This window comes from Eretmochelys imbricata, chromosome 6, assembly GCF_965152235.1.
Source record: "Eretmochelys imbricata isolate rEreImb1 chromosome 6, rEreImb1.hap1, whole genome shotgun sequence".
Taxonomy (NCBI): Eukaryota; Metazoa; Chordata; order Testudines; family Cheloniidae; genus Eretmochelys; species Eretmochelys imbricata.
In genome coordinates, this window is record NC_135577.1 from 125,925,980 (window position 1) to 125,996,542 (window position 70,563).

Sequence of the window (70,563 nt, forward strand, 5' to 3'; positions counted from 1 at the left end):
AACCCCTCACACCTATATCTGTGCTATTGAAGTCCCCAAATCTTAGTTTAAAGACTTCAAGGAGCAGAGAATCCTCCACCAAGTGACCCGTGCCCCATGCTACAGAGGAAGTCGAAAAACCTCCAGGGCCTCTTCCAATCTGCCCTGGAGGAAAATTCCTTCCTGACCCCAAATATGGTGATCAGCTAAACCCTGAGCATATGGGCAAGATTCATCAGCCAGATACTACAGAAAATTCTTTCCTGGGTAACTCGGATCTCACCCCATCTGATAGCCCATCACAGGCCATTGGGCCTATTTATGAATATTTAATTACCAAAACCATGTTATCCCATCAGATCATCTCCTCCATAAACTTATCGAGTTTAATCTTAAAGCCAGATAGATCTTTTGCCCCCACTGCTTCCCTTGGAAGGCTATTCCAAAACTTCACTCCTCTGATGGTTAAAAACCTTTGTCTAATTTCTAGTCTAAATTTCCTAGTAGCCAGTTTATATACATTTGTTCTTGTGTCCACATTGGTACTGAGCTTAAATAATTCCTCTCCCTCTCTGGTATTTATGCCTCCGATATATTTATAGAGAGCAATCATATCTCCCCTCAACCTTCTTTTAGTTAGGCTAAACAAGCCAAGCTCCCTGAGTCTCCTTTCATAAGACAAGTTTTCCATTCCTCGGATCATCCTAGTAGCCCTTCTCTGTACCTGTTCCAGTTTGAATTCATCCTTCTTAAACCTAGCAGTGTATGTGACAAGAGTGATGGATTAAAAGCAGACTAATTCAGAGTGAAGGGTCATGTTCGCCTGAGAGAGACCTGGTGAATCCAAGACCCTGTCAAATTCTCCACTATCTCGCTACACGTACCATCTGCCAGCGAGGTCAGATGGAGTGCCACTCAGCACAGATCTTGGCCCATCCAGTAAGAGACTCAAACGCTAGTGTCTGAGCATTTGCAGGAGGGATGTGTGAAACAAGAGAGGAGGCAGCGGGACCATCTGGCTGAGTGAATACGGTGAGCACAAAAATAAATTCTATTCGTGTCTTGGCTGAATAAAGCTGTGACTGAAAATGTCCGGGGAAGTTTGGACTTGAAGGGCCTGATTCCCATCATGCTTCCTCTGGTTTTATACGTTGATGATTGTGGATCTGAGTGGAGTTACTCCTGATGTGAAAGGAGAGTAGAATGGGGGGGCCCAATTCTCTAACTGTACAAAGTCCTTTTCCTCCAGGATTTCTTACCCAGGAAGGAGAAGTAGCAGGCAGATTCAAAACAGACTTGGTCAAGTAAGTCTTCTTTAGCGGTCTAACTATTGGTCACCATTTACCTTCACCTTGGGCCAGCTCCTTAAGGACAGACACCTATGTTGGGGTGATACATGTCCTACAGCTTACAAGCACAAAGAATAAGGGGTTTGCATTGTCTTGTAAAGAGAGGGTGAAATCCTTCAGTAAGGCCAGAATTTCACACCCCCCCTTTTTTTTCTTTGAAATTCTTTGTTTAAGGAAGGTGACCCTGGAGTGTTACTATACTAAGAATTCCTCTGAAAAAAAAGGAAGATCACCCCCCGTCTATTTCTTTTTGCCCTGGTATTTACAGTTATCTCCCATCTTCAAATAGGAAATCTTATTAAACTTAACACCGGCAGGTGGCAAATGTCCAGTGTTGAATGGAATCTGTTTTAGACTCACTGAGCCGGATTGAAGTTGAATCAGGAAATGGGAATAACAGAAGCCTGTAAAAAGGCTATTGCCATGCTGATGGGGAAATAAAATAAGTAAAAAAACAAAAAACAAAACAAAAAAAAAAACCCACAAAAAAACCACACAGAAAACCAAGGAAGGAAAGACAGTGACGTAGGTTAGGTGGGGCTTGCCCTCTTACACAGTACAGTCAACTGCCAACAAGAACAGAAACTAGTCTAACAGGAGGCCAGCTAGGTATGATAAATATGGTTGAAGTTTTGCCTGTACAAAGGGTAGTAACACAATTTTAGGGAATGTGTGAAATGATCCCTGCCCTGCTTGAAATTGGAAAAAATACCCTTTGATTTTGCTAATCTGCTCAACTCTACATTGGAAACTGTAACTAGGCAGAGACCCCAAAGCTAACCCAAATATTTGTGTTTAAAAAGGAAAAGGGAAAAAAAAGTAAGCATGCAAAGAATGCACAATGAGTTTGAGGAAACTGACTAAAATTCAGTTCCAAATGAAATTCTCAGTTGGTAAACTAATCACTTTAAGAACTCTGAGCTGGAGACTACAATCCCCATTTACCTACTTACCCCAGAGGCTTCTACTACTCTCTTAGCTATTTTAATTTCCCTGGGATAAAGGGTCTCGCAGGAGTTATATCCACAAAGTATTTTAATAAATACAGAACACTGGCATGGGAGGATGATTGGGAAAGTTAGCAAACCAGCACAAAAGGAAAAGCATGGCAGAGAACTTCTACTAAGTAAGGGCGATTTCAATTGTATATACAGTAAGCAGATGGCAGAATTGTCAAATAAGGGAGTGAGTTTGATATACCCTCGGGAGACAAAGACATTAAAAGCTACCGAAGTAAAGGATCCTTTCTCCAAGAGAGAAGGAGCAAGGTAGAGCAAAGCTCGCCATGAAATAACATTCTAAACGATTAGTTACATTTAAAGGAAGCAGAATCCCAGGGCCCAGGGAACATCATTCACACATTAATTCCTAACAAATGAGTAAGGACATGGGTGAAATTGCAGTCTTTAAAAGTTTACCAGATCCAGGCACAGTGCCTGGTATTGAGAAATTTGCAAACATTGCTTTGTTAGTATCTTATTAATGAGTCAAAAGACAAACAAGGAAGCCGTAGCCCAGTGGGTTTAAATGGAGTTGCGACGGAAACCTTTGGGAACGTCACTATCTTGTGGGATTTCATGGAAGAACACATAGCAAAGGATGGAGAGCCAAAGTCTGTCCCCAGATACACATGTGAAAGCCCCGGGAGCGAGACGTGCATGCTTGTAGACAAAATTGGCTCAGTATTAGTATAAATTCAGGCCAGGGGCATCGTGCTGGAATTCTTGTAACAACTATATTCTTCCTGTAGCAGGGAAAGGCAAGTTTGTGGGTGTCCTGGAACATGCCTGCGATCATCAGAAGCTTGACAAGAGCCCCTGTTGGAGGTAAAGACTGCAGAAATAAATCTCACATTTTTACTTCCTGGGGCCTACCACGTGATTTTTTTCCCCCCTCCTGCTCACATGACCGCCCCCGTCCCAGAATCGCTAACACCTGAATCTTCGGCTACGTCTACACGGCAAAGAAAAGCCCATGGCTGACCCATGCCCGCTGACTCGAGCTTGCAGGGCTTGGGCTGCAGAGCTGTTTCATTGTGGTGTAGGCTCCCTGGCCGGAGCCCAGGCTCTGGGACCCTCACACCCCACAGGATCCTAGAGCCCAGGTACCAGCCCAAGCCTGAATGTCTACACAACAATGAAACGGCCTTGCAGCCCGAGTTGGCTGGCACAGGCCAGCCCCAGGTTTTTCTTTGCTGTGTAGACATACCCATAAACTCTTAAAATGATCTCTTCCAGGGTCGAGCTGCACCCTGACTGTTGAGCTTCACGGTCTCTCCACCTGCTCGTCTTCTTGCTTAGAGGTGGGATTAGTCTTTGTATTAGAATAGCTCTTGGGAACCCCGATAACTTTACCCACTGGCTCTCACCCTTTCTCTGGTTGGAGTTCCCTCCTTGGGATGGATTTGTACTTGGACACCACGCTCCCATCACATCCTGAGAGCTGCTCCCAGCTCTTCCTACCCCCTCCCCCTCTTTCTGCTCTTTCTTTTTATATTTTTGCTTTGCTCGCGCACATGCGTTTTGCTGACTCTTCTCCCCTCTCTGGGAACTCTGATCCTCCACTCGCCAGAAGTCTACAGGATGCTGAGGACCCGGGAGCATCCACAGCTGACCCAAATGCCACAGGAGCAGCCAAGTTGCTACCTTTTGCCCCATCCATGGTCCAATGGTCCATTCCGGTCATAAAATCTATTAATTTCTGAGAGCTGCTCCCTTCAGCCAGCTCAATGAGCTGCTACAGTCGTAGCAAAGAATGGAAGCTCCTTGGTTTTGAAGCAGCTACCTACCCCTATAGAGACAAATGCATGTTTGCAGAAAGTGTTGAGATGGATCTGGGATCCTGCAGCTTTTCCTACCACCACCCTGTTTCCCTCCTCTGCCCCTGAACTAGTGTGGTGCTCCCATGCTGGGAAACTGACCAGATTAGACATCCGCTAGCTGTAACATACTTCTGAATTTCATGTACGGGTGCAGATAACAAGGAGTTAGAAACTACTATTTTAGGGGTTGAGACTGTGGTTTGCAGGACTGCATCCTTCTTACAAATATAAAAGTTTACCACAAACTTTTGTCTTACTAAAGATATTGGCCCAAACCCTTATCTTAGGTGCTCCCCGGGACCGCCCCCCACCCCCACCCCATTGCAGATGGAGACCTGTACGACTGAACAGATTTCATAGCAATGTAGGGTTGGAAGGGACCTCAAGAGTGCATCTAGCCCAGCCTCCCGCGCTGAGGCAGGACCAAATATACCGAGACCATCCCTGACCTTTGTTTGTCCACCTGCTCCTTAATAACCTTCAGCGAAGGGGTTCCACAACTTCCTTGGCAGCCTGTTCCAGAGCTTAACAACCCTGTCAGTATATAAGCTAAATCTCCCTTGCTACAGCTTAAGCCCATGACTTCTTGTCCTATCTTTGGTGGACATGGAGAACACTTGATCACTGTGTTCTCTTTATAACAGCCCTTCATGTCGTGCGGACTGTTATCGGGTTCTCCCCTCAAGACTAAACATGCCCACTTTCTTTTAACTTTTCCTCAGAGGTCAGGTTTTCTATTAGTTTTGTAGCTCTCTTCTGGAGTCTCTCCAGTTTGTTCATATCTTTCCTAAAGCATGGCACCCATCCAGGTGAGGGCACGCCAGTGCTGATTAAGCAGGGACAATTAACTCCCAGGTCTTATGTATGACACTCCTGTTACGAAACTCCAGAATGCTATTAGCCTTTTGTTCGCCAACTGCACCATGTTGGCTCATATTCAATTTCTTATCCACTGTATCCCCATCTGTCTTATTATCTCGTACCTGGTCAGACTCTAGAGTCCAAACACTGTGCATTTCAGAAATCCCATCCCAGCCTTGTGAAAAAATGTATTATGCAACCAGACCAGAAATTCCAGAATGAACAGTTCAAAGATACAGAATAACTGCTATGCAAGTTTAACAAAACACAAGAACTTAATGTAATTCTGTATGTTGCTTTTCATCATATTGGGGGAAGGGGGTGGGACACCTCTAAGATTTGTGCATTCCCTCCCCTCCACCCACAGTCCTGTTTTTAAACAAAGGCCTGAGGGCTATGTGCTGAAATACAGGTTTGTGTTTCCCACAGTTGCAGGCACAAATGAGGAATTTGCCTGAGCAAGTCATTATGGAGGCCTGAATTTCCAGAAGTGCAGAGCAGCCACAGCTCCAATCATAGCCAGTGGAAACAAATCTTTGTACGTGTGAAAGTTCCAGCCTCTTCTAAAAATCTGCTCCACAAAATGAAGGCTACACACTGTATCAATACCATAGCTTTATCACCGAAACCTCCACAACAGATAAAAATATGGTAGCAATCATTCTTCCCACAGCAGCTCAGTGGAGTCTTTTATTCTTAAACCAGGAAGAGATTTTCATCACCCTTGCGCAATACTATTCTCTGTCTGTCATCTGCCCACCCACGTTTCAGAGGCTAGAGAACTTCCTGTGGATCGTGGCTAACTGATAAATTACACAACCGCTGGCTTTTATTACCATCTCCGTTGTTAGCAGTTCTCCTTCTTCACACCCATTCAGACTATGAAAATCAACAGCATCAAGTGTCTGACCTTCAATAATTCTTTGGATGAGAACAAATTCACAACCCCTCTAGTATTATTTGTATCTTACGAATAGCATGCAAGGTTTTATGTTGTAATAAGTCATTTGGGGAGCAAGTGCGTGTTTTGGAATTAGAGGAGTCAAAACAGCATTTCTTTCATGGTTGGTGTCCTTTCCATCCTGAAAAGCAACATTTTCAACATCAGATCTATTTGTGTAACTTGGGAGACACATCATTTGTGGAAAAAATAGATATTTAATCACACCGCTGTGGAAGTGGGCAGTCATGCCTGATTTCTTCATTTCAGTATTTTTTGTTCTGGTCAGAAGTGGTGTCTTTCAACTCTGAATAAACAAGAGCTTGTTGGGAATTGTTCATAAAAATGCCAATTCATGAAATCTGAAACTTCTCAGAAGAGGTTTGGAGTCCATGAATCCCCCAACTAAAAAAAACAATAAAAAAATTGGAAAAAAGTTTCAAAATGAAAGTTGCTGGTTTGCCGATTTGAAAGAGCTTTGTTTTTTTAAATATAAGCTAGTTACAGGCGAAGGTAGGTTGAAAGAAAAACAGTCAAAATCTCAACAAAACATTCTGAAATTATTGAATTGTAACATTTCAATTGACCTCAACTGCACATTGGGGTTTTTTTGGTTCACTGCTATCTTTGAGATTTTGACTTTGTCTCCATCAGAGATTGCGCAGGGTGTGGGGGAGGGTGGACTTCAGACCCTCAAATATTTGAGGGATCGGAAAACCATTTCCCACCTACTTCTAGAATAAACCCACCTACTCTCTCTTTCCAAGAATGTTCTTGATGTTATAATAAACCTCCTTTTACTGCTATTTTTTTCCCCATTGTGTTGTAATCTAGCCTGTAGGCTACACATTTCATCCATATGACTGACTATTTTCTGACTTGTGACTTCTGCATGAAACCACATACGATTCAGACAGCTACTTTGGAAAGATGATTTTTATTAGAGTAATTTTATGTTATGTCAATTGCAGAAATACAAAAAGCTTCAAATCTTTTCATTTTGGGTATTTTTAGACAAGAAATAAAACTCTTAAATATACAAGATCTATTTGCATAAAATACCATGAATGTTTTGGGTTTGTTTTTTTTAAAGAAGTGGAGCAACACTCCTCCTGGGCCCGTTATCCTGAGTAATCCCATTTGGGAAAATTCATCTCTAGCGTAAGCAAGTCTATTGACTTCCATGAGGGTCCCATAGAAGGGAAGGGAAAAAGGTTATGTAAAATAAGGCCATTCTCAGTTGAAGTTTAATGGGCTTGGATCCTCTTGCCCTGACTTCAGTGCGGATTGCACAGGGTGTGAAATCAATGCAGAATTTGGTCTGAAACCACTAATAACAGATGAGCCAATCCTGATAACATACCATTGGCAAGAACATACGTAGCAGAGAGTGCATACCTGACAAACTGAATGCATTTTTATTTAAATAAAAATCTCAATAGAAAGCAACACCCTGGCACACTGGAAATAACACGATCATTTAAAAATAACCTCTTAAGTTTAACGAACAAAGTGCCTCAGTTTCCCAGTGAGCAAAATGTTACTGACCTTCTTTGTAAAGTGCTTTGAAATCTACTGACGAAAGGCACTAGAATAAGAATTGGGTATTATTAGGTGGTCAGTGGATCATGCTCATCCTGAGACTCCCATCTTATTAAATGGGAGGGGATCTGGTTACGGCAGAGGCTGAGAACTACGGAGCTAGGTAACTCTAACGTTATCCTCTGTATTACAGGGTCAGTCTAGCTCCACCCTCCAAAATGGGCCCTCACGTCTACCCTGTGGAATTCTTTTGGTGCAATTTTCTCTTCACCCCTCTCTGAACCTCTGCGGTCCTCCTTGGCAAAGCCAACAAAAGGACAGCTGCTGATCCACACTAACATCCATATATCAGGTTTCAGAGTAGCAGCCGTGTTAGTCTGTATCCGCAAAAAGAAAAGGAGGACTTGTGGCACCTTAGAGACTAACAAATGTATTAGAGCATAAGCTTTCGTGAGCTACAGCTCACTTCATCGGATGCATAGAATGGAATATATAGTAAGGATATATATATACATACATACATACAGAGAAGGTGGAAGTTGCCCTACAAACTGTAAGAGGCTAATTAATTAAGATGCGCTATTATCAGCGGGAGAAAAAAACTTTTGTAGTGATTTTTTTTCTCCTGCTGATAATAGCTCATCTTAATTAATTAGCCTCTTACAGTTGGTAGGGCAACTTCCACCTTCTCTGTATGTATATATATATATCTTCTTACTATATGTTCCATTCTATGCATCCGATGAAGTGGTCTGTAGCCCACAAAAGCTTATGCTTGAATACATTTGTTAGTCTCTAAGGTGCCACAAGAACTCCTGTTCTTTTTATCCATATATCAGCGTCATGTACAATATACCACAGTCTGTCTGAAAACCTGCTTTACATGCGGCACTTAAGGAAAACCGTATCTTTTTCAAAGGAGGGATTTTAAGACATAGCTTACTTAGGGCCCTGATTAAGCAAAGCATTGAGAACTTAAGTGCTCTACTGAATCAGGGCCAATCGCTCTAGGAAAAAGGTCTTTCCAGCACACGGCGGGCTTGGACAGGAGACAGCTATCCTGCTTCCATTGAACTCAGTGGAAAAGCTCCCCATGAGTTCTGTGGGAGCCAGTCCATAATGTAAAACGAAGGCAGCTTCCTGCTTAGAATCACAGTTGGAATCACAGCTCCTCTGGAGAAGCCAGCCTGGTAGAAGGTTCCCTCTATCTTGTGAAATATTTCCCACTGATATTTAAGACTTCACGTCGTCATTCCCACAGCTTTACCTAGGATGAGATGTGATGATTACATACGTATCTTGTGTGGTATTTCTTCCCTGGCCTTATAAGGAAAATGCCTACAAGCAGGGGCTGCAAAGACTTGTCACGCACAGGGCTGTATCAGGCTTGCATGGGAAGAGTCACTTAAATACAAAGGTGTTGGGTCCTCTAGAAACCCCCTAGTGAGACGGCGTGGGAAACTTTCTTCCGTCTGCACAAGCAACCATCTCTCCCAGCACTGACGGGCAGCAGGCCATGCCCCAGCGGGTGCACCCCAGCTTCAGAGATGCAGGGGCCCCATGCTTAGAAGCATGTTCAGCTCCTGATCCTACCAGCGCAAATGTGTGTGTGTGGTGGGGGGGGGGGGGGGAGATGGGCATCTGCTGTAAGATGGAGGCTGGTTGCAGCCCAAAGCAAAGCTCTTTGATCCAAGAGGTTGTTGAGGAGGTGGGGGGGCTGAGTGCTGCAACACAGGGGGGCTCAGTTGACATTTGCCCACCATTAAGCATGACCCTACCCATGGAGAGCTGCTCTAAAAATCAGGATTCTGGAGCAGAGAGATGTAACCCTGCTTCTGCCCATCCTAACAGCTTTGACCCTAAGAGAGGAACCCACTTGGCTTTTCTTCCCCTAGCTGTAGGGCAGGGGTTCTCAAACTGGGGATTTGGGACCCCTCAGGGGGTCACGAGGCTATGACCTGGGGGGGGGGGGTCGCATGCTGACAGCCTCCACCCCAAACCCCGCTTTCCCTCCAGCATTTATAATGGTGTTATTTATAAAAAAAGTGTTTTTAATTTATAAGTGGGGTGGGGGTCGCACTCAGGCTTGCTGTGTGAAAGGGGTCACCACTACAAAAGTTTGAGAACCACTGCTGTAGGGCACTTGGAAAACAGAGTGACAAGAAGCGGAGCTAGCTTTACTGTCTTGCCTTGGGGTGGTGAGGAAGGCTAGTTATACGAAGGCACATGGCAATACCGATATCTCTGAGACAGAAATCATAGAATCCTAGAATATCAGGGAGGGAAGGGACCTCAGGAGGTCATCTAGTCCAACCCCCTGCTCAAAGCAGGACCAATCCCCAATTTTTGCCCGAGATCCCTAAATGGCCCCCTCAAGGATTGAACTCACAACCCTGCGTTTAGCAGGCCAATGCACAGGGCTCTCAAGACTTCAGTTTCAGTAGTTAGATAAATGGTTAGTTAAGCCTCCATGAAGCTAATAAGGCCTTGGCGGGTTTAGCAACAAATCAGTAAGCCGAAGCTCTATTATTAACTCTTCTGTGTCTCCCCACCAAACTGTCACTAGGCATAGTGTTAGAGAAAACATCTGTCTCCTGGACTTACAGTAAATAGCCACTAGCTTTTTAGCATTTCAAACACACTAGAGTGCAGCACATGTCCTCAGTTCAACATGAAAGTTCCTGTTTAGTGGCAACAGAAATCCAGTTATTGATTAGCCTCCAGGATGCTGTCCCATAAATAGAAAATGCTCACTTTAGATGGACTTCTCTTTCGCTTTTTGACAAACCCTGCAGCCTCTTGTCAGCCAGACTGCAGCTCAATCCATTGTACAGTAAATATATTTGTTTAGTAAGCTAAAAGGCCAGCTTCCCATCGTGTTTATACTTCTAAGTTTGTTCATTACCCTGAGGAGCCATTTCAGCAAGGTCTTCCAGATGTCTCCACTGAACGCTGCTTGTGACTACTGCCCGCAAAGGTCAATCTGCTTATTGGATTTTGACTCTGCAGCAGGAGTCGTCTGCATGTTGTCTTGGGTCTTTAGGGACATCTGACAGCACAGTACAGAACGGATTACCCTCAGAACTGAAGGTCTAAGGATGACAAAGACCCAAGGGTCAATAATTGGATTAATTGCTAAGAACCTCAGCGCTAGAAGGTCCTTCTTATAGTCTTCGTTTTGCATAAACATGTTCATATAGGCCCGAATCTGTAAAACATAAAGGGAAAATAAAATGCAAGACTGATCATAGGAGTATTTCGATGCACAAGTATAAAACACCATTTCAAAGGAACTTCTATATTCACAATAGACATTTCGTTGTCACTGGTTTAAGTGAATTTCATTCTAATGAGATGCCAAGCTGGTGGACCGAAAGGCTAGCGCTGGGTGGGAGACTGTTTCTGGGTCCCATGAATATTTTCAAGAGTTCAAAATTTTTTCCATGTCTTGATTTGGGATGAAAAGTCAAAATCTTGAAAATATTTGTGAACTGAGAAACCAATTTTTTTTTTCATTTCAGGCAAATCAAAAAGTTGATTTCAAAAATTTGCCATTTCAATTTTTTTACCCTTTTTCAGTCTAATTTGTTTAAATTTCAAAAGGAAAAGTCATTTTGAACGGGAAAACTAGATTTTTATGTGTAGAACATGTCAAAACAACACTGACAATTTCAAACCCATTTTTTTTGCCCCCTCAACACTTTTTTCAAGTCAGGAAATTCGTCGAACTCCACCCTGTGTCGTAAACGGTTTAGGTTTCGACAAATTGATTTTCTTCAGTTAGGTCTACTCACTGACATTCTCTTTTTATCCACAGGACAGGCAGAGTATGAGCAGCCTCACACAACGCAAGCTTCTCTCCATTCTGCCTAACCAATATATAGAGCCGATCAGGAACTTTCTGACACATTTTTCCATTGCAGAATGCAGATTCATTAAGCGAAACACTTCACAGAAACACATCTACTGCATTTAATTGGGGCGGAGGGTGGGGAAGCCTTTTGACAGTGATGAAGCATTCCATATCATAGGACTGGAAGTGACCTTAAGAGGTCATTTAGTCCAGTCCCCTGCACTCAAGGCAGGATTAAGTATTAACTAGACCATCCCTGGCAGGAGTTTGACTATCTGCTCTTCAAAACCTCCAGTGATGGAGATTCCACAACCTCCCTAGGCAATTTATTCCAGTGCTTAACCACCCTGACAGCTAGAAGTTTTTCCTAATGTCCAACCTAAACCTCCCTTGCTGCAATTTAAGCCCGTTGCTGCTTGTCCTACGCTCAGAGGTTAATGAGGCAATTCTTTTACCTCCTCCTTGTAACAATCCTTTTATGTACTTGAAAACTGTTATCATGCCCCCCCCTCAGTCTTCTCTTCTCCAGACTAAACAAACTCAATTTTTTCAATCTTCCCTCAGAGGTCATGTTTTCTAGACCTTTAATCATTTTCGTTGCTCTTCTCTGAACTTTCTCCAGTTTGTCCACATCTTTCCTGAGACGTGGCACCCCAAACTGCACAAAATAGTCCACATGAAGCCTTGTCAGTGTGGAGTAGAGCAGAATGACTTCTCGTGTCTTGCTTACAACACTCCTGCTAATACTGCCCAGAATGATATTTGTTAAAAAGAAAAGCAGGGTTACACAGCTGACCCATATTTAGCTTGTGATCCACTATGACCCCCAGATCCCTTTCCACAGTACTCCTTCCCAGGAAGTCATTTGCTATTTTGTATGTATGCAACTGATTGTTCCTTCCTAAATGGAGCACTTTGCATTTGTCCTCACTGAATTTCATCCATTTTACTTCAGACCATTTCTCCAGATCATTTTGAATTTTAATCCTATCCTCCAAAGCACTTGCAACCCCTCCAGCTTGGTATCATCCACAGACTTTATAAGTGTACTCTCCATGCCATTATCTAAATCACTGATGAAGATATTGAACAGAACCAGACCTAGGACCGATCCCGAGCCTTTATTTGGAAAATGCTTGAGCACGCAGACACTTTGCACATGTGTGGGAGCTGCAAGGATCCAAATGGCAGGGTGGCCTGATCAGCTGCTACAGCCCGCTCTATCACACAACTTCCAGATGGAGAAAAAAGTCTAAAGAGAAACCTGTTTCCCCATTTCTATGCATTTACATGGAAAGAACTCACATACACGTCAATGAATCCTCTTCAGACTAACTCCACCAAGCAGGAAATTAAATGAAGAGGGAATAAACACCCCCCCTCCCCCGATTTTAGATACCATTAACATTGTACGTGGCACATGCAGAGTCCCTTCTGCAAAAGTCCTTGTTTTAGTAACGAAACTTTGCAACTAGGTATCGCTTTCACCCCAAGGTTTCAAAGGGTTTTACAAAGCTCGGTAGCTGTTATCCTGATTGCGCTTTGCCTCCCCAGCTGTACAGAGAGAGGATGAAATTTGCTCTGGGTCACAGAGTGACTCAGCGGACCACAGAACCCCAGCTGTCCTGACACACAGGCTTCTACTCGAGAGCCCATGGCTTCTTTTTCTGTTGATCTCTGATACGTATGGCATAAAAGGGTTATTTAAAGACATAAGTTCAGACCTTCATCTTTGCGTGTCTCCATTTTGATGGTCTTAATGTCTTTTGGCTTTAGGTCCATTCATGGGAGATTTCAGCTTGGGTTAAGGGGAGTTCAAACAGTTCAGTCATGTTTCACTTGTGGGTTTTGAAATGCATATTTCTTGGGCGACCGCTCACACTAGGTGCAGTGTTCCGAACGACAACATGAACAATGTGATGTTAAATCTGGGATTACACGCTCCAGGAGAGGCCGCCAGTCTGTCCCACGACAGCGACGTCTAATCCCTTACAGCGGTGCTAAATTTTCCAGCGGGCTACTTTCTCACCACAACCCAGTAGCGAGAGTTTAGGCCAAAATGGGATAGTCCCCACAGCTTATTCCCCCCCAGAATGTCAAGTCGCTAAAAGAAAAATGAGGAAGGGATGCCAAAGGGAGGCCTGAAGAAGAGGCTTGGCTTGCCCCCAAAGTCCCAGAAGCTTTTTCAATACCAGGTTGAGACAAGGGCAATTTACGATTCCCCAGGGAGCCTATTTTCCTCCACACACCCCTAAGGAACCAATCAGCTGGCTTTGGTATTTAAAGAAGCTGTGACAAGTATGACTAGTCCCATCCAAAACATCCCTTCCACTCCCCCCGCCGCTGCCCCCGCCCCCGGCAGATGTGAGGCATGTGAAACCACAAGAATGAATCCATCACTGAGCGTCGTAGCTAGCCCTGAGCTAAGCATGACAAGAGACTTCATTTATCCAAACCTGCAATGAAGTCAATAGATGCTTAAGGGATCATTTATTAACGTATCCAGTCTATTGTCAGGTTGCCTATCGTGGCCTTCACCAGCGTGTGTAGGTGCAATCAATGAGCGTGGAAGAAAAACAGCTCTAGCCAGGTTTCTGACCTACTCTATGAATTTATTATGTCTGACAGCCAAAATCAGTTACTTCCTTACATATGCTTGTTTGCTACTTCATGGAAGAGCTGACAATCCCTCCTGGGAAGATGATGCAGCAAATTTGACTCATGTGACACCAGTTGCTCTGTCTCAGGTCCTGGTCCCCATGAACCCAGAGCTGTTTAGCAACCCCGGATGTATCTAACTTCTAAAGCTGTGTATTAAAAAAGGAGATGAAGAGTTTGAGACAGACAATTAATGCCTTAGCCATTCACTTCAAGCGACCTGGGTTCAAATTGTGTGCATGCTGCAGCTGAAAGCGAGTTGAATCATCTCATACTAGTTACTAAAAGCACCAGATGTTCTGACGACTCATGTCATGACTCGGGACTTAGTTAGTTTGGGGGAAAGTTTGCCCTACAACTGCTTATGCAGGGTCGGCTTTACAATTGATGCTACTGGTATATCACCTTCATGGGCACTAAATTCAACCATCATCCACGTGTGTCTAATTAAAAAAAGATTAGCCATGGCAAGGAATATGAGTAGTGTCTACAATTATATTACCTAGATAGATTTAGGACTTTCAGTCCTCATGCTTCAGGGCAGAAAGAGGTAGGAGCAGGAAGAAATCCCCAGTGGTATGCTACTGTACAACTGGGTACCTCTATAAGGGTTTATATGCTTTCCTCTGAAGGATTCACCACTGGCCACCTACCTGTTCTGCTACCTGTGACGACAGCTAGTTGGTCTATTGTTCTATGGCAATATCTATGTTCTTCTATGGAAAGAGTAGACCAGAAAGAGAATCTCCTAAAGCTAAAAGGAAAGTAACTGATTGTGAGTCAGTTCTCAAAGCCATAAGAACTAGGTCCAATGTCCCCTTTCTCCATACTCATGATGCTTGTTTCACCTGATAATATAAGAATTTTTAATTTCTCCTTTGCGGCGCACAGTGGGATTTCTAGATATCTGATCGAATGAAATGATTCTACGTACAAATACTAGGCTGGTAGAAAATACACTTCTACCATCCAGGACTTTTAACTAGCTAGTCACTTTATGCTGCTCACCAGAGTGCAAAAAACCTTCCTCTCCAAAACAGACCCACTGCAAATGTATACTTACTTCCAAGGATGCCTGTCACGAGCACACCAGCAGTTACATCTCATGTCTGCACATGACTCAGCCAGATGCGGGAAAGTACCATTAGGAGCAGAGCTAAAGACCCCTAAATGAATTTAAGGCCCATCAGTTGGTGGTGGAGCAGCTCTTATGATTTCAAGTCCAAAACCACAGGAAACACAAGAGGCTGCTAGAGGTTATTACATTTCCTTGATCACGCTCTTGAAATTCAAAAATAATGGGGCAGCATGTCCAGTGGTTAATTTGTCCATTGGGCCTTTCAGCTCTCCAAGTGCTAATGAAAGATAATGTCATTCTAATGCTGGGAATGTAAAATTAGCTTTGGCCGTATTCCCAACGTGGGTGGGTTTGGCTTTTCACAGCGAAAAAAGAACTGAAAAACAGAAGGAAAAAAAATCACCCAAACCATCTTCTCTCTCAAAAGTGGGAAGAATCGAACTATCTGACTATCGTCGACTGGTAAAGGGTTGAGTGACATGGCAGCTCTGAAGGGGTCCTATTTAATTTGAACGACAAGAGAAATTACACGGGTCACACGGGTTATATTTTTGAGGGGGGGCATTCTAGCAGTTAGAACGAGGGAGTCAGAAGACTTGGGTTGTATTTCCAAACCTGCTGTTGTCCAAAACACTTAATCTCAGCGTGCCTCGGTTTCCCTACCTGTCAACAGGGCCGGCTCCAGTGTTTCTGCCGTCCCAAGCCGCAAAAAAACCCAAAACTTGCCGCCGAACGGGAAGGCGGAATCCTGCCCGCCGAACACGGAGGCGGAGTCATGGTGCGGCCGCCGAAGAAGAGTCGCGTCCCCGCCGCCAAATTGCCGCCGAGCGCAAAACGCGCTGTGACGGAGCGACCGCTGAATTCCCGCCGCCGCCGAGGGCGGATTGCCCCAGAGCCCGACGTCCTGCCGCCCCTTTACATTTGCCGCCCCAGGCACCTGCTTGGTTCGCTGGTGCCTGGAGCTGGCCCTGCCTGTCGAATAGGGAAAATACATGCCTTTATCAAGCATTTTAACGCCTTCAGTTCAAAAGGAATGTCTATGCTCAAAGTTCTTATGAATTGTAAGTGTGTGGAGCATATTCTCCGATCCCATATCTTTGTTTATGGACACAATCTTCAGCTTCAGGGACACCAGCTTTTTCACACAGAAATTAACATTTGTGTACCGGTGAGGGTTTGTGTGTGCACAGTGGCTGTTGGCTGTCTGTATCTGCTAAGGCATCCTTTCCCCTCACAGCTGAAAACTTGGCTCAGCGGGCAGAACTGTATCCTCGTTTCCACTTGTACAACCACGTGGATGCATGCATGCTGACTGACAGCACAGCAAACCGTGTCCACGCCACCCCCGTGATTTTGTGCATCCCTGCACTCACCTAACTGCATTTATCTACGCAACCTCCATTCCACGTTGGCAATTTAACTGACCTGTGTTACGTCAGTTACAGCCATGGAGCCCGCTGATTTGTGTACCCGCACGATGACACATGCAAACACACTGAGCTGTGTCAGCTCAGCTCCTTCCCTGCAACTGCACCAGCCCCTTCAACCTTGCTGCCGCCCTCAAAATGGCACAGCTCAGTCCCACTGCATGAAAGCTCAGCGACATGGGCCTACACTTGATCCATGCAACCTCGGTCAAGCACCTGCCACTCTAGGGCCCTGTGAACGCCTCTTGAGCCCTGTCACCATCGTCTCTCAACTCCCAGAAAGTGGATTTCTCCTCATGAGTCCCCGGGGAGCTAGAAAAGTGCTATCTCCATTAACAGATGAGGAAACAGAAGCACAGAGTCACTACTGCGATAAAAAGCCCATGGCACCGTCTCAGAGCCCGGATCAGGAGCTGGAGCTCGGGCTCCGAGACCCTTTCCCCTCGTGGGGTTTCAGAGTGTGGGCTCCAGTGTGAGCCTGAAGGACCACGCAACGATTGTATAGTCCCAGAGCCCTGAGCCAGGCCAACCACGGGTCTTTTATTGCAGTGTGGAGGTAGCCTAAGGGATTTGGTCAGGGAAGCTGTGGCAGAGTCAGGAACAAAGAAAGGATCTTTGTGCTTCAATCTAGTCCAGTGCCTTAATCCCAGAACTCAGTGGGGCTGCCTGGTGCCCTCATCTGTATGGGTTTCTTTGTAATGCAGGGACTAAAAATAAGCGGGAGAAGGCCAGGCGCCGGAGGTCCCCAAGGACAGGGATTAACAAGGGGACCAGCGGGAGAAGGCCAGGCGCCGGAGGTCCCCGAGGACAGGGATTAACAAGGGGACCAGCGGGAGAAGGCCAGGCGCCGGAGGTCCCCAAGGGCAGGGATTAACAACGGAACCAGCGGGAGAAGGCCAGGCGCTGGAGGTCCCCAAGGGCAGGGATTAACAAGGGGACCAGTGGTAGAAGGCCAGGTGCCGGAGGCCCCCAAGGACAGGGATTAACAAGGGGACCAGCGGGAGAAGGCCAGGCGCCGGAGGCCCCCAAGGGCAGGGATTAACAAGGGGACCAGCGGGAAAAGGCCAGGCGCCGGAGGCCCCCAAGGACAGGGATTAACAAGGGGACCAGCGGGAGAAGGCCAGGCGCCAGAAGTCCCCAAAGGCAGGGATTAACAAGGGGACCAGCGGGAGAAGGCCAGGCGCCGGAGGCCCCTAAGGACAGGGATTAACAAGGGGACCAGCAGGAGAAGGCCAGGTGCCAGAGGTCCCCAAAGGCAGGGATTAACAAGGGGACCAGCGGGAGAAGGCCAGGCGCCGGAGGTCCCCGAGGACAGGGATTAACAAGGGGACCAGCAGGAGAAGGCCAGGTGCCGGAGGTCCCCGAGGACAGGGATTAACAAGGGGACCAGCGGGAGAAGGCCAGGCGCCGGAGGTCCCCGAGGACAGGGATTAACAAGGGGACCAGCGGGAGAAGGCCAGGTGCCGGAGGCCCCCGAGGGCAGGGATTAACAAGGGGACCAGCGGGAGAAGGCCAGGCGCCAGAAGTCCCCAAAGGCAGGGATTAACAAGGGGACCAGCGGGAGAAAGCCAGGCGCCGGAGGCCCCCAAGGACAGGGATTAACAAGGGGACCAGCAGGAGAAGGCCAGGCGCCAGAGGTCCCCAAAGGCAGGGATTAACAAGGGGACCAGCGGGAGAAGGCCAGGCGCCGGAGGTCCCCGAGGACAGGGATTAACAAGGGGACCAGCGGGAGAAGGCCAGGCGCCGGAGGTCCCCGAGGACAGGGATTAACAAGGGGACCAGCGGGAGAAGGCCAGGCGCCGGAGGCCCCCGAGGGCAGGGATTAACAAGGGGACCAGCGGGAGAAGGCCAGGCGCCAGAAGTCCCCAAAGGCAGGGATTAACAAGGGGACCAGCGGGAGAAGGCCAGGCGCCGGAGGCCCCCAAGGACAGGGATTAACAAGGGGACCAGCAGGAGAAGGCCAGGTGCCAGAGGTCCCCAAAGGCAGGGATTAACAAGGGGACCAGCGGGAGAAAGCCAGGCGCCGGAGGCCCCCAAGGACAGGGATTAACAAGGGGACCAGCAGGAGAAGGCCAGGTGCCAGAGGTCCCCAAAGGCAGGGATTAACAAGGGGACCAGCGGGAGAAGGCCAGGCGCTGGAGGTCCCCAAAGGCAGGGATTAACAAGGGGACCAGCGGGAGAAGGCCAGGCGCCGGAGGCCCCCAAGGGCAGGGATTAACAAGGGGACCAGCGGGAGAAGGCCAGGCGCCGGAGGTCCCCGAGGACAGGGATTAACAAGGGGACCAGCGGGAGAAGGCCAGGCGCCGGAGGTCCCCGAGGACAGGGATTAACAAGGGGACCAGCGGGAGAAGGCCAGGCGCCGGAGGCCCCCAAGGGCAGGGATTAACGAGGGGGCCCGGGCCCCTGCACTCACCGTGAAAGGCAGGGAGCAGACGATGAAGGTGATGGTCATGATGGCCAGGAGGATGAGGTGATCCACCTCCTCGGACATGGAGAGCCTGCGGCGGCCGGCGGGCTGCTCCAGCGAGGCCAGGCGGCGGGAGGTCTGCCCGCGGCGGTGCATGCCCAGCAGGTTGCGGATGACGCTCAGGTTGCAGAGCAGCACGGCCAGGATGAGCAGCAGCAGCAGCGAGGCGTAGAGCAGCGAGTAGGCGGCGCCAGCCTCGGCGGGCTCCAGGCTCATGTGGATGAAGCACCAGGTGCCCGGGCAGTACTGCACGTAGCGGCCGAAGCCCAGCAGCGGCAGGGCGCAGAAGGCGGCGGCGAAGGCGCAGAGGGCCGGCAGGGCCAGCAGCAGCGCCGAGCGGCGGCGGACGAAGCGCTCGTAGAGGTAGGGCTGGCCCAGGGCCAGGCAGCGCTCCAGCGCCATGGCGAAGAGCACCAGCATGGTGGCCAAGCCGAAGAAGCTCATGGCGAAGGCGAAGTAGGGGCAGAGCTGCCCGCCCTCGGCCAGCGCCTCCAGCGAGCGGTTGCGGCCGTAGGAGGCCAGCACCACGGGGCTGACCAGGCAGGTGCCCAGCAGGTCGGTGAGCACCAGGACGGTCACCAGCACGTGGAAGAGGGAGAGCGGCCGGCCGCGCCCCCCTAGCCGGCGCCGGGCCAGCAGCGCCAGCGCCGTCAGGTTGCCCAGCAGCCCGGCCGAGAACATGACGGCGCTGATGGCCGGGCTCTCCTCGGTCTCCAGCAGCTGCTCGCTCCGGCAGTGCGCGATCGAGCCGTCCTCGTGCATGGTGGCGCCCGCCCGCTGCTGCCGCCGCCGCCGCCGGGCCCGGGGCACAACCGCGGCGGGAGGCGAGCGCGGCAGCAGGCGGGAGGCGCGCCCAGCCGGCCCCTCGCCGGGCTCCCCGGGCGCGCCCCGAGCTCCTCCCTCGCCAACAGCTGGAGCTCGGGCCCGCCTCCCCGGGCGCAGCTGCCCGCCGCTCAGGGTCCCTCCCGCGCCAGCCGGGGCCGCGCGGGGCGGGGGGCTCCGTCCTGCTTTCCCAACCGCTGGAGCCCCGGGGCGCCGCCTTGCGCACCCCCCCCCCCCGCCGCCCCAGCCGGGGAGCCCGGGCACCGCCCGCTGCGCGCTCCTCCCTGCCCAGCACCTCTGGGCAGCGGGTGGAGATCAGTCACTGCCCGCCCGGGGTCCCGCTGCGCGCGGGGAGAGGCTCCGTCCTTCCTCCCAAACAGCCGGAGCCCCCCGCGCCCCTGCCCCTGCCCCGAGAGCCCGGGAGTGCGGCCCCGGCCCCCGGCGCCGCTGGAGCTGTGCCCCGGCTCCCTCCCTGGCGGGCTGGGTCTCTGAGCTGGGCGCCGGGAAGGGATCCAGAACCTCCCACCCGCAGCCCCTGGCTCGCCCCACTGCCACCGTGCCCAGCAGCCTGGCTCCAGGCGGAGCCCCAGCCGGAGGGGAAGCTCACCACAGCGCTGCATCCCCGGCGGCTAGACACACTGGGGACGGGAGTCCCCACAGGACAGTTGTTACCCTCACGTCGGAGCCCTAGGGGTGCTCCAGCGTTTCTTCAAGGCACTTTTCTAAGTGGCCTGGAAAGGGCAGAGGGAGAGAATGAGAGAGGGAGCAAACCCCCAGGGCAATCCCCCCCCCTCCCAATACACCCCCCAGGGCAACAGACTGTGGACCTACAGGCGGACAGAAGCACCAACACACAAATGCACACGGAGGAACGCTGCCCCCCCCAGGCAGCAGACACCAGGCTGACAGGCAGGACTCATGGGGAGAGGCACTGAGAACAGCCTCATCTTGGTGCCTGCCACAGCTCCTGATGGAGACACTTTGTCTTTCCAAGCCCCATTCACGTTCCCTGAAAGAGGTCTGCGCCCATCTGCACCCGCACATGAACCATTCAATACCGGTCCAGCTCTCCCGGTTGCTGATCACCAGCAGCTACCTGGGTTCCCTTCCCAGTGAGTACAGGGCTACAAGGCCACACTCATCCCAGCTATAGCTCACCTGCTTTCACTGCTGACAGCACCCACAAGGCACCTGACAGCCTGAACAAAGAGTTACTGAAACACCCCTGCCCAGTTGCAACTGCTACCCCAGTTTGCGGTAACACCTGCAAACTCTCTAGGCTGGCCATACCAGACATTGGGGCCTCTGGATCTGCATAAATGTAGATCCACAGCCCCTCATCTGTCCCCTACCTAGATCACATCCAGCCCACCCCAAAGTAACCTTCTGCACCTGCCCCACGTCGCCTTCAGCAGGAAGCAAACTGTGGGCAAGAAACATGGACTAGACAAGAGATTTAGTTGGTTCAAAAAGCAATTCAAATTCAGTCAGATGCTGATCTTTTCCATTTATAAGTACATTCTTGAGTGGAAACAGATCAACATTCTCACAGAAAACAGATTCACCGTTGTGGCGGGTTCAGTCACAGAGACCCCCTTGGGACTGTCACCTGCTGACACTACCTCTGAGCCCATCTTCTTTGTCAGCTTGGGACTTCAGAACCCTGCCTTGTCAAGCCAGACACGCCAGCCAGCTGCAAACACAGACCCAGGGTCTGACCCACGCCCCCAAAGCTGCAGACTTAACTGAAAACAGCTCAGCAATACTCCTGTCTCCAGCACCCAGACACCCAGCTCCCAATGGGATCCAAACCCCAAATAAATACATTTTACTCTATATAAAGCTTAAACTCATAAATTAGCCAACCTCCATAACACTGATGAAGAGAGATGCACAGCTGTTTGCTCCCCCAGGTATTAATCACTTACTCTGGGATAATTAATAAACAAAAGTGAGTTTATTAAGTATAAAAGGTAGGATTTAAGTGGTTTCAAGTAATAACAGACAGAACAAAGTAAGTTACCAAGCAAAATAAAGCAAAACACTCAAGTCTAAGCCTAATACATTAAGAAACTGAACACAGGTAAATCTCACCCTCAGAGATGTTCCAATAAGCTTCTTTCACAGACTGGACTCCTTCCTAGTGTGGGCCCAATCCTTTCCCCTGGTACAAACCTTGTTAGTTCCAGCTCAGGTGGTAACTAGGGGATTTCTCATGACTTGCAGCCCCCTTTGTTCTGTTCCACCCCTTTTTATATCTTTGGCACAAGGCGGGAATCCTTTGTCTCTCTCTGGGTTCCCACCCCTCCTTCTAAGTGGAAAAGCACCAGGTTTAAGATGGATTCCAGCATCCTGTGACATGTTCACATGTCACTGTAAGACTTTATTACCCACTCGCTGGCACACACATATACAGGAAGGCTTTCAAGTAAACAGAGCCATTTACAACCAGTTGTCCTAGTGAATGGGAGCCATCAAGATTCCAAACCACCATTAATGGCCCGCACTTTGCATAATTACAATAGGCCCTCAGGGTTATATTTCATATTCCTAGTTTCAGATCCAAGAATGATACATTCATACAAATAGGATGACCACACTCAGTAAATTATAAGCTTTGTAATGATACCTTACAAGAAGAGCCCTTTTGCACAAAGCATATTCCAGTTACATCATATCCACGCTTACAAACATATTTTTATAAAGCATATGGAGTGCAGTGTCACAACTGTTTTACTGCTCTGTGTAAGCACAACAAAACTAAACAGGCAAACTGGATGCTTAGCATAAATAATTATAAAAAAGCTTTCTATTTTCTAGGAAGAAAACAAGAAGTAAAGAAACTAGAGCTGATACGTCTGTCAGACATACAGGGCCTGGTTCTGATCTCTTATGGGTATAGATCACGTCACTGAGGTCAGTACAGTTACCCCAGTATGAGTAAATCAGAATGGGAGCCGTAGTTTTTATTGGTGACTGACAGTTTCATTGACCCGTACATGTGCTGTTTCACACATCGAAGCATCTGTGGAGCCTGGTTTTGGTCTCCCTGACCCCAGTTATTCCTTTAACTTCCAATGTGATATATGCCATCATGTGCCAGCAATGCCCCTCTGCCATGTACATTGGTCAAACTGGACAGTCTCTATGTAAAAGAATAAATGGACACAAATCAGATGTCAAGAATAATAACATTCATAAACCAGTCGGAGAACACTTCAATCTCTCTGGTCACGCGATTACAGACATGAAAGTTGCGATATTACAACAAAAAAACTTAAAAACCAGACTACAGCGAGAGACTGTTGAATTGGAATTCATTTGCAAATTGGATACAATTAACTGAGGCTTGAATAGAGACTGGGAGTGGCTAAGTCATTATGCAAGGTAACCTATTTCCCCTTGTTTTTTCCTACCCACTCCCCCCAGACGTTCTTGTTTAACCCTGGATTTGTGCTGGAAATGGCCCACCTTGATTATCATACACATTGTAAGGAGAGTGATTACTTTAGATAAGCTATTACCAACAGGAGAATGGTTTGTGTGGGGGGCGGTGGGGGGGAAACCCTGGATTTGTGCTGGAAATGGCCCAACCTGATTATCATACACATTGTAAGGAGAGTGATCACTTTAGATAAGCTATTACCAGCAGGAGAGTGGGGTGGGGGGAGAGAAAACCTTTTGTAGTGGTAAACACCCACTTTTCATGGTTTGTGTGTATAAAAAGATCTTCTGCACTTTCCACAGTATGCATCCGATGAAGTGAGCTGTAGCTCACGAAAGCTTATGCTCAAATAAATTGGTTAGTCTCTAAGGTGCCACACGGCTGTTACTCTGAAACCTTCCATGGAGTGGTTTCTGATTTACAGTGGAGGAAGAGATAGCTGTGTCAGGTCGTGGGATTGTGAGAATATTCACACTGTTGCCCTCTTGGGGGGGGGAAAAGTAAGACCCTCCATGGCTGTGGTTTTCAGACTAAGTTCAGGAATGTTGAATAACAAACGGGCAGCCTTTGAATTTCAAGGGGCTTCACGTGCCGAAGTTTTGCTAAGTGAATGTTTGGCACGTACAGGTCACCAACACCACTTTCCTCAAGCAGCTGGAAGCATGCCTCCATGGTGATTAAAACACTATCAACTCACATGGCATCTCCACTGGAGCATGTTAAAAAACGGACCACTTTGGAACTCTTCAGCTCCCAGTGTGATATTTGGTTAAAAGTCCCTCAAAGATTTACTGGCTGAGATCCACCTATAAACCCCAGGCCATTTATATTCCCAAGTACAAATCTTAACGCTCTTCTACATGGGCTCTCAGACGACAAATATGTATGTGGTTACTTCTTTGTATGGAAGGGTCTTCAAAAAACATTCAGCAAACAGCATATAAAAGGTACCGGGAGCTTGTCTACACTTGAAACCCTGCAGGAGTGCAGCTGTAGCGTGGGTGTAGGTAATCCACCTCCCCAGGAGGCGGTATCTGTTGATGGGAGAATTCCTAGAGCTGCCTACAGCAGGGGTTAGGTTGGTGTCACTGCGGCACTGAGGCATCTGGATTTTTCACACTCCTTGCGACGTAGTTAAACCGACCTAATTTGCTAGTGTAGACTAGACCTGAGTGCTTCTACTGCAGTTCAAAGGGAGAAACAGCCCAATTCTGATCTCACTTGACACTGGAGTAAGTCAAGAATAACTCAGATGAAGAGAGGGATATGCTGTGTAAGGACTGGCCCAGACTGGGAACTTACATCGGCATAGTTTTGTCTCTCGGGGGTGTGGATTTCACACCCCTGAGAGTCTAACCCCCAGTGCAGACAGAACTAGCTTATCAGAAGAATTCTTCCATCAATCTAGCAACCGCCTCTTGGGTCAAGAAAGTGAAAAGCCTTAGGTCTGGGGGATCATCTCAAATCAGACAATTATCCAGGGGCCGAGAATGCCATGGCATGTGAAGATATTCAAAGATTAATATATTGGAGCTCAATCTTTCGGAGTCTCAGAGCTCTGCATGGTGCACCCAATGAAAAGAAGGCGATGGGATGCCACCTTTCCGCCATACCCCCTAGTCCTGATCCTGGGAACTGCTCCAGTGCTTTAAGTGTTTATCCAGGGGCGGGGGTGGAGTTGTCAGGCGTAACAGACCTGGCCTAAGCCTAATCAAGACCAGACCTGGCCTAATCAAGCCAGGTCATGGAGGGGCAGCTAACTGTCAGAGGGGTTAAGCACTGGAATAAATTGCCTAGGGAGGCTGTAGAATCTCCATCTTTGGGGATTTTTAAGAGCAGGTTAGACAAACACCTGTCAGGGATGGTCTAGATAATACTTAGTCCGGCCTTGAGTGCAGGGGACTGGACTAGACCTCTCAAGGTCCCTTCCAGTCCTACGATTCTATGAAATACCCCTTGAGACTTTGCAATGACAGTGTGCAACGTACACAGCCTGCAGCAGTTCTAGTCCTCTCCTCCGGTGGGGGGTGGGAGCCAGCAGTTTAAATCCAATGAGCTGGCAAAGTCCCTGGAACCCAATGCTTTCAGCAAACCATTCTGGTCTTTGCACTATTCCACTGCTAAATTCTTCTGTCTGACTCCCACCCCTCCTTTTTATAAACTCCTCCCCCTTCTCTTGAGTTCCCAGTGACTGGATGTGTCCTGCCTGGCTGCTTGCCCGCAATGGAAATCAGTTAGTTGTCTGGCAAGTCTGCAAGCGCAGAGTACCCCAAAACAAAACCAAGAACTGTGTGTCCTCTCCACTGTTCACTTATTTACACCACTAACTTCTGCAAAGTAAGCATGTGGGTTACACGTGTTCCCCAGTAACTGCCTTCATTGGAGAGCAATTAGGAGGTTCAATTTTGGATCCCCTATTCCTTAGCATTGTTAGCATGTCTGGTCTAATAATTACGTTTGAGGCAGTGTCCGCTATTCCTGTGCATTTCACAGATCCTAGTATACACTCAATAGCCAAGTGGCCATTATTGTTGTTTAATTGTTGGGTTAAGTTTAGAGGCGAGAGCAACAAGGGTGATGTTGTGGTGGGCTTGTGCTGTAGACCACCGGATCAGAAGGATGAGGTAGACGAGGCTTTCTTCAGACAACTAACTGAAGTTTCCAGATCACAGGCCCTGGTTCTCATGGGGGACTTCAGTCACCCTGACATCTGCTGGGAGAGCAATACAGCAATGCACAGACAATCTGGGAAGTTTTTGGAGAGTGTTGGGGACAACTTCCTGGTGCAAGTGCTGGAGGAACCAACTAAGGGCTGTGCTCCTCTTGACCTGCTGCTTACAAACAGGGAAGAATTGGTAGGGGAAGTAAAAGTGGGTGACAACCTAGGCAGCAGTGACCATGAGATGGCTGAGTTCAGGATCCTGACAAAAGGAAGAAAGGAGAGTAGCAAAATACAGATCCTGGACTTCAGAAAAGCAGACTAAGACACCCTTAGGGAACTGATGGGCAGGATCCCCGGGAGGCTAATATGAGGGGGAAAGGAGTCCAGGAGAGCTGGCTGTATTTTAAAGAAGCCTTATTGAGGGCGCAGGAAAAACCATCCCAAAGTGCAGAAAGAATAGCAAATATGGCAGGCGACCAGCTTGGCTTAACAGTGAAATCTTTGATGAATTTAAACTCAGAAAGGAAGCTTGCAAGAAGTGGAAATTTGGACAGATGACTAGGGAGGAGTATAAAAATATTGCTAGAGCATGCAGGGGTGTCATTAGGAAGGCCAAGGCACAATTGGAGATGCAGCTAGCAAGGGATGTGAAGGGTAACAAGAAGGGTTTCTACAGGTATGTTAGGAACAAGAAGAAGGTCAGGGAAAGTGTGGGACCCTTACTGAATGGGGGAGGCAACATAGTGACAGATGATGTGGAAAAAGCTGAAGTACTCAATGCTTTTTTTGCCTTGGTCCTCACAGACAAGGTCAGCTCCCAGACTGCTGCACGGGGCAACACAGTATGGGGAGGAGGTGAACAGCCCTCAGTGGGGAAAGAACAGGTTAAGGACTATTTAGAAAAATTGAACATGCAGGAGTCCATGGGTCCAGATCTAACGCATCCAAGGGTGCTGAGGGAGTTGGCTGATGTGATTGCAGAACCATTGGCCATTATCTCTGAAAATTCGTGGCGATTGGGGGAGGTCCCAGACGATTGGAAAAAGGCAAATATAGTGCCCATATTTTAAAAAGGGAACAAAGAGAACCCAGGGAGCTACAGACTGGTCAGCCTCACTTCAGTCACCGGCAAAATCATGGAGCAGGTTCTCAAGGAATCCATTTTGAAGCACTTGGAGGAGAGGAAAGTGATCAGGAACAGTCAATATGGATTCACCAAGGGCAAGTCATGCCTGACCAACCTGATTGCCATCTATGATGAGATAACTGGCTCTGTGGATATGGGGAAAGTGGTGGATGTGATATATTTTGACTTTAGCAAAGCTTTTGATACAGTCTCCCTCAGTAATCTTGACAGAAGTTAAAGAAGTATGGATTGGATGAATGGACTATAAGGTGGATAGAAAGCTGGCTAGATCGTCAGGCTCAACGGGTAGTAATCAAAGGCTCCATGTCTAGTTGGCAGCCAGTATCAGGCGGAGTGTCCCAGGGGTCGGTCCTGGGGCCGGTTTTGTTCAACATCTTCATTAATGATCTGGACGATGGGATGAATTGCACCCACAGCAAGTTTGCAGATGACACTAAGCTGGGGGGAGAGGTAGATACGCTGGAGGGTAGGGATAGGGTCCAGAGTGACCTAGACAAATTGGAGGATTGGGCCAAAAGAAATCTGATGAGGTTCAACAAGGACAAGTGCAGAGTCCTGCACTTAGGACGGAAGAATCCCATGCACCGCTGCAGGCTGGGGACCGACTGGCTAAGTGGCAGATCTGCAGAGAAGGACCTAGGGATTACAGTGGACAAGAAGCTGGATATGAGTCAGCAGTGTGCCCTTGTTGCCAAGAAGGCCAACGGCATATTGGGCTGCATTAGTAGGAGCATTGCCAGCAGATCGAGGAAAGTGATTATTCCCCTCTATTCGGCACTGGTGAGGCCACACCTGGAGTACTGCATCCAGTTTTCGTCCCACCACTACAGAAAGGAGGTGGACAAATTGGAGAGAGTCCAGCTGAGGGCAATGAAAATGATCATGGGGCTGGGGCACATGACTTACGAGGAGAGGGTGAGGGAACTGGGGTTATTTAGTCTGCAGAAGAGAAGAGTGAGGGGGGATTTGATAGCAACCTTCAACTACCTGAAAACTACCTACGAAGCTCCTCTGCCATGGAACCTTCAGCAGAGGATGGCCAAGTACCTCCAGGAAACTTTCTTGGAGATCTCTCTGGAGGATTCCCATGAGATCTCGGCGTGCATCAAAAACCCTGTTCTGCCATACTGATCAGCTACATAGGGAAATGTCCAGCTCAAAGAAACACCACCAGCCTCCCACATTTCTATGCCCTGAACCCACGTCCGCACTACACAAGCCACAGCCACTTACGAGGAGTCTCATCTCCTGCTTCTTGCTCGCTGGGAGAGCAACTGCTGAGACTGGCTAGACACCTCTGGAGTGTAGAACCATTCCTGGCTGCCTGCCCCATTGGGCGACCCCACAGGGAGCCGCACATCCTCATCTAACTCCACCTCTTCATCAATAAACTTCGTCCTCCGGGTTAGGTCCTCTTTCCGCCACCTCCAAGCTTCCATGGGGCTCTTGGCGATGGAGGTGGGATCGCCATTGAGGATAGCATCCAGCTCCTTTATAGAACCGGCAGGTCTTAGGTGAAGCACCTGAGTGACAGTTTGCCTCCCTCGCCTTATGGTATGCCAGCCTCAGCTCCTTTATCTTCGCTCTGCACTGCAGCGTGTCCCGATCATAGCGCTTTTCGCACAAGCCTCCAGAAATCTGCCCATAAGTATCCCAATTCCTACGGCTCAAGCGCAGCCTCCTCTCCCCATATACTGATCGGATCCAGCAGCTCTGCACTGGTCCAAGCGGGAGAGCGTTTGGTGTGATAACCCGCCATGGTCACCTAGGAAGATGCAACGAGACCTCTCCATGCTGAGCAAACAGGAAATGGAATTTCAAAAATCCCTGGGAATTCTAAGGGGCGGGGGGATGGTGGTTTACCTGGCTGCAGGGCAGAGGAGTTCAAACTGCTGACCAGAGCGATCAGGATGGGCATTGTGGGACACCTCCTGGAGGCCAATTAAAGCCGATGAAATGAAGTGTGGTGTTTAGACTTGCACTTTTTTGGCAAAAATGTAGAGGAAAAAGACGTAAATCTCTTGTGAGGGTGGATGTATTTTGTCACCAAACGTGGGCATTTTCCCCCACAAAATTGCCTCACACTTACTGTTTGAGTCAACAAACGGCAGTTTTGGTGACAAAACGTGGTAGTGTAGACAAGGCCTTACACAGTACCAGCATTTAACTGAACTGCTTCCCTTAATTTTTGCATTATTGCCAATTCCCCTCATGCCATAACCCAAATGTACCTGTTTTTCTAATTGTTCAAAACTGTCAGGACCCAGATTAGAACCCCCTTTTCCATCATTCATGTTAGACCCAGAGCTGTACTTACAGGGCTCATGGTGGTTGGCTTCCATCTTCCTCACTAGCAGCTGCTTCCTCTTCTGGGGCTCGGCTGCAAAGAAAGTTTCAAGCTCAGTGGCAAATTCCAAAGCCTCTCTGCATGTCTTTGGCCTCCTGTTGCTGATCTTGATCTGCAAGTCCCAGTCCAGCTGTGAGTCTAAGAACTGCTCCACTGCTAATTTATCCTGAAGCCCTCAGTGGTATCAGGGTCTTAGGAACACAAGTATCAATAGATCCTCTACCAGGTCAGGTGGGGTTTCTTCTTCCCTCTCCTTCTAGCTCTTAGCTGATCCCTGGCCAGCTCAGTTTGACAGCTAGCTCTAAACCACGTCAAGAGTTCGTCCCAGATCTGGATAACCCGGTCTCTTCTCTGGGGATAAATTCTATGCCACCCATAGGCACTGACTCCATGAGTGCTCCAGGGCTGCACCCACTGGCAGCTCCCCACCCCAGCTCACCTTCGCCTGCTCCCCTGAGTGCGCCGCGTCCCCACTTCTCCTCCCAGCGCTTGCCGCCACGAAACAGCTGTCTTGCGGCATAACAAACTGTGGGAGGGAGGCGGGAGGAGCGGGAACGCTGCGTGTTCAGGGGGGAGGCGGGGCCGGGATTTGGGGAAGGGGTCCAATGGTGAGGGGGTGTCGAGCACACACCGACGCCAGGAGAAGTTGGTGCCTACGATGCCACCATCAGAGCTGGTTCAACCAAGTTGGCTGCTCAAAATTCCCCTTTCTGTCCATCTTCCTAGTCATTCATCTGGGGGCTATGACGTTGAACTGAGTCAAATAAGCTTCCTAGGAAAAATTTCCCTCAAAGATAGTGAGCCTTTTGCAATATTTGCAGTCCAACCTCTCCCCTCTGGGTGTCTGTGGGTTAAAATAGGGTAGAAAAATGTTGTGAAAGTCCTGTCTGGCCCAAATTGTCTGGCTAGCTCTGTTTCTCATGCAGGAGACTGAATTCCATGGTAGTCTGCACCCCTTTGATTTCCTTCTGCAGCTGATCTTTTCAGTCCTTGCTGCTGCTTATGTGTTAGCAAGCTCCAAGTTGGCCAGAGCTTTCCTGGTCTCCCCTATTCCCTGGAAGGTCTTCTGGTCCGTGCCACTCAGGTTGCTGGTCACCTCACTGACCGTCTTGCCAATCCAGACTGGGAGTTTTGGAGGTGGGGTTTCCCAGTTTGCCCAAACGCTTTGTAGTTGCTGCCCCAACAAAGATTTTATCTGTGACTGCAAGTTAGCACTCAGTGCTTTCTGAGAAGCTTCCGCAGGTTGCTTTAATTCCTTTTGTGAAGACTCCAGCTCCTGTGTTAGCTCTTGTGTAAATTCCTTTTGACTCTCTTTGATTTCTGCGAGCGCTGTCCTCATTTCTCCCACCCTCGGTCACCAGGAATACCTGCTTACAATTTCTCTCCCACTCCTCCACCTGTGTTTGCCCCTTGTGACCCGAGCAGTCCAAAAATTCAGGGTCCTGGGGATCGTTTCAGTTGGGCGGAGAAATTGATGATCCTCGGGTGTGCCTCTGAGGCAATCCTGTTTATTTATAAGCAACGTATAAAGTTCTGTTTGCTTGAACACAGCAGGCAGCGAACCACAAGAGACGGTATCTTTGCTCACAACACCCTGTCAGCTTTCCAGCCAGCACTGAGCCCAAAGGGTCTCTCCCTGGGCTTTTCTCAGGGTCATCCTCTCCCGGGGCTTGTTCAGGCACCGCCTGGTGCTTCCAGGCTGCGGTACTGCCTTTTCTCTCAGCTTCTCCGGTGTTTCTCCTGCTTGCTTTCACAGGCACAGGAACCTTCACAAAACAAGCCAGTGAAACCCCTCTGCCCACCCTCGCATGTGCCTGTGTTTTGGGCGGAGACATTTGCCTGTTGTTTGAGGTGGAGTCTGCTATTGTTTCAACTACCTGGTTCCATAAAGGAGCTTAATGGTGTCTCACAACTTTCTAAAATGAAGGGTGGTCACACCCATCCCATCCCATTCTGTGCAATGGACTGTCCCCTGGGCCTGATCCTGAACTCCTTACTTCGGCAAGTTGAGATCAACTGGAATTTTGCCTGAGTGAGGACTGTGGGATTGGGCCTCAAATCATTGTATTTTACTCTACTTATATTTCTAGCTAGTGCAGTAATGAACACACAGACATTTCCCATCGTGTGTATACTGCAGACTACATGGCTGGTGATGGATGTGATTTTTAACATACTCAGTTACCTTCATTACTTGCAGCAAATAGAAAAGATAATTCTGCGCAAAGAGTTTGAATTGTTTACTGCCATAAACCATGATTAAAACACATCCCTTTATTTACTGTCCAAGTGAGACAACACCTAGCTGCACTCGGACAAATGCATTACAACAAAACTTTCCTGTTGTGTGCTTTGACTTGTCTTTAAAGATTCACTTTTATAGAAGCTTTACACAGGAAACAAGGTACAGGGTGAGCTCCAGGACTGGGACTGAGCATGGCACCCCTGTTCCTAGTTTCTCGCCGTGGTTCCATTATATTTAAAAATTTTTGTTTGCACATTTAAAATAGCTGTGTGGATTAACCCACTGCTGTGCTGAAGAGGGGGGACCAGCCAACTCTGCACCCCCATTCTCTACCCTTCCCCCAGTTCAGACCCAGTGGAGCTTTGTCCACTGGTCCAGGCTTCCACACATGGGAAGGAGGGGGCTGGAGGTGGAGCCAGAGGGAGACTCAGCTTCATGCCCCCCTTTGTGCGATTTGCATAAAGTCATGTAAATCGGCATGAAATTAACCAGGCTTTCTCCCGAGTGGGGATTTGCACCTGTCACAGCTGTCCGTGTCTCATAGACTCATAGATATTAAGGTCAGAAGGGACCATTATGATCATCTAATTGTACCCATGCAACTCTTCGTGTGGACAAACTGCGATTTTCAGGGCCTCAGCGTGGGTGGCCCCGGGTGCTCACTGCCCTGTTGCCAACTCTCGAGATTTTTTTTCATGAGTCTCGGGGTATTTGGTGCTTTTTCTTAAAGCCCCAGCTCTTGCAGTCATGGGATTAGGTGAGAATCTCAGCTTGTTTTTTTTTTTTTAAAGTGTCCAGTCCTGAGTGGCGTGGAGAAGAGCTCGAAAACGTGACCTGAGTGCACCCTACAGATTCAGAAACCAAGAGCCCACTGCTGATGACTTTAAAATCTCATGATTTGTGAACAAATCTCACAATTTTGGGGGGCCCGAGTCATGATTTCTGGACACGTTGCATTGACCGCACTGCTCTGACACCCCGGGAGCTGCAGGGCTTGAGGGCAGCTCCTGTTGCTGTGGGGGGAATGATTGAGGGGAAACTCCACAGTGCAGGGAAGGAGGGATCCTCATGGAGCTTTCCTCCCCCAGGGCTCCCTCCTGCGGGCTTCCCTGTGAGAGGGGTGCTGTGGGCCATAACTCTATGCAGGACTACCAAGTGCCCAGCCCCTGGGGTGACACCTGTCCCTTGCTTGCCAGCAGCTAGCTGGTCTCACTGCCTTCCCGGCACTTGCAGCTCTCCCTACTGGGTCCCAGGGGAGAAGGAGCCACCCGGACGAGGTAGCAGCAAGCAGAGGCTAGTGGACTGATGGCGGGGCCTAGTACAGACTCCAGGCCAAAACACCCAGCTACCCGCAAGCTCCAACCACCCTGCTAAACCAGACCCAGCTGCAGCTCGCAAGCCCCAACCCCGCCCACGGCTCTCACATATGAGGCTCACAAAACTTGGCTGCTCTATCTAAATCAGGGGTTGGCAACGGTTGAGAAGTGGCGTGCCAAGTCTTCATTCATTTAAGGTTTCGCGTGCCAGTAATAAATTTTACATTTAGAGGGGCCCCCTGATGGAAGCCCAGACTGGCAGTGGGCTGAGGGGGGCCGGCAGCTGGGACCCCAGCTGGCAGCAGAGTGCCGCTAAAAATCAGCTCGCTGCCAGCCTGGATGGATCAGGGGTCTAAACACACTGCTTGTGACTGTTATGCTCCTAAAACAGGATGGGGCTTAATATTCTGGCTCCGATCCTGCCGGCACTTACTGTGGGTTTACCCCGGAGTAAATCCACTGACCTCAGTGCGGTCACCCTCGCTTTACACCAGCATCGGAACAGAATCGGGCCCTTTGTTTGGATGTCACTGACAGGGCCGGCTCTAGGTTTTTTGCCCCTCCAAGCTCCGAGAGCACAACTGCCCAAGCAGAAAAAAAAAAAAACGGGGTGGCCGGAACGCCGCCCTTGGAGTTGTGCTGCCCCAGGCACGTGCCTGCTTTGCTAGGGCCAAGAGCCGGTCCTGGTTACTGATTAAAGACGAGGATGGCCCCATTGCTCAAAGCTCTGGGTGATGCCCCAGGAGCAGCCCGGTTTGCAGGTCCTTCCCTGGCTGCAGCCCCTGACCGGAGCCGCCTGCTCCCCCGCCTTGCGCTGGCTCAGCTCTGCTGGCTGGCACATGGGGGAGGTGAAGCCAGGGTGGTGCGCGATCCCCACTTCTCTCTGACCCCCCCACCCCCCATTATGTGCTTGCCAGGGAGACTAGCGGCTCGAAGAGCCTGGTGTTTTCTTTGTGCCCGGACTCCTGTCTGGTCAGGCCAGGCGGGGGGCTGGGGATACACTAGAGTGACCAGATGTCCCGATTTTATAGGGACAGTCCCTATATGTGAGGCTTTGTCTTATATAAGCACCTATTACCCCCCACCCCCTGTCCCGATTTTTCACACTTGCTGTCTGGTCACCCTGGGATACACCCCTCTCCTGCCCCGTGTGCCTACACAAGAGATAAGTCACAAATGAGACTACGCGAGGCTGGAACGTTGGTTTGTGATCCGACGCTCACTGGGCTTGATCGCTGGTCATCAGCAAGGAGGCTGACTTCGTCAGTAACTTCAGTTCCAAATACCTCGCAGCTCCTGCACGCAGTGAGACGTGCTTCTCCGCAGGTGAGCTCCCAGGAGGCCGCCTGGAGCAAGGCGGACGAATGTGATGTAAATGTGCCAGAGATTTATTTTCATGTAATGGAGTGAATTGGTTTATTTCAGCACCGAGCTTTTCAGATGGAGGTCGGGTTAATTGTGCATAGCATGTAGTGCTTTTCACCGTCAGTGATAGTGATAAAAACAAACAGGGGTTTCTTTGTCTTCAGCAACCGTGAAACTCTGATTTACCCTTCCCCCCCAATATATAATGATCTATTTTATGCGTATATAACCAATATCTCTTTCCGCGTTAGCAACACTGCAACCCTTATCATTATGGCCCCGATCCAGCAAAGCAGTTAAGCAAGTGCATAAATTTAAGTGCATGAATAGTCCCATTGGTTTATGGTTTTGCTGAACTGGGTGTGTATATTACTAGCAAGAGACCAAATTCTTCCCTTAGTCGTGTCCAAGCCAAAGTGGCGCTGAGGTCAGAATCTGGTCCAATATGTCTGGACAACTTAATAATAAAGAGTCTTCCATAAAGACAGCACTCTGAAGACCCGTTAAAAGTGCATTTTGCAGAGTGGTTATGATGTGATTTTCAGCCCCCTTCCCCCCTTTGCTGCTCTGTAATATTTACATCCTTAATCGCTGTCACAGTAGACTGCGTGGTTTGTTGTTTGCTTAGTTTGGTTTTGTTGTTTTCTTGGCATGAGTGAAGATTATTTTCCTGGAAGCTAATGTAGCTCTAAATACCCACGCGAGGCTTCAAAATTTTCAGCTGATAGTCGCCATTGAGTATCTGTTTCTCCAGTAAAGGGAAAGTTGTTGGTTTCTGCCTGGACTTGAAGACAGGAAAATACCAGCTGGCATGATTTGTTCATTTCGTATTTAGTATTTCTTTCTCTCCTGCCAGTTCCTTGTTTACCTCCCGCTGTCTTGTCTCTCTAACGAATACCAAATGTTCTTTTAAAAGAAGAGAAGATTCCAAAGCATTGTGCCACTTCCAGTGATAATCTGAGGTGTTGTCTGCACAGGACACTTGCATCAATTTAACCTAAAATGTGAATTTAAACCATTTTACTTACACTGGGGGAAACCCTTTTGTGGACCCTCATTTCCATTTATGAGTGACTTAATTTTGGTTTTGCTTTTGAAATCAAAGCAAGCCAGAAATAAGAGTGCCCACAAGGGGTTTGCATTGGTTTAACTAAACTGGTGCAAGTCTGTGTGTAGACAAGGCTCCAATTTACATCCCTAAGAAAATCAGGAGATATACTGGGTTAAATTTAGTGGTGCAAAGTCTTAGGTTTGTGTCCAGGCCAAATTCCACAGTGACACACACGGGAACATAAGTTACACGTTGGGTGTAGAGTGGTTAGAAAATGGGTGTACATGGTAAAGTGGTGTAAGTGGCATGCCTGCTGAATGCCAAATGGGTACAAAACAAGCATGGCTTACATGCCTGGGGGCACAAGCGGAAAGAGGGGGAACATGGCTGGTAAGGAGGCACCTCTGATGTTAGCTGCCATGGGTCCACCCAAACTCTTCAGTGCAGCACCCGACGGGGTGGGCAGAGGGGGCATTATACCAGGTGCAGGCAGCTGAGCACTGATGCAGCTCCCAGTGCAAGTTAGAGTCCATGGATGCTCTAAGTTCCACAGACTGGTTACAGCCCCACTGGGCCTGTTACACCAGCCCTAGATCAAGGGAGTGCAAGGCGCTCTGGCTATGGTCCCGAATGCTCTCAGCACACCCCAATGCAGGAGATGGTGTGAAGCCAGACATCTGGCCCTCTGTGTTTGTCATGACCCTGCAGATCTTGAACCTGGGTCCACGGGGTTTCCAGCCCACCGGCACCGCCCTGCTGTCAGCCAGTGGCTCGCTACCACTGACAGAGCGGAGACACCATGAAACCTCAAGCTATATCAGAGAGGCCTCCCCTGGGCCCTGATTGGAGGATCACCAGGACCTCTGATTGGTCACGGCTTCCTATTTAAACCAAAGAGAGGCACAGGAAGTTGTCTGCACAACTGGGCTTAACCTAACTGCTGCTTTGCCCCCTCGCCAAGCCCTACAGATGTGGGCCTATTTTCTGACCCGCTCTGGATTAGTTTGACTGGCTCCTGTCTGATTTCCAGTGCCTGGACATGATATTTCTGAACAGGTTGCGGACCACTAGACCTGACAGCCTACGTCCCAACCCTGATGGTGTTTAAGTTATACCTACCATGGAATTTACCTCCAACATTTCTACCCCTGCTGACACTGGCCTATTAATCTTTTCTATAAAGTGAACAATCCAGTGTGATTGGTCAATATTTCCTCTCATGTTGTCAAAGTTCCTTCCTCACTCTGAACTCTAGGGTACGGATGTGGGGACCTCCATGAAAGACCCTCTAAGCTTTTTCTTACCAGCTTAGGTTAAAAGCTTCCCCAAGGTACAAACTTTGCCTTGTCCTTGGACCCTATGCTGCCACCACCAAGCGTGTTAAACAAAGAACAGGGAAAGAGCCCACTTGGAGACGTCTTCCCCCCCAAAATATCCCCCCAAGTCCTACACCCCCTTTCCTGGGGAAGGCTTGATAAAAATCCTCACCAATTTGTACATTTATGACATTTATGACACGCCCCCCAAATCACAGATAGGGTGAAACACTGGCTGTGATTTCTTCCAGGAGCTCTAGGAGAAAACAGAGTTAATAAGACACATACACCTCTAAATTAACTACCAGTGTATAAAGACTAACAATATTTTCCCCATCTCAAGGATGATTTTAACCAGTTGATTCTGGGAAGCTTTCATGGGAGAGTGCATCAGCCACTTTGTTAGAAGCTCCTGAGATGTGTTGGATGTCGAAATCAAAATCTTGGAGAGCTAAACTCCACCGAATAAGTTTTTTGTTATTTCCCGTGGCGGTATGAAGCCACTGTAGCGCAGCATGGTCGGTTTGCAGGTGGAAATGCCATCCCCAAACATATGGGTGTAGCTTTTCCAGAGCGTAGACAATGGCATAACTTTCTTTTTCACTGACTGACCAGTGGCTTTCCCTCTCAGACAGCTTCTTGCTGAGAAACACGACAGGATGGAACTCTTGATTCGGTCCTTCCTGCATTAAGCCTGCTCCCACACCACGCTCGGACGCATCTGTCATTACTAGGAACGGTTTGTCAAAGTCTGGAGCCCTTAGCACAGGGTCAGACATGAATGTCACTTTAAGCTCGTTAAAGGCCTTCTGACGCTCTTCAGTCCACTGAACGGCATTTGGCTGTTTCTTTTTGGTTAGGTCTGTCAGTGGGGCGGTGATTTGGCAGTATTGCGGTACAAATCGCCTGTAATATCTGGCCAAGCCTAAGAAGGATTGGACCTGTTTCTTTGACTTTGGGACAGGCCACTTTTGGATGGCATCCACTTTGGCCTATAGGGGGTTGATAGTTCCTTGACCCACCTGGTGTCCAAGGTAAGTCACTCTGTGTAGGCCTATCTGACACTTCTTAGCCTCAACAGTTAGTCCAGCCTCCTTTATGCGCTCGAAGACTTTTTGTAGATGTTTCAGGTGTTCTACCCAGGAATCCGAAAATATGGCCACATCATCAAGGTAGGCGACTGCATATTCTCCAAATCCCGCTAGGAGACCATCTACAAGTCTTTGGAAGGTGACGGGTGCATTCCACAGCCCGAAAGGGAGCACATTAAATTCATACAGCCCGACATGTGTGGTGAAGGCTGACCTTTCCTTGGCGGATTCATCTAGCGGTACCTACCAGTACCCTTTGGTTAAGTCCAAGGTAGAGATGAACTGGGCCCATCCCAGTTTCTCCAATAGTTCATCTGTGCGTGGCACTGGATAGTTGTCTGGGCAAGTTACAGAATTTAGCTGACAGTTGTCCACGCAAAAACGTATCTCCCCATCTGGTTTGGGAACTAGAACCACTGGAGATGCCCAGGCACTGCCAGAGGGACAGATTACACCCATCTGTAGCATACCCTGGATCTCCCGTTCTATAGCAGTTTTAGCTTGAGGAGACACCTGGTAAGGTTGGACTTTAATTGGGTGAGCATTACCTGTGTCAATGGAGTGGTATGCCCGTTCAGTCAGTCCAAGGGTGGCTGAGAACGTTGGCGCGTAGCTAGTGCACAGCTCCTTGATCTGTTGTCGCTGCATATGCCCAAGGGTCATGGAGAGGTTCACCTCTTCCACGCCACCCGCACTTTTCCCTTCGTAGTAGACACCTTCAGGCCACTCAGCGTCATCTCCTCCCTGGGCTGTAAACTGACAAACCTTTAATTCTCTGGAATAAAAGGGCTTTATAGAATTAATATGGTACACCTTAGGCTTTTGGTTGGAGGTGGGGAAGGCTATGAGATAATTAACAGCTCCCAGGCGCTCTTGGACTGTGAATGGCCCTTCCCATGACACTTCCATTTTATGGGCCTGGAGCACCTCTAAGACCATGACCTGGTCTCCTACTTTGAAGGAACGCTCTCTGGCATGTTTATTATATCAGGCTTTTTGCTCTTTTTGAGCATCCTGTAGGTTTTCTTTAGCAATGGCTAAAGAGGTTCGGAGGGTGTTTTGTAGGTTGGTTACAAAGTCCAGAATGTTAGTTCCTGGAGAAGGTGTAAACCCCTCCCATTGCTGCTTCACCAACTGTAATGGCCCCTTAACCTCGTGGCCATTTACAAGTTCAAATGGGAAGTAGTACAGCTCTGTAGGCAAAGAGCAACTGCTGCAACACTAGGTCCCAGTCATTGGAGTGCTCATTTACGAATTTACATATCATGGCCCCCAAAGTTCCATTAAATTTCTCCACCAGGCCATTTGTTTGATGATGGTAAGGGGTGGCAACCAAGTGATTCACCCCATGAGCTTCCCAATGGCTTTCCATAGTTCCTGCCAGGAAATTAGTTCCTGCATCTGTGAGGATGTCGGAGGGCCAACCTACCCTGCCAAAAATGTCTGTTAGTGCCTGGCACACACTTTTAGCCCTGGTGTTGCTTAGAGCTACTGCTTCCGGCCATTGGGTGGCAAAATCCATGAAAGTCAGTATGTATTGTTTTCCTCTGGGTATCTTTTTTGGAAAAGGACCCAGAATATCCAAAGCTACTCACTGAAATGGAACCTCAATGATGGGAAGTGTCTGTAGAGGGGCTTTGACCTGGTCTTGGGGTTTTTCCACTCTTTGGCACACCTCACAAGACTGGACATAGGTAGAAACATCCTTGCCCATTCCCTCCCAGTGGAATGACTTTCCCAAATGGTCTTTGGTTCTGTTCACCCCAGCATGGCCACGAAGATGATCGTGGGCTTAGCTTAATAGCTTTACCCGGTACTTAGTTGGAATACCAACTGTCTCTGAGGATGCCAGTCTTCCTGGTGTCCACCAGAAAGAGTTTCCTTGTATAAAAGTCCTCTTTCTACAACAAATCTGGATCAATTAGAAGAGCTGAGAGGCGGTGGGTTGCTCCGTGCCACCGTCCAAGCTCTCTGGAGGCTTTCATCTGCTTCCTGTTCAGTCTGGAACTGTTCCATTGATGCTGGAGACATCAGTTCCTCATTGGATTGTGGACCTAGGCTTGGTCCCCCTGGAAGCGATGCAGGTGATGGGGCTGTTTCCGTTGACTGTGAACCGCTCTCTGCTGGGGCACTATGTTGGGGTTCAGGCTCCGGCTGAGCCTCTTGTGTAGGGTTATCGGCTGCTGCTGGTGTAGGTTCAGTGGGGCCCTCTGGTGTTGGGGTTTCAAGCACTGGATTTGTTCTGGTGCTGGTTGTTCCACCAGTTCCAGTTCTGGGACTGGCTCTGTCTGGGTCTCTGGGACTGGATCCACTACTGCTGCTGCTGACGTTGGCATGTGGTCCGGTTCCATCACCTCTGACCGGGTCCTGGTAGAAGTTTCCAGAATACAGCTAGTTGTGACATCTTGTTTAGCCTGGCTGCGGGTGACCATTCCCACCCTCTTGGCTAGCTTCACATGATTGGCCAAGTCTTCCCCCAACAGCATGGGGATGGGATAATCATCATAGACTGAAAAAGTCCACGTTCCTGACCAGCCCTTGTACTGGACCGGCAACTTGGCTGTAGGCAAGTCAAAAGAGTTTGATTTGAAGGGTTGAATTGTCACTTGGATCCCTGGGTCAATCAAATTGGGGTCCACTAAGGAAGCATGGATAGCCGACACTTGTGCTCCAGTGTCCCTCCACGTGCTGACCTGCTTCCCGCCCACACTCACAGTTTCCCTCTGCTCTGAGGGTATCTGGGAGGTATCTGGGCCTGAGGACCTTTGGCGTGATTCCGGTGCAATGAACTGTAATCTGTTGGGGTTCATGGGGCAGTTGGCCTTTACATGCCCTGGCTCGTTACATTTAAAACATCGTCCAGCTGACGGGTCACTGGGGTGAGGTGGGTTGCGGGAGAACGGTGTAGGTGGAACGATAAGGTGTCTGGAGTGTTCCTTGGGGTGTAGTTGGGGCCTTGGGCTGCCCCGATAGTAGGGTGTGGTCTGAGGTTGTATCTTCTGGTATCCGCTCCAACTGCGACCAGTTTTTTTCTTTTCTGCCACCTCCACCCATTTGGCTCCAATCTCCCCCGCCTCGATTACAGTTTTGGGCTTCCCATCTAGGATGTATCTTTCTATTTCCTCAGGAACACCCTCTAAGAACAGCTCCATTTGAATTAGGAAGGGCAAATCTTCTGGAGAGTTAACACTTGCTCCTGATATCCAGGCATCCCATTGTTTCACAATGTGGTAGGCATGTCGGGAAAATGACACGTCTGGTTTCCACCTTAGGGCTCTGAACCGCCGACGGGAATGCTCAGGTGTTAGCCCCATTCTGACTCTCACCTTGGTTTTAAACAGTTCATACTTGTTCATGTGTTCCTTAGGCATTTCAGCCACCACCTCGGCTAAGGGTCTACTGAGCTGCGGCCTCAGCTCTACCATGTATTGGTCTGTAGAGATGCTGTACCCAAGGCAGACCCTTTCGAAGTTTTCTTAGAAGGCCTCGGTATCATCGCCTGCCTTGTAGGTGGGGAACTTCCTGGGATGTGAAGCGGTACCTGGAGAAGGATTGCTAGGGTTTGTTGGTATATTCTGTTGAGCCTTTGCCTTCTCCATCTCCAGTGCATGCTTCCTCTCTTTTTCCTTCTCCTCCAGTTCTTTTTCCCTTGCCTCCATAGCTCTCATGTGGGCAGCCTCTAGGGCTTTTTCTGCGTCTTTCGCTGCCTCCATTCTGGTTAACTCCAGTGTGTGTTGTGCCTTGGTTTCTGTCATCGTAGCCTCTCTGTTTTTAACTAACTTTACACTCGAGAGTTAGAAAGAAAACCACAAAACAAACAAAGAAACAAAAAAAAAACCTGGCTTGTAAAATTTTGCTGTGCTGTAACCTGACACCTATGTTCTCTGATAGCTATTCTCAGCCTACAGAAAAAGCCTTTTAAAAAACCACCTCTGTCTCCAGGCAAATAGACAGAAAAAGCCTCTGGATGCTCTTAGCTAAAAAAACCCACCTCTTCAGATCTGTGAAAAACTTGTGAATTTCCCTACAGGAGGTTAACTACCCTACCTTTAGGTAGAGAAAACTCCAGCTCAGAAAAGAAAGATCCCTTTGTTATGCCTGCTGCTCCGTCCCCACAGGCAGAGACACAGAATTTACAGCTGCAATCCTCTTTTAAAATCCTGCTGTGCTTCTGGTTCAAAATGATCCCACCCCTCTGCCAACATGACAAGGTTCCTTCCCCACTCTGAACTCTAGGGTACGGATGCGGGGACCTGCATGAAAGACCCCCTATGCTTTTTCTTAGCAGCTTAGGTTAAAAACTTCCCCAAGGTACAAACTTTGCCTTGTCCTTGGACCCTATGCTGCCACCACCAAGTGTGTCAAACAAAGAACAGGGAAAGAGCCCACTTGGAGATGTCTTCCCCCCAAAATATCCCCCCAAGTCCTACACCCCCTTTCCTGGGGAAGGCTTGATAAAAATCCTCACCAATTTGTACAGGTGAACACAGACCCAAACTCTTGGATCTTAAGAACAATGAAAAATCAATCAGGATCTTAAAAGAAGAATTTTAATTAAAGAAAAGGTAAAAGAATCACCTCTGTAAAATCAGGATGGTAACTACCTTACAGGGTAATCAGATTCAAAACATAGAGAACCCCTCTAGGCAAAACTTTAAGTTACAAAAAGACACAAAAACAGGAATATCCATTCCATCCAGCACAGCCTATTTTACCAGCCATTGAACAAAAGAAAATCTAACTAATTTCTAGCTAGATTACTTACTAACTTTTTACAGGAGTTCTGAGCTGCATTCCTGATCTGTTCCTGGCAAAAGCATCACACACACAGCCAGACCCTTTGTTCCCCCCCCTCCAGCTTTGAAAGTATCTTGTCTCCTCATTGGTCATTTTGGTCAGGTGCCAGCGAGGTTATCCTAGCTTCTTAACCCTTTACAGGTGGAAGGGTTTTGCCTCTGGCCAGGAGGGATTTCATAGCCCTGTGGACAGGAAGGTGGTTACCCTTTGTGCTGGAAATGGCCTAACCTGAAGATTACTTTAGATAAGCTATTACCAGCAGGACAGTGGGGTGGGAGGAGGTATTGTTTCATATTCTCTGTGTATATATAAAGTCTGCTGCAGTTTCCACGGTATGCATCTGATGAAGTGAGCTGTAGCTCACGAAAGCTCATGCTCAAATAAATTGGTTAGTCTCTAAGGTGCCACAAGTCCTCCTTTTCTTTTTGCGAATACAGACTAACACGGCTGTTACTCTGAAACCTTCCCTTGATATGCATGACACATCTCCACTCCCTGAAACTGAAACAACTGGATGCTCACTGGTACTGTTACTTCACAGCTGCATGCGGAGTACAGAAACAGACACAGGGATTGCTCTTGACGGGTCTCACTGTTTCTGTTCTCAAAGAGGGCCTGATCCAAAGCCCACTGAAATCTCACTTACTTCAGCAAGCTTTAGTTCAGACCCTGTATGTACTGACGGCCTCTGTTTGGCCCTTGAATCTTCTTGCACTGGTACTAAAATACAGCCGGGGCATGCAGGGTTTAATAGACCCATGGGGAACACCCAGGCAGGCCTTACACTACAAGCGTGCAGGCACCTAGTTCATCGTTTACCATCTGTGCCATTTAATAATTGCCACCCTGATTTTTCCCAAGTTTTGGGTAGTAAAAAGGTGCCCTGACCTGAAACTCTGGGCCCCCAGAATTCAAGCTAGACTGGAGTTTTATGGCTGATAACTAAGGCTGCAATTCTGTCACGGAGGTCACGGATTCCGTTGACTTTCCACAACCACTACTGGAGTGGCTCCAGGGCCAGCTGCACCGGCCACTGCTGGTCCTGGGGAGCACCCCAACAGTAGCTGGTGCGGCTGGCCCTGGGGACCACCCGAGCAGCAGCAATTCCGGGTGCAGCCAGAGCAGCGGCCCCCTGGGACGCCCTGGAGGCCATCGGGAGAACGGTCTCCAGGGGCCTCGGAGCAGCAGGCCACCGGGGGCAGTCAGCCCCCTCTGCTGGAGTAGGGCCCCCCCCAGAGCACTAGGGCCCAGGAGCAGAGATTTAGTAATGGGTTTTTATAGTAAAAGTGATGGACAGGTCATGGGCAATAAACAAAAATTCACAGCCAATGACCCGTCCGTGATTTTTACTATAAGTACCCATGACTAGAACTTAGCCTTGCGGATACCCTCTGGTGGTAAAAAGAAAAGGAGTACTTGTGACACCTTAGAGACTAACAAATTTATTTGAGCATAAGCTTTCGTGAGCTACAGCTCACTTCATCGGATGCACCCGATTAAGTGAGCTGTAGCTCATGAAAGCTTATGCTCAAATAAATATGTTAGTCTCTAAGATGCCACAAGTCCTCCTTTTCCTTTTGCGAATACAGACTAAAACTAACACGGCTGCTACTCTGAAACCTCTGGTAGTAGGCATTTATAAATAAAGGGCTGACCTAGCTAGGACAGGATTTCGTTCACATCAATAGAATCTACATTTTTAGAGCATCTTGTAGCAGGAAAGACTGCACCCCCGCGTGCCTTACAAACCCTTCCTACTGATCACAATATTTATTGCTGTACAGAGGCCCACGGATTTCAATGAAAGTATAAACACTATACTTGAGGGGGTTGCAGGATCCACTCCTATTTCACCAATTGGTTAAATGCTGCCACCTCTAGGACAGAATGCGAGACAACATTCAGAAAGACGAGTGATTTTAGGAATGAGTTACAACAGAACAGAGATGAGGAGTCATATGTCCAATTAAAATGCCCCTCGAGCTTCAATGCACACAAAAAAACCTCACTGACTTCAGTAGGAGTTTTGTCTGTGGCAGGATGGCAGTTTCTGGCCCACTTAAGTATCCTTGGAGCTTTTACAATAAAACAAACTCATCGTGAATAACCGCAAGCATGTATCTGAACAAATGATTAACAGTTTCAATATAGGGATAAAACCACAAGCAAGAGAAGCATGCAGTTCCAAAGCCATTCAGCAATCGCAAGGGGTTTTAGGCCTGCTTGAAAACGAACTATTTTAAGGCAGCCAAAATTGGAAATTGTTCCAAATCCTCTGACAGGGTGCCTGAAGAGCTGCCTCAGAGCGCCTCAGTTGGATCAGCCCCTCCAGGCAAGATAGGCAGGGGTGATGCCTCGTTTGTGAATCCCGACAGGCCTAGCCATGACTTGTATATCAGCACTTAGGCAGCTGGGTGCGTGCCCACCCGCAGAGTTTTAGGGGACTTTGTCGACAGGAACATAGGGGGTTAGGCCACAGCTGAGCTGGGGGATTTGATGATCGAAATTTTGGACTTAGGCAGCTAAAGTAGCAGGTAGGTGCCTAAATCCCTTTGTAGACCTAGCCCTCATTCCCTTTGTGCCTCAGTTCCCCATCTGTAAAATGGGCATCTTAGCACTGGCCTTCCTCACAAGGGTGAATACATTATGCTGTAAAGCACTCAGAGCCTAGGGTGATAGGGGCCATCTAAACACCTGAGATAGACAGAGGCCCCTAACTCCAAACTTCTGCACCTAAATAAAGAGCCAGGTTTTCAAATGGGCTCAGCACCTCCAGGTCTCAGTGAAATCAGTTAGGTGGTGGGTGCCCAGCACCTCTGAAAACCAGCCGGTTTATTTCGGTGTCTAAATCTGGATGTAGGGACCAAGCCTTACCTTAGCACCCCAAGTTTGAAAATGCTGGCCTAAGTTTACACGCCTGCTTTTAAAGACGTCCCACAGGTAGGGCCCTACCAATTGCATGGCCGTGAAAGACATGTCACGGACCATGAACTAAGCCCTTCCCCAGGAAATTTGATGTCCCCTGTGCTGCTGGGAGCACTCCAGCTGGGGGCTCCTATCTGCAATTCCTGGCTGAGCTGGGGAGGGACAGGACGTGTCCTTCCCCTGCACGGCCACTCTTGGGGAGAGATCCGATCCACTTCTGGGTGCCTTTTGGATTGGGACCCCCCAGGGTTACAACACTGTGACATTTCAGATGTAAGCATCTGAAAACCTGAAACTGACCAATTAAAAAACTCTCTGGCCATGACATTGATCAAAATGGACCGTGAATTTGGTAGGGCCCTACTCATAGATCTTTGAGTACCTCTGGCTTGTCTCTAACACCACACAAGCACAGGAAGGAAAATGCCAGATCACTGAGTGACCCATCTACTCCAGTATCATGATTCTGGCAATGGCTTTTATCAGACACATCAGAGGAAAATACAAAACCCCACAGTGTACAATTAACAGATAATTGGTCCATTGGAGAAGCTTGTTCCTAATTCCAGGCAGTTTAGTAGTTGGCAGATCCCGCGAAGCAAAATGGTTTATATCCCTTATCTAATGTAACTGTGGATGTATTTCCTTTAATCATTTCTAATTCCGCTAGGGCTCCCCATCTCTATTCTGGGGCACTGGTTCAGCATTTACTCAGAGGGAAAAGTACCACCTGAAGAGGGCTTGTCTACAACAGTGTTTCCTGACCCGCCAGTGTGGTGCGGGTATGTTCTAGATGGGTCACCACCAGGGCTGGATTATCCCATCACTGAGCCCTAGACAAACATAGACTTTCTTCCGGCCCGGGGTGGAGGGGAGGCCCCGGAAGTCTCCTACTGAAAGGCAAGCCAAGAGCAATCTTTCGTAGACTGTGGGAATGTGACAAGTCTTCCCCAGCTTGATGTAAAACAGCAACATCAAGTTTCTTCCCTTAAGGTGCAAAGTTTCACAATAAATATTTGCACAGGTTTCTTCCTTGTAAAAACTCTCACTCCAGCCCAGATACAGCAGAATAAATATCACGTGATACCACAATAAACCTGACTAGCCAAGTAAACACGGATCGAAACACACCTTTCACCAGACAGGTACCACGATAATACTTGCATGGTCTCATATTCTACATATTCCTGTAAGGTGGTTTCTGTCTTTGATACATGTATGTAACTTGAATCAGCATTAATGGCAGTTATACACGTAGCGAGGGAGGAAACTAAACCCCAGTTTAAATGACCATTTTGTTCCCATAGCTGCTCCCATTTTGGGCATTTTCTCATAAACTTGCTGCTTCTTTTAAGCACACAAGAAAGGCCAGACTGGGTCAGACCAAAGGTTGATCTACCTCAGTATCCTGTCTTCCGACAGCAGCCAATGCCCGGTGCTTCAGAGGGAATGAACAGAACAGGGAATCATCAAGTGATTTTGCCATACAGATAGTATTCAAATAATTGCAGCGAGCCAACTAGCTATTGGACTGACATGACCCTAACTTGTCAACGTTGTACAATACCTTGGGGAGGGCCCCTCTAAAATGCATCAGATAAGAACAATAATTCCCAGACTGGTCGCATAAACTTCCATTGTTAAAGCAAAAGATCAGTGATGTTTGTTTACCAAACAACGGAAATCATGAACAAGGTATAAATCTCAGTGCTGGCTAAAGAATAATTTATTGAACAAACCATACAATGCAACAGGATGTTGCTTTCTAAGATACATTTTTTATCCCTTGTTTGTCCCCAATGAATAGTTAAAGCACTTGAATGGTTGTAGCATATAAATGTAAATGCATTACTCCACTGCAAGCCTGTTTACTGTCTTAAGACCCAACCTGGCAAAGATTTACCCCCCTGCATAACTTTATTCACGGACTACTCAGAAGAGTAAAGTTACACCCGTGGGTAGATCTCTGCAGGTTCCCTCGGGCCGTGTCCTGCAGTAGTTCTGCACACAGAACCCCCCTTTTCTCTAACACCAGAAAGAGTTCTCTGTGCAAATCTAGGGCAGGGCTTGTCTTCACTGCAGAGCGTTACCTACCAGCCCCAGCAAGAGCCCTCACGCTGCAGAACAACGAGGAGTGCTTGTGGCATCACTCCAGCACCACCGAGCCTTTGTATTAGCAGCACAAAATAGCTTAATCCCCACTGCATTACTAGCTTGAATGGGAGCAGCAGTGGAGGGTCAGGCCACCCAGCCCTGCCTAGCCAGCTAGCTCGTGTTTGAGCACTCAGGCTAGAGGTTTCTGTGTGAGCGTGGGGTTGAGTTCAGGGCTGCCCTCGAGTTATACCTGGAGCTGACTCTACAATGAAGACAAGCCCACTGAATCATTGCTGCTGGGTCTGATGCTGTAGGTACTGTGCATTTGATACCATCTGGCTACTGGATGACAAGATAGATTTATTGGGGTGGGGAGGCAGCTACATGACACTGTGCACTGCTTTGATTTATTTGCAAAAGGAAGAGTTTTATTTTCCCTTATCAGACTTTGGTGACTCCTGATTTAGGCTTTGATCCTCTCAGCGGACCCCTGTGGGTAGACACGTCTGTCCGCCGGCAGCCTGCTGAAATCAATGGGAAACCCCCAAAGGCAACAGGGCCCACCCACGCAGTGTGGCTTGCCGGATCGGGGCCATACTCAGAGAGCAGCACTTGATACCACAAACTTGATTTTTACCAAGTTCTCTGGGAAGCAGAGCGCTGTCACTTCATGAGATTCACTGTTACTCACATGGCCACAAACTTTCAGTTCCAGTCTGTAACAGGAAAGGCAAAAATGCAATAACGGAGGAATGCCTCTTCTCTGTACATGTCCACAGCAGAACGGCTAAGGCCCTTGACCTTCCCCGGAATACATTTCTGTATTTTCTTACCGTGTTTATAGCAGATCCACCGATCCACAACATTTGGCATCATTAGTGAGATCGGTTTGATTAGGTAAACAATTCCTGGAACAATATTCCTTCAAGTCGAGTTACCAAACAAAGCAGAATGCTCTTCACCGCGGCAGCTTCGGTGTCGAGGTCATAGAAGCTGAGGCGTTGTGGCTTTTTTAGAGTTCAGTCTTCTGCAAACCCTATGAAGGAACTTGCGAAAAACTGATGTCCTGAAAATGATGAACACCCAGGGGTCCACAATGGAATTCACAGATAGAAACCTCAGGGCCGTAAGGTCTGCCTTTTCATTAAAGTCAGCGGCAAAGGCTCCGACATAAGCCCGGACCTGTTTTAAATAAAAAGATCTAATTATAAAACCTAACAGCTGAGCTCTGGCAATAAAGTACAGCACTTCGTAAATGACTTCAGTAAGCTCCCTACATTCAGTCATCATACTCGACGGCTTTTCTGCACTGAATCAGCACACGGCTCATTCTGAGATTGCGCTCTGCTTAGATCGACATCAAGCTTAACTAAAACCAACTGAGCAGGCAGATGGATCAGTCAGTAAACAATCTGGGATCAGGCAACAAAACAGTAGTTTCTGTGCACATAATTACACTTCATGGGACAGATCCTCAGCTGGTGATGGGGCGATGCCCATTGGTGCCAATTGAAGATCTGGTCCTATACGTTTTAATTGTTTAACAACTTACAAGCTCAGTAAGTGGTGGCAGGTGAGCACAGTAGTGCTCAGCGGAATATAGTGAAGGCATGCAGGGCTAGCTTTGAAGGCTAACACAGACGGGTTTTGATAAACTGAATGTCTCATGAGGAAAACGGCCTCATTTTGATCTCCGTTGCACATGACTGGTGCCACTGAACTCAATGGCATTGCACTGGCATGAGATAAGAAGGGGGCCCGTATTTCTGGCTGTGCGTTGGCTACTAATCAATGCCCCCATTCAATCTTGATTCCAGGCCCTCGAGTTGCAGGGCTTGGATGTCATTAGCAGACGTGCAGATCTGAGAAGATGGTTTTGCCATTCCGACATGAATGCATTTTTGTGCCAAATAAAGGACATGTAAAGCCTTCTTCCTAAGATGGAAATAAACTGGTTTCTCCAAACTATCTGTGCCTCAGTGTCCCCGGGCTAGATCCTCAGCTGGGCTGAGCTGGGGAGGGCAAGGTGGATCTAAACAATCTTTGCATTCCTCTGATCCTGGCACCACCAGGAAACAAAATAGTCCCCGGCATAACTAAAGCAACTTTAAGGAAGGCTCCGGGTAACAGCCGCTGGGAGCAGTCCCCTAAGGAGAGCTCCTCTGCCCAAGGATCAGGCAGCGTGCTGTGTGCTCTGACACCTGCCCCACGTGGGTGAGGGGAGTGGGTGACGTGCAGTCAGCTACACTCGCTTTATACCACCCTGGGATTTCCCGGTATCAGGGATCCCCAGCAGTGCAGTGCAAAGAAGCTGGGACAGAGTGTCTGGAAACAGGGCTGCTGCAGACCCAGTCTCTGGGCAACCTAACGAGTGCAGCTGGCCTCCAGCCCGGTGCCTCATTGGCCACCATGATTGTGGGAAGAGTCAGCTGACCAGCTCTTAAGCCCGGCAGCAGCTGCATCTCACCAGCTACTCAAAGCATTTGATTTGCCCATGGCTTTGACAGCGCCTGTCCCTGCCTTGGTTCATTCCAGGTAACCTGGTTCTGATCCCTGCTTTTGGCACTGACCACCCGGGCTCGGCCTGACTCCTGCTCTGTCTCCTAGGTACAATCAGGGCTTAATTTGTGCCAGGGCACGTGAAGGCTAATCCCCTGCACCTCTAGTCTTGGCAGATCATAGCCTTGGCACCTCTGGGCTTGCTGCATCAGTTAGGAATCTCTAACAGCTGGACATGACTGCCACATCCCAGTCCTGTGACACAGGGGCTGAGGATGTGAACTAGACTTCATCTGTCTCAAACACAGGGGATAATAGCGCCCAAATTTGTGAAGACGTAAATGCTGGAATGAAAGGCATGATGGCCCTGATTCTCCTTTCACTTTACACTCACGTAACTCTCTTAACGTCAGTCAAGTTAATTGTGATTTAGTTTCCCCCTGGTGGGCAAGGAGGACCAGGCCCACTCTCTGTGAAACATTAACTACTGGGGAAGTGAATGTGTAAGGAACAATTGAGCGTTTGCAAACACGGCAGATCATAGGGACACATTGCAGCTGGGAAGGAAACAGCCTCCTTTCTGATGCAGCACAAAGCGAAGTCTACGTAGGGGCAAAACCTGAGCTCAGGAATTAGGTCACTGGAATTAGGACTGGAGAATCCTCTGACAAATGGAATTGCTCATGGATCAGGAAATCCCATCACTGGTTGCATTAAACAGCAAGGTGAGGTCCCAATCCTGCAAACCCTTAGGCAAGGGAAATAAGGAGGAAGAGCTAGCAGGTGAATCATAGAATCTCAGGGTTGGAAGGGACCTCAGGAGGTCATCTAGTCCCCCCCCCTGCTCAAAGCAGGACCAATCCCCAATTTTTACCCCAGATCCCTAAATGGCCCCCTCAAGAATTGAACTCACAACCCTGGGTTTTTAGCAGGCCAATGCTCAAACCACTGAGCTATCCCTCCCCCCAAGAAAATCATAGAATCCAAGGGTTGGAAGGGACCTCAGGAGGTCATCTAGTCCAACCCCCTGCTCTGCAGACAACTACTGGTCTGTGGGTGAACCACCTGAGAACGTTTTTGAAGGAAGACAGAAAAACCTTGGAAAGGGGGCCTTAAACTTTGCTTGTGGGCCCGACTTAGCATTAATCCTTTCTAGGCTACATGACAGTGCTTGTAGAACCACTTTGTGCAAGAGTTCAATGAACTCTTTCCGCATCTCCATCATTAAGGTACATTTATCGTACCAATAAACCAATCCAGTGATGTGTACGTGTTGAAAGAATTCATAACTATGCTTCTTGGGTCAGAGTTAAGGCTGAATTCATTTCTTCCCCCCCGATGTATAAAATGTTATGTCATCTTTGGTCTGCTTCTGTGGCATGCAACAGCCTTCTGGGCAGGTAGCAGCTAAAATAGCTTTTTGAATTTTGATCATTGCAAAATACCTGGTGCAAGACAGTGGCAGAATGGAGACGGCAAAAAGCCCAAATGTTGTACTGCCTCCAATCTAGGGATTGGAAAAAACGTTAGGGCAAAAATCTCAGAGAGATGACAGGCAGTCGGTGAGACTTTTTAATTCCTACATAAATGAACATGTTGGACCTGATTCTCCTCTCATTGACATGGGTGTAAATCAGGAGTAACTCCACTGAAAACAATGGAACAACACTGGTGGAAAACTGGTGTGAAAGAAAAATGAGGCCTATTATTTTGAGACTTTCCTTTAATGCACCTATTCCATAACCGTAAATGTGCTTGTTTTTACACGCAGTGGTGTCGTAGCCATGTTGGTCCCAGGATATTCGAGAGACAAGGGGGATGGGGGGACATCTTTGACTGGACCAACTTCTGCTGGCAAGAGAGAGATGTTTTCGAGCTGACACACCACTCTTTTTCAGGTGTGTGTAGCTGGAAAGCTTGTCTTTCTCGCCAACAGAAGTTGGTCCAACAACAGATATCACCTCACCCACCTTGCCTCTGGTTTTTTTTACAGTAACTAAAGATTTGCAACCTTGAATGATTTGAAACTTAAATGTTGCTTTAAAAAAAACACACACCATTTTAACTATGAAGTCATCATCTCCATAAAATACCGGTTTTCGCACAATATTTAGTATGATGATAATTCTTGTGTGGTAAGAATGCCCCCTTGTGGACACAGTAATGTATCACCTTTGAGTTCCATTATGGTCTTAGGGCTTGTCTACAAAGTAGAATTGTGCTGGACTAGCTATTCCTAAATTGCTCCATGTGTATGTAGACAAACCCTCAGTCACCTCAGAGTAAATCCTGGATAACTCTATTGACTTTGTTGGAGTTATGCAGAGTTTTCTGTGGCATAAATGTGATCAGAATCGGGTAGAATTGGATTGGAGGCTAGCAACTTAGTCTAAGGACAGATTTTTAAAGGCATTTGGATGCAGAGAAGCACCTAGTAAGATTTTTCAAAGGTGCCTAGCTCCCACTGAGAGTTAGGTGCCTAATGGTAGAGAGGGGGCCTAAATATCTTTAAAGTCTGGTGTCATTTTGTTTTACTTTGCAGAGGGTAGTGTAGAAGGGATACACAGAAGGGGATTCGATTCTAAAAAAGCCTTCTAACCCTGTGGTTCTATGATTCAAAGTACTTAGACTGTAAATTCTTTGGGCGGAGGCTGTCTTTTTATTCTGTGTTTGTGCACCTAGCACATTTGTGGACCCCGGCCCATGATTAGAGCTCCTAGGAACGACCACAAAACAAAGAAATAATAATAATGGAAAGGGGGTGAAAAAAACTGAAACACGTGTAAACACATGAGCCTATGCGCTCCCAAAAGTGCTTCTTTGGCTTAGTTTTGGTACGTGGCGTTGACTTTCCTTGTAAATTTAAGAATCACTATTTATGTGAAATTTATTATTCTCATTTATGAGAATGCCCACTTTTTACTTTCACTAGATTCAGGTTTATGCTCTATTTCTTTAGTCACCGTCCATATTGAAGGAGAGATTATGTGCAGCTCAGGGGCTTTATCTTCTTTGCCCAGAGACTGCTAAACCTTCTCTGACAACTTTAACTTGGATCCAGGGGTCATAACGAAAAGAAAAGAAATGTTTCTTCCCCTTTGCAATGCACAGGTATTTTAAAAACAAAACTCCTGAATTCTCTTACAAGATCCTTATCCCACCTGTATTATTCAGCTGGAACATTACCAGTAGGTCTCTGTGCAACATCACATTGTATATTTGTCTCCTTTTCTAAAAAAGGGTAGGAAAGTCCATATACAAATACAGCACTTAACCAATGTTTATTGTCTTGGAGAACCACTACAAATTTACCTATTAAAAACTCCACTGAAAGGGTTTCCTATTAGCGGGCTAACACAAGACCACAAAAGCAGTGACATTTACAATTAGGCTCTAACAACACACAGATAAGGAGATAGGGCATTCTGCATCGGCTTTGGAAGATCCTCAACTGTGCGTTTTCTTCCTTTTGTGGTTTTAGCAGACCTTTAACGGTCTTTGTTTTGTGTTGAGTCCATTTCAATTTTATAGGTTAAAAACATTTGGTGCATACAATGAATCTGAAAAGAGAACTGAGGAATGTGATACCCAGGCTATGAAATATTTGTCCTATTTACTGTATCCACCGTGTACTGGAGGTGCAGCTTATTCACTTCTGAACGTGAAATATAAAAGCTGGTCTCGGCTGATTAACAGCTTTGTCAATGGGGTATATGCTTTTGGATGCCTCTTTATGTTGCCCCAGCTGTTTGTGAATTATAAGATGACATCAGTTGTGATACTCGGTCTGAACTTGCACAGCAGTATATGGCCAAAAAACATATTAACTTTTTGGCTGATTAAAAAAATGATTATGCATGATAGTGACAACCCATTCTCCCAAGCACAATGCTCCTGTTGTTTTTAAAATAATGGTTCCCTTCAAAACCTGTAGTGCGGAACAAAAGGGCTAATGCTTACCTGCAAAATCATACTTTAAAAAACCCAAACCATTAAACCTCTCTGAGCTAAAGAGGGGTGATGGGGTGGGAGGTGGGTGAAGCCTATTAAAGGTATAAAATCTACCAGATTGTATTTCCAACCACATAAAACCTTCTCAAATTGTGCATGTGGTTTGTTTCTTTGGTGTCTTTTCCTCCAAATTCAGCCCCTAAGTCTCTCCTTGTGGTTAAAATCTCACATTTGATTAGTTTTGATTTTGTAGCTGTAAATCACTGACAAAGGAATTCTGAATATTGAGATGTCCTTAACGGCACTAATGGGCACCACTGAAGTAATTGCATTTTGATTTAATGGCTTTTTTCCCTCCAAACCATACTTTCATATATACAACAGTGTTAAGATACGTGCCGGATCTGGATGAGATAGGTAACTGAATTAAGCCAGTTTTCAGAGTATTTTCACATTTACACAAGTGAAGCTGTGGAAAGAAAATAAGGGCTTGATCATTTAAATCCATATGATCCTGAGTAGTAACCCTACTCATATGAATAACGCCAGAAGAAAAGCCATACTGGGTCAGACCAATGGTCCACCTAGCCAGGGCTGCCCAGAGGATTCAGGCAGCCTGGGGTCTTCGGCGGCAGGGGTCCTTCCAGTCCGGGTCTTCGGGGCACTTCACCGAAGACATGGAGCGGAAGGACCCCCGCCTCCGAATTGCCGCCGAAGACCCGGAGGGGAAGAAGCTGCAGCGGGTCCTTCACTCCGGGTGTGTTCGGCGGCACTGAAGGACCCTCCCCGCCACCAAAAACTCTCGGGGGGGCCCCTGAAAACTCTCACGGGGGCAGGGGCCTGGGGCAAATTGCCCCACTTGCCCCCCGTCTGGGCGGCCCTGATCTAGCACAGTATGCTGTCTTCCAACAGTGGCCTGTGCCAGATGCTTCAGAAGGAATGAACAGAACAGGGCAACTTCTTGAGTAATCCATCCCCTGTCATCTAGTCCCAGCTTCTGGCAGTCAGAGGTTTAGGGACACCCAGAACATGAACACCCCATTGCAGTATATGGGAGTACTCACACAAGTAACCTAATGCATAACTATTTGCAGGAATAGTTCTTAAATTAGCACAGCCCACTTTCTTCTGTGAAATGCTCTATGTTAATATGAAATTCAGACTGTTATCCAGTGCTGGAGACATGTCTCAATGGATAATGTTTTAGAGAGAAAAGGACATGAAAACCTCCCTCGCATAAGAAATCGGGGCATGTGAGGAGAACATGGGTAAGATTTGAGTGATCTGTGGAAGGTGAATGATGCTTCATTGAAGGTTTAAGATTTTTCACAATGTTAATACATTGGACACGTGCCTGAACGGACTTGAGTCTCCTTTAAACTGTGGGTACGGGTGGAAAAGTGACTCTGAAATACACAAACACTGGTGTTTCTTGTTGGCTGATGGCCAGGAACTTTGTCGTAAACGTCTCAGTGTACTCATCAAAGTAGGATCTTTCTGGGGTTTAGCACAAAACCTCACTGATCGTAAGTCAAGTTGCCTTGTTTGTACTTCATACGCCATCCACAACAGTGTGACTCTGGAATCAAAAGCTTTTGCTGTCAGCTTTGTTGACAGCGCCTGAGAAAAAAATGCAGCTTGCAAGAGTTGCTGTCATGGATCTGTAACACTGTAAACATGTGGTTATTTTTAATAACTGTCTCAGTAGAGAAAGCAAGCCACTGACTTACAGTCTGCGGTCGTAATAACCATGACACAGTGTAATTTGCAAGGGGTTCACCTCCTTACTTGTCCCTTGGTTTATGAGTAAACGGAGGGCTTCTTAGTCGATTCAAGCAGGCGAGACATGGAGCTTACAGAGTAAATGGAGCAAGGAGGTGTCATTTTTAAGGTCACTGTGAGAGCATACCCACAGTTTAAGAGGAGACTCTACTTGGGCACCTTGGGGTGCCCATGGCACTTTTTTTTTCCCTTTCTTTGTTTGCTCTTAAAAAGTTTTTAGTGCCGGTGGAAAGGTGATGGATTGCTCCCCCAGAAAAGGCTCAGCATGGACTGCAGAGCTGAGAGGGTGGGTCAGTGTCCCTGTCCACTCAGTCCTTGGTATCTCCGCAGAGGCTGTCAGCAGGAGTGCCAAAGGACAGACTCGGTCCACCCACCCATTTCAGGTTGCAGGGAGCTACCCAATTAACCTCTCCTCCGTCACTGCTGCCCTGGTCAGCTTTCAACAGCATCCAGAGCCTTCCGCTGTTTTATCAGCCCATGTGCCTCTGTCCATCCTCCACACCCAAGAACAGTACCCTGGAAGTTATCAGTTCCAGAAGTCTGGTAGTGACAGAAAGTTACCCACATCCTTTTAGTTAGAGCTACTGGGCCTTTATCTGCACTCACGCCATTGCCTTCATTCACTGCAGCAAACATATGTACAGGGGGTTCACCCCACTCATCCTGACCACCCCTAACACTGGGACAGTGGTGCTAAGTTTTCGGCCTCATTTTGCCCTCCTGAAGATGTAAAGGGGGCAGAGGAATCAGGATGGGAAATCCCAGCCATTAACATCAGCGGGGAGAGGATTTCACTCGCTAGCTTTGATCCCCTTTGTACGGGTGTGGGGGGCAAACCGCTTACCCACCAGCGTAGTTCCTTTGACTTCACTGGGCTCGCACAGGCTAATAAAGTGGCTCAGTGTTGGCAGGATTGGTGTGTCCCAAAACCCGGTTTTCCTGGCTGCACCTGAAAGCCAACGCTCCAAAGGCCCTCTGAAAATAGGGCCGCTTCACAACTGATTTGCCAGGGTCGACGTGATTTTAAACCCACGTATTCCCCAGCGATTTTAAACCCTGGGTACAGAATACACCCTCTGAGCGGACACCCTCCCCGTGGGGGGAGAGTCAGGAGTGCAGTGGACCCCCTGAATGGGGCACAGCGCCCCAGCCCTCCCGTTTGCCTGGCGCCCCTAGAAGCACCAACCCAGCTGCCCAGTGCTTCCAGGCGAGGGCCAGGGGTGAAGCCGCCCAGGGGACAAGCCAGCTTCTAGCAAGGAGGGTGTAAGGCTATACTGGGGAGAGGGGGATGTTACTCCCGCCAGACCCAAAGCCCGCCGATTGAAGTCAGGGGGAAGACGGCCCTCGGGATCAGGGCGGCCCCCAGTTACGGTGGGGCGCTTGGGCCCCCCTGCAGGATCGGGACCTTGCACAAGCATCGCCCCAGCGCCCTCTCCCCCCGCTGCTACTCACGATGAGGGGCAGGGAGCAGACGGTGAAGAGGACGGTCATGAGGGCCAGCAGGACGAGGTGATCCAGCTCCTCCATGCGCGGCGCGGCGGGGGCCCGGCCGGCGGGCGGGCCGCTGCGGCGGTGGGGCCGGCGGGCCATGCGGTAGAGGCTGCGCATGCTGGCCAGGTTGCAGAGCCCGATGGCCAGCCCCAGCGCGCCCAGCAGGCTGGCGTAGAGCACGGAGTAGCCCCGCGCCGGGGCGGCGCCGCCGGCCATGCGGATGAAGCACCAGGTGCCCGGGCAGTACTGCACGGTGGCGCCGAAGCCCAGCAGCGGCAGGGCGCAGAAGAGGGCGCACAGGGCGGCGGCGGCGGCGGCGGCCGGGGCCAGCAGGGCGGCGGCCCGGCGGCGCGGCAGGTGGCGCCGGTAGAAGTAGGGGTGGGCCAGCGAGAGCCAGCACTCCAGGGCCATGGCCAGCAGCAGCAGCGTGGGCGCCAGCCCGAAGAAGGCCATGAGGAAGGCGAAGAGCTGGCAGAGGCGGCCCGGCTGCCCCCCGGCGGCGGCGGCCCCCGCCGGCCACAGCTCGCTCAGGCTCCGGTTGCGGGCGTAGGCCACCAGCACCATGGGGCTGAGCAGGCATTTGCCCAGCAGGTCGGTGACCGCCAGCCCGCTCACCAGCAGGTAGAAGGCGGAGGCCGGCGGGGGCCGCCCGCGCCGCAGCCGCCGCTGGCCCAGCAGGAAGAGGGCGAGCAGGTTCCCCAGCAGCCCGGCGCCGAAGAGCAGCGAGCTGGGCAGCGCCGACTCGCCGCCCTCGAGGGCGCGGCTGCTCCGGCAGCGGTAGCCGTCGGCTTCCATGGGGAGCGAGAGAAGAGCCCGGCGGGGCGGCGGCGGGACAAGAGCCCAGCCGGCCGGGGCGCTGGCCCCCCGGGGATTAGCGGGGAGGAGGGTCCGGGAGCTCAGCCCGCTGGGGGAGGGGAAAGGGAGAGCCCGGCCCTGCGGGCGGGGGAGGGAGGTGCCGGCTGGCCGGGTGTGTGGGGAGCGGGGCTGCCCGCCGTCTGGGGGCGGGTGGGGGCCAGACACGCTGCCGGCGCGGGAGGGTGTCCGGGAACCCGACGGGGCGGCCAGGGGCAGCCTCGGAGGGAGCCCCGGGCAGCGGCCGGGCTCCTTTGCGGGGCTCAGACCCGCCCGGGAGGCTGCTGCGGGCGAGCAATGGGGCCCGGTCTCTGTGGGTCGCTCTGCCCCGGCTCGTTTGTCTCCTCGAGCGACGGGACCCGCCCGGCGGGGCCAGCCCCGGCGACAGCAGCCCGCTGCCCCTGCCGACACAGGGCGAGGTCCGGCGGGAAACCCCAGCGAAAACTCCGGGAGGTCCATGGGAGGCTTAACCAGCCCTCGCTGCTATGGCCCGATGCAGCCTCCCCGCCTGAGCCGCTTTGCCTGCGCTTGCCCGGTGCCCGGCTTTACCCGGCTGTCTGCGATGTCTCCCGAGCAGCTCGGAGGACCGGGGCTGTGCGGTGTGGTTACGCTAGGCAGAGAATCAATCCTCCGCCCGAGCAGCCTGCGTGCTCGGCTGTCACCTCCGGGGAAGGTTTCGCTCTCTTGACACTCGCTTGCCTGTGACTTCAGCTTCCTCTTCCCCCAGGTCGCTGCTCGAGCCTGTGCGGTTTGCAAACGTTTCGGTCTCGTTTTGAAGAGCCCACGGCATCGTGCCGAAGCGCTGGAGGAAGCCACTCGCCCCCACGGAGGAAAGTTCAAGTTAAGAGGGTGCGGGGGCCAGCCTGTGGGTTTCTGTTTCACTCCACCTTTCCCAGGCTTGGGATGCAATTGACGTTTTGGCCCTTGTGGTCGCAGAGAGAAACTCCTGAATGGGAACTGATGCACTGATAAAAAGAACAGGAGGACTTGTGGCACCTTAGAGACTAACAATTTTATGGGAGCATAAGCTTTCCTGGGCTACAGCCCACTTCATCGGATGCATGCACTGATGTCTCCCAGAGTCTGCAGAAAGACAGCTCCTGTGCCTCCCCTGCTGCGCAGAGCTTTGCCAAGGAGGAGCTGTGTGAAATTCGTAGAATCATAGAAGATTAGGGGTGGAAGAGACCTCAGGAGATCATGGAGGCCAACCCCCTGCTCAAAGCAGGAGCAATCCGCAACTAAATCATCCCAGCCAAGGCTTTGTCAAGCCGGGCCTTAAAAACCTCTAAGGAAGGAGATTCCACCACCTCCCCAGGTAACCCATTCCAGTGCTTCACCACCCTCCTAGTGAAAAAGTTTTTCCTAATATCCAACCTAGACCTCCCCCACTGCAACTTGAGACCATTGCTCCTTGATCTGTCATCTGCCACCACTGAGAACAGCCGAGCTCCATCTTCTTTGGAACCCCCCTTCACGTAGTTGAAGGCAGCTATCAAATCCCCCCTCACTCTTCTCTTCTGCAGACTAAATAACCCCAATTCCCTCAGCCTCTCCTCGTAAATCGTGTGTCCCAGCCCCCTAATCATTGTGCCCTCTGCTGGACTCTCAAATTTGTCCACATCCTTTCCTGTAGTGGGGGGCCCAAAAATGGACGCAACACTTCAGATGTGGCCTCACCAGTGCCGAACAGAAGTGAATAATCACTTCCCTCGATCTTCTGGCAATGCTCCTACTAATGCAGTCCAATATGCCGTTAGCCTTCTTGGCAACAAGGGCACACTGCTGACTCATATCTGGCTTCTCATCCACTGTAATCCCTAAGTCCTTCTCTGCAGATCTGCTGCTTAGCCAGTCAGTCCCCAGTCTGTAGCAGTGCATGGGATTCTTCCGTCCTAAGTGCAGAACTCTGCACTTGACCTTGTTGAACCTCATCAGATTTCTTTTGGCCCAATCCTCCAATTTGTCTAGGTCACTCTGGACCCTACCCCTACCCTCCAGTATATCTACCTCTCCCCCCACCTTAGTGTCGTCTGAAAACTTGCTGAGGGTGCAATCCACACCATCCTCCAGATAATTAATAAAGATTTTGAACAAAACTGGCCCCAGGACCGACTCCTGGGGCACTCTGCTTGATACTGGCTGCCAACCAGACATGGAGCCGTTGATCACAACCCCCACTGAGGCCGACGATCTAGCCAACTTTCTATCCACCTTATAGTCCATTCATCCAATCCATACTTTTTTAACTCGGCTGCTCAGTTTCACAGTAGCAGTTGAGCACCTGTAGGTGACCGCGCAAGGGGCAAGATTAATTTACGTTTCCATGCTGGAATGGAGGCAACAAGGAAGCTACCCTCGAGAGAGGACCCAAAAGCATCAGGAGGCTGGAAGAGCCCCCTCCCCACCTTTGCAGCAAATAGATCAATGGAAGGGCTAGAGAAGACATCCCCTCCTCCAGCAGCCAACAGGGGTCTGGTTTGGGCTGGGACGAGAGAGAAAACTTCTTTCAGCTAATGGTGGACAAAGATCCCAAATTTATCATTGAGCTACAAGGCAGAGGCTGATGAGATAGTTAGTGCTCTCAAACAGGATTCTTCTCCTTTGCCTTCCACCTCCTCTTGCTGTTGACTACCCTCCTCCAATCTTTTCTACTGGCTAGTAAGTTTCTGGTATATTTTTTTCATGTCCACTCTTTGGGATCCCCGAAATTCAGTAGTATTCGAGAAGCTGGATATGAGTCAACAGTGTGCCCTTGTTGCCTAGAAGGCCAATGGCATTTTGGGATGTATACGTAGGGGCATTGCCAACAGATCGAGGGACGTAATCATTCCCCTCTATTCAACATTGGTGAGGCCTCATCTGGAGTACTGTGTCCAGTTTTGGGCCCCACACTACAAGAAGGATGTGGAAAAATTGGAAAACATCCAGCAAAGGGCAACAAAAATGATTAGGGGACTGGAACACATGATTTATGAGGAGAGGCTGAGGGAACTGGGATTGTTTAGTCTGCGGAAGAGAAGAATGAGGGGGGATTTGATAGCTGCTTTCAACTACCTGAAAGGGGGTTCCAAAGAGGATAGATCTAGACTGTTCTCAGTGGGAGCTGATGACAGAACAAGGAGTAATGGTCTCAAGTTGCAGTGGGGGAGGTTTAGGTTGGATATTAGGAAAAACTTTTTCACTAGGAGGGTGGTGAAACACTAGAATGCGTTACCTAGGGAGGTGGTGGAATTCCTTCCTTAGATATTTTTAAGGTCAGGCTTGACAAAGCCCTGGCTGGGATGATTTAGTTGGGGACTGGTCCTGCTTTGAGCAGGGGGTTGGACTCGATGACCTCCTGAGGTCCCTTCCAACCCTGATATTCTATGATTCATAACCCCCACCACAAATCCTCACTCCTCCAAAAGTCACACACCTTTGTGTCAGAGAAGTCCCATCAGCCATTTCTTAGCACTGATTTTACTTTTTCAGTGTTTTCACGTGTCAGTCCCAGACACACCCAGGTGCAGTTACTATAGTTTGCAGGTTATTCACTAATGTTTTTTGAATTGAACAAGTATGAAGAAATGATTTCTGCTCTGTCACTTTTTTTGCACATCTAAATAAATGCACCAAAAAAAAAAAAAAAAAGGTACCAAGGTGACAGATGCCTTAGAAATATATAAGACTAAAAACTTATACTAAAAAGTCAGGTGTCAATTTTAGTAAATTTTAGAGTGTATGAGTATAATGGGTTTGCCCTACATTTCAAATGTTGCAGGAAAATAACGACTAATTGTCAAGTAATCTATAAAATATACCAGTAGATTACATATAAGGTACTATTCCAGCACTGGTGAGGCCTCAGCTGCAGGACCGTGTCCAGTTTGGAACACTATACTTTCAGAAAGATGTGAACAAATTGGAGAAAGTCCAGATTAGAGCAGCAGCAACAACAACAAAAGTTTGGAAAGCAAGAAAAATGTTGAAATAATTGGGGTGTGTGGAATTTAGAGAAGAAGCTGGGTGGGGAAGGGAGGACCTGATAACTCTACAAATACGTAAAAGGTTGTTATAAAGATGGTGATCAGTTGCTTTCCATGTTCACTGGAGGTAGGACAAATAATTGACTTAGTCTGTAGCAAGGGAGAGTCAGGTTTGATTTTAGGAAAACTTTTAACAATAAGGGTAGTTAACCACTGGAACAGTTTACATAGGGAGGTTGTGGAATCCCTGTCCTTGGAGGATTTTAAGAACAGGTTAGACAAACAGATCAGGGATGGTCTAGGTATACTTGGTCCTGCCTCATTATGGGGGATGTTGAGGTCCCTTTCTGCCCTGTATTTCTATGATAGATACAAGATAAGGCCGCAGTTCAGGAAAGTCTCTCTTAATGCTTATCTTTAAGTTTAAGTACTGTCCTGAAGAGAAATGAATGCAAGCATATACTTACATGCTTTCCTGAATCTTGGCCTAAAGGAGGGGGGGAAAAAACAATTCTCATTGGGAAAATAATGAAAATGAAATCTTCCAAACGAGAACATAGTATCAAACTCTTATAAAGGAAACATGCTACATTCTTTCGCGCAGCCAAGCAAGCTGGACTGTGAGACAATATCTCAGCATCTTTTAGATGAAGAACAGAAAATGCTTTTCTTGAGAACACATTTTTCACTTCTCTGCTTGTTCATATCCTGACTAGATGATGTATTTTATGCTTGTGAAGATAGGCTATAATAAATATTTTGCATATTTGGGGCCTGATCCTGCATTCCTTGCACACGGAGAGCTCAGCAACTTCCAGCTGTATAAAGAATGCAGGATTGGGCCCCTCCTAAAATCAGTTGTTTGGGGATTCGGTTTAGGTTGAAAAAGAAAATGGTTTGGAAAACAAAGTGAATTTATGACCCTTCTTTGCACTTTTGCGGTGTAACATGGTTCACGACCCACCCCTCTTCCTGGGGCCTGCTTGCTCTTCTTCAGGTTGTGGAACATCCGTGCCTTTATTTACCTAATAAAATGTCCGTCCGTCCGTCCGTCCCCCCCCAGGGTCCATCTATATACAAGCTTTACAGGCAGAGTCAGCCTTCAGCTAGGAGGCCTCCAGCTCCCTCCCTGGCTGACTTCTCCCTTGCTGCTGTCTGCCTCCCTCCCAGCCTTTATAGCCCTTGGCTTGTCAGGCTAGTAGATGTTGCCAATCCTCAGGTCGTCATCAAGCCTTTTCCATCAGCCCCAATCTGCTTCCCTTGACTGGAGCTGACCAGGCAGGGGCTAATTAGGTGCTTTTGCACCAGCACCCTGCTGCAGGCGGTAATGCCTGGAGACAGGGCAGATCCACAGCTTATTTATCTCTGCTGAGGATTTACATGAACAATTGACTCCAGCCGAGAATCTGCCCCAGCCTCTGCAGGGCCTGATCGGCTATTCCAGCAGTGTGGAGGAGAGAGACAAAAATGTTCTGTTGTTTCTCTTTTTCGTTGGCTCAAATGCAAACTGTTACGAAGAGCTGAAGAACCATAGCCCTCGGGAAACAGAGAGGGAAACTGAGAACCCATTTGTCCCAGACCCTGGGTCACTTGCCATTGGTGTTACCGCAGCAGTGCAGACCCCTGCCGGCATAATGCTGTAGCATTGATGCAGCCTACTCTGATTGAAGAGGTTTTCCTGCTAGGTAGGAATGCCACCTCCTTGAGCCATGGCAGCTAGATTGATAGAAGCAGTCTTCCATCGACCTAGCTGTGTCTTCTCCAGGGAGAGGCTGACAGAGCGGTGACACTCAGAGGTATGGATTTTTCATACCCGTGAACAGCTTGGCTACATGTTAAGTGTAGACCAGGCCAAAGACTGGAAGATATGCATTAGTCAAACCAAGTTCAATACATGGGTGATTGGATGACATTTTCTGGCCTGCATTGTACAGAGGGTCAAACTGGATGATCTAGTGGTCCCATCTGGGGACCTAAAATCTATGAATCTGTGTTCAGAGTGGCCTGATCCTACAGTGGTGAGTGCACTATAAATAGGGCCCTACCAAATTCAGGGTCCATTTTGGTCAATTTCATGGCCATAGGATTTTAAAAATCAGAAATGTCATGGTGTTGTAATTGCAGGGGTCCTGATCCAAAAAGGAGTTGGGGGGGGGGGAGGGGAATCGCAAGGTTATCGTAGTGGGGGTTGCAGTATTTGCTACCCTTACTTCTGCACTGCTGCTGGCGACGGCCCTGTCTTCAGAGCTAAGCAGCTGGAGAGCGGTGGCTCCTGGCCAGAAGTCCAGCTCTGAAGGCAGAGCCGCTGCCAGCAGCAGTGCAGAAGTAAGGATGGCACAGTGTGGAATTGTCACCCTTACTGCTGCCCTGCTACCTGCAGAGCTGGGCCCTCAGTCAGCAGCCGCCTTTGTCTGGCCACCCAGCTCTGAAGGTCAGCAGTGCAGAAATATGGGTGGCATGGTATGGTATTGCCACCCTTACTTCTGCAAAGCTGTTGGCAGGGTGCTGCCTTCAGAGCTGGGCACCTGGTCAGCAGCCGCTGCTCTCCAGCTGCCCAGCTCTGAAGGTAGGGCAGAATTAGGGGTGGCTATACCATGACACCCCCCACCCCTAAAATAACCTTGTGCCCCCCTTGCAACTCCCTTTTGGGTCAGGACTCCCAGTTTGAGAAACACGGGTCTCCCCCCGTGAAATCTGGTCTTTTGTGTGCTTTTACCCTATATTATACAGATTTCACGGTCCGTGATGCGTTTTTCATGGGCGTGAATTTGGTAGGGCCCTAACTATAAATAACTGGGTAAATAAATGGTTGAGGGACGATTATTTGCCTTCTGGTGCCCCCCGTTGTATAGGTGTATCATAGCCAATACCAAGGGACCCTGATCCTGTGCTAACAAAATCCCATGGGAGTTTTGCCATTTACTTTAATGAGCATAGGATCAAGCCCCTGCAGAACATACCAGGCAGAACAAATGTTCTTGGAAGCACTCAGTTCTGTTATGTTAAGGCTATGAGAGGCACAAGAGAACAAAAGTTGTTGCTTTTTATTACTCCCCCTTGTTAAATGTGTATTTTGTGCTGTCCCTAAAAATAAAAGATGATCAAAAGAATGTTAACAATTTAAGGTGACCTAGCATTTAAACCAAAATAAAATGGATTGAGTCAATTAGCCATGTTACTTTTCATTATGCAGCCCTAAACAAGCAGATGGTCTTTTTTAAGGTATCATGTTATCCATTAATCAAGAACCACGGGCCCTCAGAAGTACACTTTCTGACTGTGTTATGATACTGAGTGTTCCAAATTACTTTGGAGACGCAAGCAGCTTCACATTAAACATTTACGGTAATGGAAAAGTTGTCCAGAATATATTTCATCTAAATATTTTTGGAGACATGAGATATTTCTTCTCACCATGAGCCTGCTTCTGCATTCCTGCTGTGTCTAATGTTCCATTTGTCTTCAGTGGGAATTTTGGGTACAGAAGGAGTGGATGACTGGGAGCCGAAGTGCCTGGACTTTTTTTTTTTTTTTTTTTTTTTAAGAATCTCTTATTAATAATTTTCTGTTACAGTCACCAGTAAAATGTTAGTTCCTGTTACTGCATGCTGCTTTACCCCGATTGATTTCGATGAGGCGTTGCATGGTTGTTGGGGGTCTGTCCACATGGAACAGCTTGCAGGATTGGGACCTCGTCGATGAGTGGCAAATAGTAAGGACAAAATTCAATAGGAATCAATACTTCTGAGGGGGGGAACTCACAACCTGTCACATGTGAGTCCTCAAGTCCCTTGGGATACTATATTAGAAAAATACACAGCTACCAAGCATTCCTAAATGTAGTAAAAAATACATTTGTGTAGGTGGTGGGTCTCGGGGGTGCTCATGTTACTGTACAACGAAATGCCACTATATGTCAAAATATTTGGCTGAAAGTCAGAAATGACAGATGGCCACCAGCTTGTCCTCTGAGCTCGCTAGACCCACCCTGTTCTGGCTGCCCTTTATGCACATTATTTAGATGTGACCTAAAAAACCCTCTTCCCTAGTTAAAAGTAAGAGAAGCCGCATGGGCTAGGGGTTAGATCACCGGCCTGGGCACCTGGGTTGTGTTTCTGCCTCTAGTGGCCGGCTATGCAACCATGGATGAGTCATTTTGTCTCTGTTCCCCTGCCCGTTCTTCAACTATCTTGTCTATTTAGACTAAGATCTTTGGGCAGAGATGATCTCTGCCTCTCTGTACGTATAGTGCCCAGCACAAGCGTGGCTAGGGCACTACAGTAACACAACTAATAACCCTAACAAAGACAAGCTTCCCATCCTCTGTCCATCTAAACTTTGCAGGAAGAGGACGCAGCATTGTCATCTCACTGTTTTCTTGTATTCTCCTACCAGGAGCTCTCTCTTGTTTTATACTTAGACTGTAAAATCTTTGGTGCAGGGACGGTCTTTTTGTTTGGTGTTTGTACAATACCTAGCCTGTTGGCCCGTGACTGGGGCTCCGAGGTGTTATCATGTATTTTTACAGGACTGATTCAGAAATCCGAGTTAGGATCAGCAATTCTTTCTGGGCATCTGTGAAGCTATAGCTCTGTCAGGAGAAAATATAAAGTTTTGTTACTGAAATTTGGTCAATTTCCCATATTTTGCCTTTCTTCAGACATGATCCTATCTTTGTCCGTTATGGAAGGATAGGAATTATCACTGCTCAGCACAAAGAGGCAGAAAATGTAAATGGAATATGGAAAGCTTTAGTCATCCTCAATGAGTCTCACATACTCTTCCGCAAAATTATTTCAAACAATGAGAGTTATCACAGAGATCTGGACCATCACAATGCTTAGAGCCCCAATACCCTGACATTACATGATTTAATATCATTGTCACTAACCTCATATTTTCTGTAAAGACTTGCCTCATTCTTAATCTAAATGTTTGCAATGGTGTTACATTTGCTGTCTGTCTGCACCTTGTCAATTGCAGGATTAGAGCCCCTATTTTGTAACTCATCACACTTCTCCAGATGTCTAACATTTGCTTTTAAAGAGGGCGGATCAGTCCATTGCATTGAAAGGTGACTGGTACAACTTTGTCTGCAGTTCAAGCCTTACAAATGATTGTATTGGAAGAGGAGGGAATAGACCAGACAAGGAACAATGTATTGGTAGCTCACATTTTCTCCTATATTTACATGGTTGGCTTTTTGTGGGCAGGATCATCTTTCCTACAGTCCCTAGCACCATGGCACCCTGATCGGACCCCGTAATACATTAAGGTGGAACAGTATCCAACATTGTTGTGGCTAAAAAGGGAGTGTGATGGTGGTGACACACCTATCTCCTTCATTATTGTATAGCAGAAAGTCTGCAGGGCTCCAATTCCCCCCACCCCCGCGGCCTGCACCTGTTAATGAGTTCTTCTTTGAGGGCATTGTGCTAGAATCTAAAGAGAAATGGGGGTGGGGGATCTCTTCTAGGATCCTTTAAGCAATACAGGGCTATGCAAGATAAAAATCAGATAATATCAGATAAAATACTGCCATTCAGTTCACTTGCCATTGAGTTCTACAATAGCTGAAGACTAGAAATACCATAACTCAAAAGGAAAGAAAAAAAACAAACAAACAATATGAGCCTTATACAAACTCACAGCCAGTTTCTTGGACTGTATCCTGGCTGCTTTGCATTGCTCAACCAGCACAAAGGAGTTGGAAACCTGCCCTCGAATGACAGTGGGGAATTCCCCTAATGTAAGTGATGTAAAGCAAATGCTGGGTGATGTCAAGCCAGTGGAGCCAGCTGTATGCTGCAGGTGGCATGTCGCGGTGGGCTGGTGCTGGGAAGGGGCTGGCGTTGGTGACTGGGTGGGATCAGAACGTCCTGCACTCCAGGCAGTCCTCACTGGAATAATTCTACCGCTGCGGCTTGGGACCTCAGTTTGGAAAAGTTAAAGCCCAGTTAGAAACCTTCAGGTAGAACGTGGCCTACTAATGGGCAGAGGTAGCATCTTCCATCCCCCACGTAGGTGTGTGGGGCAGGGCAGTGAGTGGTCCAACGGCAGCCAACACATGGTGGCAGTTCAGCAGTGATAATAAATGATTTTCATGCAACTGGGCTGCTGTGAAAACAGTCTAGATCAGAGCAGGAAAGCAGCTGACTTCAGTGGGAGCAGGGTTGCGCCATTCGTGAGTCAACAGGCAGACATTATTTCATATGCTTAGGAATAGGAAAGGCATCTGAATGCCACAATAAGACAGGCCGGGTGATTCCCTTAGCACTTTAGGCAAACCTTGCTTGGGCACTGCTTTGCAAGCAACTGCTCTCTTGAGTCATTCGTAACTTTTGTCCGATCACATCACATTGGTTTCCAGAAACACACAAAATAAATAAAAAGGCCCCGACTGCATGGTTTAAACAAAATGTATTCGCTGCTGGAGTAGATGTCCGGAAAAGCCAGTGTTTGGTAGCCAGAAGGTAGGAAAAGACACCGTTCCTTGCTCCACTTTAACTGTTCCCTTCAGTGTCATTGACGAGGTCATTGTTTTGCTACTGGTCAGAACCAGGTGCTGGAAATCACCCATGCCTTAGTCACACTGTTATGGTGCAGTCAGTGGCTGGTGGTGGAGTCAGCCTGCCCTTGGGGTCGCTCCAGGATGAATTGTGCTTCAGGGGCAGGTGCACTGTAAGGTCTGAGGCCTTCTTCTGCAGGAAGCAGCAGCAGCCTCCGTAGAACAGCAGCAGCCCAAGCTAAGCAGCAGAGAGTCACATCCTCACCTGCCACCTAAATTGCTTCAAAACAGTGTAATATCGGGCTGTTAAGAAGGCGCTCCTGTCCTAATAGGACTTACCATCACCAGATAAAGAAACAGATCTTAAGATGTTTAAGGACAACAAAAATGATTAGGGGTATGGAACGGCTGGCATATGAGGAGAGATTGATAAGACTGGGACTTTTCAGCCTGGAAAAGAGACAACTAAGGTGGGTTATGATAGAGGTCTATAAAATCTTGACTGGTGAGGAGAAAGTAGATAAGGAAGTGTTATTTACTTCTTCTCATAATGCAAGAACTATGGGCCACCTGATGAAATTAATAGGCAGCAGGTTTAAAACAAACAAAAGGAAGTATTTTTTCCCACACAATGCACAGTCAACCTGTGGAACTCCTTGCCAGAGGATGTTGTGAAGGCCTAGACTATAACAGGGTTCAAAAAAGAACTAGATACATTCATGGAGGATAGGTCCATCAATGGCTATTAGCCAGGATGGGCAGGAATGGTGTCCCTAGCCTCTGTTTGGCAGAAGCTGGGAATGGGTGACAGGGGATGGATGATTCCCTGTTCTGTTCATTCCCTCTGGGGCACCTGGCATTGGCCACTGTCAGAAGACAGGATACTGGGCTAGATGGACCTTTGGTCTGATGCAGTATGGCCGTTCTCATGTTCTTAACTTCGTTAGATAGCATTCTGTCTGGCAAGGAATCACTTCTCAACAGTTGCGATTGTGAAATCTCTACTTCTTTATTGTTTTGTCTTTATGGTCCCTACTTCTCTATTGTTTATCTGGATGGTCTCTATCTGATTCGTTGTTTGTTTTGTCTGTTACATAACTCATTTTGCAAGATTTAAATCACTAAGGTGGTGGGGTATGGTTGGTTAAAGAATTGTTTTTAATGGGCGAGGATTGGTGAAAAATACTGTTTTGTGGTACTTTAGTTTAAAGTGATTGGGTAGGGTCCTACTTCGCTGGACTCAAGTTTTAACTATATGAACTGGGGTCCAAAAGGAAGTTCTTCGGAGCCTAACTCAAGGACACAGCTCAAGATCAGAGCTGCCAGAGCTCAACCCACTGCCAACCACACTGTGCAGGAAGCTGGAGCTCCGGACTTTCTATTCTTGACTGGCTACCAAGAAAAGTTCGACTGCCTTATTGGGAGTGGTGAGCATTGTATGCTTAGCGTGTGCATTCTGTTTTGGTGACTGTTAATAAATAGAGGTTAAGGATATTACCATGTAAATCTCTTTCACTAATAAAAGGCCCCATAAACCCACAGAAGATTACACCAGAGCCCTAGGAACTGAGTAAGGGTTGGTACTTATATTAACCAGGTTATGTCCAGAGCCTTAGGAACTGGGGAAGGGTGGGTGCCTAAATTAACCGGGTTACACCTTGAGCCCACAGAAGGGTAAAGATGGGGTGCCCTAGAGTGTGTGGGTAACACCTCTTGGAACTCCGCAGGGCACAACACAGAACAACTCTAAGCCAGTTAGAGCGATGGATGCCTGAGCCATGACAGTGCACTATAGAAAGTGAACGAATATACGGTTGAATCCTCCCAGGCATGGGAGAATTCCCCCTAGGGGGTTAAATGCCTTCTCCTGAAGTTGGAACTGTATCAGGCCGGTGATGTCAGTTAAGTTAAGAATCT

General features: G+C 48.4%; 2 protein-coding genes across 2 annotated transcripts; both read right to left on the reverse strand.

Annotated features, from left to right (window-relative positions):
* Positions 1 to 8,223: 8,223 nt before the first annotated feature.
* On the reverse strand, positions 8,224 to 19,771 carry LOC144266246 (prostaglandin E2 receptor EP2 subtype-like). The gene is made up of 2 exons (XM_077819632.1): positions 18,922 to 19,771; positions 8,224 to 10,700 (listed from the first exon to the last, which is right to left on the reverse strand). The coding sequence occupies exons 1-2, from the start codon at positions 19,735 to 19,737 to the stop codon at positions 10,455 to 10,457; spliced, it is 1,062 nt and encodes a 353-aa protein (XP_077675758.1). The 5' UTR covers positions 19,738 to 19,771; the 3' UTR covers positions 8,224 to 10,454.
* Positions 19,772 to 47,206: 27,435 nt separating this feature from the next.
* LOC144267097 (prostaglandin D2 receptor-like) lies at positions 47,207 to 58,116 on the reverse strand. Its single transcript, XM_077820775.1, has 2 exons — positions 57,283 to 58,116; positions 47,207 to 48,780 (listed from the first exon to the last, which is right to left on the reverse strand). Exons 1-2 carry the CDS (start codon positions 58,114 to 58,116, stop codon positions 48,583 to 48,585), a joined length of 1,032 nt encoding a protein of 343 aa, XP_077676901.1. The 3' UTR covers positions 47,207 to 48,582.
* Between the last annotated feature and the right edge of the window lie 12,447 nt (positions 58,117 to 70,563).

Bases quoted from the DNA above. Each gene is read 5' to 3' on its own strand.
- LOC144267097 (XM_077820775.1), bottom strand. From the start codon at position 58,116: ATGGAAGCCGACGGCTACCGCTGCCGGAGCAGCCGCGCCCTCGAGGGC. The intron at 48,781-57,282 runs GTGAGTAGCAGC...TATTTAAAACAG, and splicing joins TCTGCTCCCTGCCCCTCATC to GTCCGGGCTTATGTCGGAGC.
- LOC144266246 (XM_077819632.1), bottom strand. From the start codon at position 19,737: ATGCACGAGGACGGCTCGATCGCGCACTGCCGGAGCGAGCAGCTGCTG. The intron at 10,701-18,921 runs GTGAGTGCAGGG...TATGTTTTACAG, and splicing joins TCTGCTCCCTGCCTTTCACG to ATTCGGGCCTATATGAACAT.